General features: G+C 48.9%; 1 protein-coding gene across 2 annotated transcripts; it reads right to left on the bottom strand.

Moving 5' to 3' along the window:
• Positions 1–18,747: 18,747 nt before the first annotated feature.
• LOC138471908 (lipocalin-like) lies at positions 18,748–71,312 on the bottom strand. Of its 2 annotated transcripts, none has more exons than XM_069609776.1 (7): positions 70,895–71,312; positions 48,061–48,200; positions 34,711–34,787; positions 33,906–34,019; positions 33,697–33,798; positions 20,637–20,676; positions 18,748–18,940 (listed from the first exon to the last, which is right to left on the bottom strand). In XM_069609776.1, the coding sequence occupies exons 1-6, from the start codon at positions 70,988–70,990 to the stop codon at positions 20,654–20,656; spliced, it is 552 nt and encodes a 183-aa protein (XP_069465877.1). In that variant the 5' UTR covers positions 70,991–71,312; the 3' UTR covers positions 18,748–18,940; positions 20,637–20,653. The 2 variants fall into 2 exon arrangements, with proteins under 2 accessions (XP_069465877.1, XP_069465876.1); XM_069609775.1 differs by having other exon boundaries at positions 20,650–20,676.
• Between the last annotated feature and the right edge of the window lie 331 nt (positions 71,313–71,643).

The following is a 71,643-nucleotide window of genomic DNA, read 5'->3' as shown; positions in this document are numbered from 1 at the left end:
CTGGACTCAATCATTTCTCGAGGTTCGTTGAGACACTCCTGCTGTCATGATGCCTACCCCCGGGCATCAGGTCCAAGCCCATCAGCTCCAGGAGCAGGCATCCAGGTACTTATTAAAACCCCAACAGCCCCGGCTGGGGGCTGCTTGGTTTCAGTCCTGGTGCCTTAGGCGCCAGGCTCATCATAGGAATCAGTCCTGGCGCCATAGGCGCCAGGCTCATAGACTTTACTTACCTGATGCAGACCATGCTGCAGTGAGTCCAAGCCAACGTGAGGCCTGGATGGGACTATTTTATTATTGGGACTATTTTTTACTCGGGCGTGGTTCTGGGGCACTTCTTACCTGGAACTACTTTGGAGGCTATTTAAACCACGCCCGAACAGCAGCACGCGCTTCGTGTTATTCTGCATCCAGCAGCGTAACGCTCACCGTGCCTGCAGTCAGTATCCAGTCTACTACCACGCCCGCCTCGAATCCGGAGCTCCTATAACAAAGAGGAAAGAAAAGGAAAAGGTTAGAAACAAACTGTTTTCAAATTCCTCACCTGACTCCGGATCCATCTCGCCTCCGGACCTGGAAAGAACATCATTTCTGTATGCGTCGCATCTCCAGCTGCAGCGCCACTCCATACTCACCAGTCCTCGCAGCATCTTTCGATTCGGCGCTGCCTCCATCATTTCTTCGCCGAACTCCAGCACCTGGGGGACAAAAGAAAACAACAAGGTGAGCCGAGAAAACCAACGAATATAACTCTTATCACCATAGATTTACCTGATTTACCACCGAAGGCATTATTCTATAACTCGCCACATCTTTATGTGCCGCACCTGCAAGGAGAGAGAAAACAACACGTTGAACACGTGCAACATTTACCGGACAGCGTCGGTAATACAGACTCTTACCTGTGCGCCACCAGCTGCCACAAGAGCATCTTCTCACGAACTCAGCTGCAAGACAAGGAAGGAAGGGGGGACAAGAGTGAACATCGAACATATTGAACTCTGTGAACTTGATACTTACTGGTCCTCGCCAGGAACCTCAGAGTCAATACTCTCCGGAACTCTCCCACACCTTCAAACCAGTGAAGTAACTGGGATCAACGCGCCCCTGCAATCCATGCAGGATGGAGAGCTCATCTTTTAAGAATATAAGGTGAGATTGTTGAGAGGGCACTTCGGAGGTGATTAGTGGGGAGGACTGTGGGTGGAGCCATCACTTGAATCCACGGGTGGCTAAATCCATCTCTCCACTTGCAGGAGAATACTTCTACGGGTCAAGCAGACAAGATTAGAGGGCCAGTCCAGTCAGTCATCTCTGCACTACGCATCACATTGGTGGAGACCGCAGCAGTCCGGGTCCGAGCGACGCCCCTGTGGGAGCCAGGTGAGCGTAACACCCATTGACATCCTAAAAAGAGTAAACATGTTGAATCATCTGGGGAAAAATTAAAACCCACTCCCAGCATCACTCATATTTCCCACCTTATCCCCCTGTATCTCTAACATTTGGAGCATTTCCTTCCAAACAGGCAAGGTCTCCCATAGTCTCAAGGAATCCACCATCAAGCCACTAATAAAAAAAATAAGCTAGATGTAGTGATCCCAAAAAAACAACCCAACTTTCAACATCCCTAAACTGAGATGTCACATCTCAGAAAAAATACACTCTTGAAATACCACCAGTCAAGGTTCAGAAAAGCAACATCAAGACCACCCTTCTATTTATAAAAGAGAAGTTACTAAAAGTACAGGACACAATTTTCTCAGCTGCATTCATCCATCCCTCAACCTCAGAAGATTATAGACCCTAATGGAATCAATGGGCTAGCCCTTAAATGGCTAACACCATTTCTGGAAAGGAGAGCAGCCTAAGTAAAAAATGAAGAGTTTCAATATCATATCATCACCCTCCAAAGGAGTGTTCCACAAGGTTCACACCCTCACCATGGATCTTCAATGCGTATATTAAACCACTGGCTTCCCTAATAGACCCTTTCTCATGTAAATTCCAATATTAGATGGAAGACAAACTGATAACCTTTAACCAGAAGAATGAATGATGAATGTGGTAATATTAACATTGCTAAGTGAACACAAGCAATGCATCACTGGACGATGGACAACAATCAATTTTTCAGTGCTGGTTAAAAAGAAACGTCCATGGGGATGTCCTCCACCAACCACACTTCTGTCAGTGACGTTGCTTACCTCTGCTTGTCGTGGATGCCTTGGCGTTTCAGGGTATGGCCTATTACTCCGAGACGCCACCAGCCTGATAGGCAACTGGTAGTAAGTGACCCCGAGGAGGGACAAGAGGAAAACCTCCAAGTGGAAAAATCCTCCAAGGAGATGTAAGCAGTGGGTCTTCAGATGACACGAAGCACACAGTATGATGCCGTCTTCAGGTGCACAGAAGAGGGAACAGGAGAGAGGATTCCAAGGCTTGGAACAGAGACAAGTCTGGAGACCAAGAAACATGGGAACGTCAACTGCAGATAGAGAGTTACATGCAGTGTTGCACCACGTCTTCCAGGTAGCCGTTGAATGCTGAAGTAGACTTGGCCTCCCGTGTTTGTGACAAAAAGTGCACCGTTGTGCTGCGGTGGCCATTTTTGTTGAGGCAAAACAGGAATTCTGGCTGCTGTGGTTTCCACTGACTGGAAGCCACTTCCAGCTCTCTCCGTACTCTTCCTCTCCCATTAATGGTGGCACCCGGTGGGAGGCCCTCCTACCTTCCTTTCTCTCCTTTACGGTCATCATCAATGTTTGCCTCAATGGCACTGTCTTGGTCCAAGGCCCTCAGGCCAACCTCCTCCTCTTTGATCGACGCTTCCCATGCCTTATCAATTTCCATTCCTCTCCCACTGTCCCGTCGCCACCTTCTTCGGCTCCCTTGCCTCCTCCCTCTGCCACCACTTTGGTGCCCTCTTCATTCTCAGCTACCTTGCCCTCTCCTTCTATCTCATCTGCCCTCCTTTGGGATCCTTCTACACCTCTGCAGGGAGCACCTCTGATTTGTACCACTCCACAGAGGTCTTTCAAGGACGGCAACCTTCTCCACCTCACCACCCATAACTCTTGCTCAGCTGTCAAACACTCCTCTGACTTTTGCCATCTCCTGGAAGAACTCAACCTTGATGTCCTTGGTATCACCAAGACATGGTTCACGGCCAGCTCTGTCACAAGCGTTGACAATCTCCTTCCTGATGGCTACAAGATTCTCTTCTTGCCCAGATCTAACTGTTATGGTGGGGGTGTAGCCTTGATCTTCCTGGAGTGGACTTCTGCCTCAATCATTCCTGTGTAGGTCTAATCCTCCTTTGAATGTCTGGTCTGTAAGCTCTCTCTCTCTACTGGCCACTCTCTCACAGTGGCTACTATCTACCGGCCACCTGTTCTGATCACTTCCTTCCTCTCCGACTGGGCAGACCTCTCTGCCTCCCTACTTGCCTCAACCACTCAACTCCTCCTTCTTGGTGATTTCAACATCCACCTGGGTGCCTCTTGTCCTGCCATGGGACTCTTCTGTGACCTCTGCAACTCTCTCTCTCTCTCTCTCTCCCTCTTCTTCCCTCTGGCTTGACTCACTCTGCAGGGCACGCTCTTGATGCTCTGATTTCCTCAGAACTCCCCCCTCTCCAACTCTCTCACCACCCCTCTCTCCTGGAGTGACCACTTTCTCCTCTCCGCTCATCTCTCTCTAGCCCTCAGGCCAAGCCTACCCCCCACACTGCCACCTACCTTCTCAGTTATTCGACCCATGAAGCGTGTGTTAGCTGAGGCTTTTGTCACATCTTTCTCTCCTCCTCCTGCACCTCTGTCTGACTCACATCCTGACACAGCCCTTTCCATGCTCCACTCGACTATCTCTGACTCTCTTAATGTTCTTGCCCCTTTTATGAGGATCCACATGAAATCTCAAATCAAGTGCAACTCCTGGAACGACTCGGACCTCGTCACCCTCAAACGCAATTGTAGGGTGGCTGACAGGAAATGTTTGGCATCTAGTACACCCTCTGACAAACAGGCCTGTTGCCAGCTTCAAAGGCAACACCGTCTCTCTGTTCTCACCAAGAAGAGAGCTCACATCCAAGCCCGTGTTTCTGCGGCATCTAAGAACTCGGTTGAACTCTTTAAAATCTGCAAGGAACTGGCCAATCCTGTTGCAGTCTCTACCTCTTCTGTCCCTTCCCAGGCCCTCTGTACGGCCCTGGCTTCTCACTGCACCTCTAAAACTCAAGACATCCTGTTCATCCTCTTCACTTCCCCTGCTTCCCACCCACGCTCTCTTCTCCCTCCGGTCCCCCTGTGGCCACCCCCCCTTCCGTCTCTGCCTTTCCTATCTTCTCCCCTGATGAGGATTCTAGACAAGTCTGATCTATGAAACCTCATCTAAACAGGTTCTTCCCTGTTCTTCCAAAACCATTAAGGACCACATTGAAACCCTTGCCCCAGCCTTAGCTGACTTCTACAACCACTCTTTTCCCTCTGCTACCTTCCCCTTCCCCCTGAAACACTCTTTTGTGCACCCTCTTCTCAAGAAGCCCTCAGCCGACCCCTCCCTTCCTGGTAATTATCGCCCGATCTCTATCACTCCTTTCTGAGCAAACTCTTGGAAAAGTTGGCCATCTCACAACTTAATCTTCACACTAAATCTGTTGGTCGCCATGACCATCAGTCTGGTTTCTGAGCAACCAGAAGCACAGTAAATTCTCTCCTGAACATCCGTGAAGACCTGCTCTCTAACCTGAATTCTAATCTCCCCTCTGTCCTCATCCCACTTGATCTCTCCTCTGCCTTTGACACGGTTAACCATGCATCCCACTCAACCGGTTCCGTGATAATCTCGGTGTCACTGATCAGGCTCTAGCCTGGTTAACTTCGTTCCTCTCTGAACGACCCTCACAGGTCCAAATTGGTCATTCCTCTCCTCTATCTCTCTCGCCACCTGTGGTGTTCCCAAAGGGTCTAACTTTTCTCCCTGGTTGTTCAACCAATACCTGGCACCTCTCGCCCACTGCATTGCTACTTTCTGCACCAACTTCCAGTGCTGTGCGGATGACACCGAGCTCGCTTTCACGCTCAACACTGCTGCATCTTCTCCTTCTCTTATCCTGGATTGTCTCTCTGCAATCCAAGAGTGGTGCGCTGCCAATGATCTCTGCCTTAATGCCAGCAAGACAGAGATCATCCTTATTTGCACACCTGCACCCCTATTTCCACTCACTCTATGGCTGACCTCCCTTGGATCTCCTCCTGCCCCCAGCTGCGAGGCTAAGAACCTCTGGGTTATCTTCGACTCCACACTGTCCTCTCCTCACATCTCTGACGTCTCTAAGAAGTCAAACTACCAACTGCACCTCCTCAGAGGTATTCTCCCTCTCCTCTCCTTCCCCCAGAAGCTCACTGTTTCTAGAGCTCTAGTTCTCGCTAGGCTTGACTACTGTAACAGCCTCTTTTAAATCTACCTGCCTTTACTCTCGGTCCTGTGCAACTCCTCCAGAACAGGACTTTGAGATTTGTCCTTGGCCGCAAGCCCAGGGATCATATCTCTCCATCCCTCCATTGGCTCCCAGTGGCTGCAAGGATCAAACTGAAGACAATTTGCATTGTCCACAAGGCCTTCTGGGGCCTGGGACCAAAATATCTCCAACTTTCTTTCCTGAAGTATCTTCCTAGTCGAGCCCTTCGCTCTTCCACTTTCAATTCCTTGAGGGTCAGGCGCTTTTCCAAGCAACGAGCTGGGGGTAGATCTCTCTCTCCTTGGTGGGTGCCCCCCTCTGGAACAGCCTCCTTGCCTCTCTGAAACTTGAGAAGAACCATCTCCGGTTCAGGAAGCAGCTCAAGACTTTCCTCTTTGCTTCTGCCTTACTCTTCCCTCCTGATCTCCTGTCTGATACTGTGCTGGGTACCTGGCTACTCTCTGAACCACGGGCCCTGGTCCCTGCCCTCCCAGCTGCACACCTGCACTGCCTCCTGGCAACCCTACACTTGAGGCTGTATCGGTAACCCTACAGTTCCCCTACCTGCACTTTCACCTGCTGTTCTGCACTTAACCTTGCACTGCTACTTGCTGGATGCCCTTCCTCTTTCTTCATATTTTGATCCTATGTCCTGCACGTGTCCCCCTACCCTTCCCTCGCCACTTTTCCCCTTTCTTCTCCCCTGCACTTGCTCAATCTCAATGTCACTGGGCCTAGTAAGATCATGTTGTCTTGTCCCCCCTTTGTTCCCCTCCCTTGCCTCGTCGTGCTTTGAAACACTTGTGTATGGGCAAGCTATAAATAAAATATTTCATATCATACTGCATAAGTGAACCAGGTAAGGTAGTCCTGGTTCCCAAGACATCATGCCCCTTGCAAAACAGGGCCCCCATGGTTTGCCCGGGTGAATGTGATGAAATTGACGCACCAGGAGGGGGGCATGGGCTTGAGATGCAGGTTCCCACAACCTTTCACACAGTCCAAAACCCTTCCAATCAATCAGAAGGTGCAATGTCGATAATATGAATCACATATGGCAGCAACTTCAAACTCCTCGGAACCATCTCGGAATACGGGAGAAGCAGGTACCTTCAGACGACCAGGATATGGGTTCAGATGATGTTTCTTATAAAGAGCCATGCGAAAAATAGGATGGATCTGCTTCTATGAGCTGGGTAAACGTAGTTCAAACGCCACGGGATTGATCTGCTGTATGATCTCGAAAGGACCAAAATACTTGTGTCACAGCTTAGTGGGGAAAGATGCCTCGGTAAGAAACCTGAAGATAGCCACCCTTTGTCACCTGTCTGGTAACTCAGGGAGTGCCAATGTCGTCTATCCACATATCTTTTAAAATTTGCACGTGTAGTAGTAAGGTTCCCCAAGCATAACGATGGCTGTCTTGAAGTTTTTTTAGCAAGCCATCAACAGATGGTATCTTGGTGTCTGAATAGGCTGTGGTGGAAACGATCAGTGCATGAAATCCACAAGAACAAAAGAAGGGTGTGTATCCTGTAGCAGAATGGGAAGCATTGTTATAAGAGAATTCTGCAGCAGGAAGCAAAGTGAATCAGTCATCTTGTGCTGCATTGGTAAAACAACATAAATAGTGCTCTAAAATCTTGTTAGTCCTTTCTGTTTGCCCATTCGTCTCAGGAGGTTGACCAGAAGACAAAGCTCTTTGAATGCCCAATTGCTTACATAAAACGTTCAGATATTGGATATGTATTGACAACCCCTGTCCGAGATTATGGTGGAAGACAATCTGCGCAGGTGAAAGTAATCTGTCAAAAGGTCCTTGCCATCTCCAGGCAGTAGAGGTCTTAGAGAGTGGGGAGAAATGAGCAGGTTTGTTAAAGCAGTCAACCGTCACCATTCACAGTATGCCCGTAAGAGGGGGCAAGATCAATGATTAAATCTATAGAAGTAGTTTTCTAGGGTAAACTGGAAAGGACGGGTTGCAGAAGCATACACATTGGTTTGGACCTGGCAGTTTTAGCCTGCATGCAGGCTCCACAGGAGAGTACGTAGTTCTTTACATCACTTCCCAACCTTCCCAAGGTAGGCCACCAGAAACGTCTAAAAAATCTGCTTGGTACCAGTATGTCCTGACGACAAGGTATAATGACTTAAAGAAAATACTGTTTGTCTCATCTCTGAGGAAGGAATATAGAGGCGATTATTGCGAAATAATAGACCAATCTGTCCAATAATAATTGCTGTCCAATCTGAGCATCAATTAGAAGAATTGACCAAGGGAATCAAGGGAGCTCCCTTGATTCATTCGAACGCCGGAAGGCAGTCATTATTGTGTAAGTGCAATCGCATCCACAAATTAAGTATTCAGACTTTGCACCATATATTGGTCAATTCTTCTAATTGATGCTCAGATTGGACAGCAATTTTGCCTCAGAGGAAGAGCTACGCTCGAAACACTTGTCAGGCTGTCTACAAATACGATTAAAATACAGTACAACTGTACTTCTTGGAATTCTTTGATGTGGTGCAGTTTAACTGTTTATATTGTTCTATAAAGTCTTCTGTGGGGTGTTGGTCAAGGCACTCACAACATAACAATTTACCGCTGTCGCACACTAATCTGAAATTTACGGCAACAGCGCTGGAATTCTCGGTGGCCTTACTTGACTGATTTTCTTACCAGCAAAAAACAGGTAAGTGGAGGGAAGGGGGCAGGGAAGAGAAATCTGTGCAGGGTGTGGGTGGAGCACTTAGCTCATTCCCCGGCGGAGGAGAATGGCAACCTCCAGCAGCTCGGAGCCTGGGAATTACCATCTGGTAATTTCGCTGTTTCGAGCCTCCTTATTGGCTGAGAAGCTAACCCCGGTCCCCGCTGGGTACTAATAAATCATCAAGCACATGGGACAGACAGCGCATGGAGTAGCCTCAAATCTGCAGTCAACCACATTAGCAAGTATGGTACATACATCCTCCAAGTACCCACCCACCCTGGGACAACTCCACACCATATGAAAATAACCTGCATTTTTATCCCTGAATCTGGGGCAGCAGACACTGTCCGAGAAAAGAGTTGTGGTCGGGCCAGTGTGTAGTGGCATCTGTGCAGAACTTTCAGCTGTATTAGGCGTAAGCGGGAGTTAGCGGAAAACTTGCGGGTTTGCACCCACAATTCCCCCCAGGTCTCATCTGTAATTTCGATATCCATGTCCCTTTCTCATTTGGATCGGAGCACCGTTAGGTGAAATGGGGACTGGCTCTGAGCCATGCTGCATAGAGTGGAGGCAATGCGTCGGGTGCCACACGTGCAGTCATAACATACCCTATTTTGGGTCATCTGCAGGAAACCCTGCCTCCCTACCTCCCATATGTTGGAGACCTGAGATCGTGCCTTGTTTGACACCTGCAGTTGTGCCAATACCACAGCATGTGTTCTAGAAAGGATACCCATTGAGACAACCCTATCGAATGTATCCCCGAAGGGGTGACAACTTGAGGGAGGAACTCCTGGAAGCAATATGAGAAAGAGCAAAGAGAAGCTAGTGATGTCACAAGAGACATGTACGACGTCCTGAGATACTGGGCGAAGAAGATGTATAGATCCTGAAGAGCCTAAAGTCGAAGTAAAGAATCAAGTGAACTTTTAAATACGAAAAAGGAGATTACATGTGCACGAAGTGCTGCAGAAAATAAACTGTTCAATAATTGTACAGATGCTGAAACACAAGTAGACTAAGTCATCATAGAAGCTGGCTATACGTAGTGAATAGAATGCAGGCAAAGCCACCATTGTATAGAAACTGGACATCGGTATCATGAATTTAGTAAGACAGGACCCATGAAGCGGGAAGGGAAAACTGTCGCAGCAGGAATAAGCTGAATTGTGGAACTGGCCTGGAGTCAAGACTGAAGTAGCCAAGGTCAGCTATCTATTCTGGAAAGGTGAACGAGCGAAGAATGAGTCATCCCTAGTTAAGGTGCAAAGAAAGCACACAAAGTGACACGTTTTATTCATTTAAAACCTGCAAAATTGACCAAATCGTGGTCTCCTGTCACGCGAGCCAAGGATGAAAATAGAGTTTGGACTTGGAGTCCCAGAACACAATAGTGAGTGCTCTCACTCCCATGTATTCTAAAGACAAGGATACTTCTGCAAGGCCAAGTTCAAAGACAATCTTCATGGCAGAAGGCATGGGTGATGAGAGATGCTGGGCTAATTGGGTGGGGAGGTAGTGTCATGCCCTATCTCCTTGCACCTGTGTCTGGGCTTACGTGCTGCTAAGTGAACCGAATCTTCCTGACCTGGCACATGTGTGCCAACCAATTATATTAGTCCATATAACGAAGGACCTTATAGTTTGAAAACCAATGAGAAACTGTGCATCTAATGTTTCTGAATATGACATGTTTTAGAGGTAGGCATATGTTGTCCACCTGACAGTGGGCAGCAAATCACAATCCTAGTTCCTATAGAAAATATACTTAGATGTTCCCCTAAAGCCAATCCCGACCCTTGGTAGGTTTTTCATCATTTGCCATGTAGTATGATGTCACCTCTGACGTATTTTTAATATATAAACTATGTTTTGTGTGACGATCACAGAGAACCTGAGTGTATGTTCGTTGATGTTCGTTGTACACTCCCTGTTTTAGATAATTGTTAATAAAACAGTACTTTGCCAACTTCCTGAGTTGGTTCGGTTATTTGGACTGAGTTATTCAGTGTGATCCTATCCATTACATGCATGTTCCTAAAGGGCTCTAAACTCAGGTTCAACAGGGAAGTCTGCCCACAAAGCTTTGAAAGCTCTACGCAAACCAATATACCGCAGCCACTGTGAGAATCAGTGTTGCAGCTATAAAGTTCCCCTCCTGGTACATGTTAACCCAGCCAGCTAAAACCACCCTGTGTGCACTGTTTCTCCATGCAGCATCTACCATGGGGAGGGTTGGCACACAATTCAATGAGGGGAAGTCACAGTGGTAGGGATGGGCCACACTCAGGAGATTCCAAAGTTTCAGCCAGGGCAGTCACACTCACTGGGTCAAATGGGCATGGGACTGCTAACCAGGGAGGGAGCACTCAAGACCTAATATTCTGACCCCGCACTGACTACTTCTCAAGCTTAACATGTGGGCGGGGCCCATCATGCACAAACCAGTATACCGCAAACTGAGGCTGCGTGGCTAGCAAGTACAGCCGAAAGTCAGAGGCAGAAACCCACCCCTCCCCCTCGTCCATAGGGTAAGGTCAGAGTGTCCCACTTAAGTCGCACCACTCCTGAGTGCCATACATATGTATTAATACTGACTTCTAGCTCCTTGAAAAAGTCTGCCCCGGGCCACATTGGTATTTTCTGAAAAAGTAAAGAAATTTAGGAAGAACTATCAACTTGATCAGGGCTATTTTACCCGCAATAGACCGCGGTAGTCACGCCCGTGCCTGGGGCCGAGGCGCAAGGCCGGCTGTGTATTCAGTATAGTTGCGAGTTATTGAAAGGCATATCTCTCAATGACATAAATGACGGGTGGGTGTAGCCCAGTCAGACCTGTTTTTATCTTATTGGGTTTGCCTTTTCTTTTTAAATGGAGTAGTAAAAGTTTTAGAATGCAGAGAAGATAAAAACAGGATGGCATGGGCCACACCGAACACTGCTCCCTTAAAATGAGAAGGAATATAATGTTCCAGATCTCAAAACTTTTTTGGGGCAAATGATGATATGCGGAAATGCATTTTTCACCCACTTTGCCCATTTGTGCAAAACAAAAGAGGCATTTCTGCATATTTATATGTGCCTCCAGAACTGAAAATTGGGGTGTGCTTTGAAAATCACAGCAATCAAAGACATTCTCCAACGACTATTGGGAACCAGTGCAGGGGAATGCACAAAGCATGAGAGGATGATTTCTGTAAGTTTCATGTATTTTCATTGAATTGGAAAAGCTGCTGTCTGAACCGTTGCTCTTCCACTTCCTTTTCTAGCCTTCAGAGAAAAGAAGGATAGAAAGTTGTTTCACAATGATAGACTCTTTAAAAGTCTGTTACTGTTAAATGTGCTTCAAGCACCCGCGTGGGAGCTAGCAGCTGGTCATACATTAGTGTTGGGAGTGCGTTTCTGGAACTAGTGTATGCAAGTAAAAGGATTCGCCAGGATCTCTTCTACGCTGCTGCATAGCCCCCTGGAAATGCAAAGGTTGCCTTTGAGAATAAGGTGGCCTGCCTTGTGATCGGCAGAGAGGGGTTTTGTCCTGCTCATGCTTTATTTAAACTCCCCTAGGGTGGGTCTGCCCCTTCCAGAACCTGTCCTGCCTATGCTCCTGGTGTCCAGACATTTGGTCGACTGAAAACTGGTCGAATGACATTTGGTCGATGCAATTTGGTCGAAAACCAAATGGTCGAATTTGTTTTTATTATTATATATTTATTTTTCGGGTTTTCGTTTTTTAAAAAAGGGTTTTTTTAGATAAAAAGAAAGGGGGGTTGGGGAGGAAACCCCCCCCCCCCAAAAAGGGGTGAAAATAAAAAGAAATATTAAAATATTCGACCATTTGGTTTTCGACCAAATTGGTTCGACCATTTGTCCAGTCGACCAATTTTTTTCGACCAAATGACTGGTAACCTATGCTCCTGACCCTCTGCTGACCCCTCCTGCCCGGCTAACTATCGCGCAATTTCCATCACTCCCTTCCTGGGCAAACTCCTGGAGAAACTGGCCATCTCCCAGCTTAATCTCCACACTGAATCTGTTGGTTATCTTCATGACCATCAGTCTGGCTTCAGAGCTGCCAGAAGCACGGAAACTGCTCTCCTGAATATCCGTTTAGACCTGCTCTCCAACCTTGACTCTAACACCCCCTGCGTCCTCATCTTGCTTGATCTCTCTTCTGCCTTTGACACTGTCAACCATGCCATCCTGCTCAACCGTCCCGTGAGAACTGGGTATCACTGGTCAGGCTCTGGCTTGGCTGACTTTTTTCCTCTCTGACCGACCCTCCCAGGTCCAACTTGGGTCCTTCCTCTCCGCTATCTTTTTCTCTTCCTGTGGTGTCCCCCAAGGGTCTAAGCTCTCTCCCTGGCTGTTCAACCAATACCTGGCACTCCTTGACCACTGCATCACCGCTCTCTGCCCCAACTTTCAGTGCTATGCGGATGACACCCAGCTCATTTTCAGGCTACCATCGGCCTCCTCCTCTCCCTCCCTCATCTCTGACAGTCTGTCTGCTATCCAGGAGTGGTGTGCCAACCTTGACCTCTGCCTTAATGCCAGTAAGATTGAGATTCTCCTCATCGGCACACCCGCTCCCTCCTTCCCTGTAGCTCTCTGGCCAGCCTCTCTTGGCCCTCTTCCTGCTCCCACCTGCAAGGCTAAAAATCTTGGGGTCATCTTCGACTCCACACTCTCCTTCTCTCCTCACATCTCTGACGTCTCTAAGAAGTCACACTACCCGCTGCACCTCTTGAGAGGTATTCACCCTTTCCTCACCTTCCCCCAGAAGCTCACCGTCTCCAGAGCTCAGGTTCTCTCTAGGCTGGACTATTGCAACAGCCTCTTTCTAAATCTGCCTGCTTCTACTCTCCACCCCTTGCAACTTATCCAGAACAGGACTGCAAGACTTGTCCTTGGCCTCAAGCCCAGGGATCGTATCTCTCCAGGACTGAAATCTCTGCACTGGCTCCCAGTGTCCGCGAGGATTAAGTTCAGAACCCTATGCATTGTCCACAAGGTGTTTTGGGCCTGGGGCTTCTATACCTTAAACTCTCTCTTCCTAAATATCTTCCTTTTCAAGCTCTTCGCTCATCCGCCTCCAATTCCCTCAGGGTCTTTCGCTTCGCCAAGCAATGAGTTGGTGGTAGATCTCTTTCCTCGGCTGGTGCCTCCATCTGGAACAGCCTCCCTCAAACTTGAGGAGAATCATCTCCGGTTCAGGGAGCGCCTCAAAACCTTTCTATTGGCTTCTGCCTTTTCTCCTCCTCTCCTCTGCTGACCTACTACCTGTAACTGGAACTGCACTGGCTACCTGGACACCCTCTGATCTCGGGACCAGGTCCCTCCCACGCCAGCGTCTCACGCCTGCACTGCCCTCCTGGCAACCCCCGCACCTGGGGACTGTTTCTGTATCCCTACAGTCCCCCTCCCAACCCATGACACCTGTTGTCTGCACTTATCCATGCACTTGCCACATGCTGGCAGCCACTTACTTATTGTTATCTTTTGCCATGTACTGCACTGTCCCTGCCCCTTTCCCACGCACTTGTGCGATCTGAATCACACCTGGCCTAGTAGGATCACTGTCCGTCCTCCCTTTGTTCCCCTCCCTTGCCTCGTCACGCCTTGAAACACTTGTGTATAGGCACGTTATAAATGCCATATCATATCATATATTTACTTCTTTCCCTTGCCCTGCCCCTTGTACTGCTGTCCCCCCCATGCATCCCACTGCCCCTCAAACTTATGGCACCAGATCATCTGCGGGGCTGGTTTCCATCCGGGGCCATTGTATGGCACTGCTAATGCAGCATTCGCCAAGGCCTCCTACTACTGTGCACACCCCCTAACATAGCCACGGCAGCCCAAAGATGGCCCCTGTTGGCCCCTTGCCTACCTTCTGCCCCACTTGTCTCCTCATTGGCCCCAAACAAGTCCTCTTTCCAGCCCAGTGTCTCCCACTCTCAAGATTCCCCTTTACAAACAACAAGCCAGCAACAAATTGCGGGCAGGGATTGGGCACAGCTGCTTCATCAGGCAAGAGGTAATTTACATGTATTTCCGTTTTGGGCACATTGCTTCAGGGTTCCATGCTGAGCTGACACCCCTATATTTGCAGTGCCCTCCGCCTCCCGGGTACTGTTCCGCTTGAGAACGGCATCCGTAACTTCCATGTCTGGACTTCTCTGAGGTGGCCTCTCTTACTCAGGGGTTACTTCAGGCTGTTCCCAGCCCCCCGCTTTGTGTGCCAGCTATTCCCTGGCCTTGTGCCAATGTAACTGCAGCTCAGACCTCCCCACTTATTTCTTCCTCCCGTAAAGCCTTCAACTCTCCCCGGTCACCCTTGTTCTCCCCACATATCTTAAACTTCCTCCACTCCCTGGTCCTCTCACCACTTTGAGTTTATAGCCTTGACTCCCTGGTCCCCTCCAACCCCTTACCCTCTTCCTTGGTGTTATCTCCCTACGAGCCTTTTGCACAATTACTCGTGTACCCCAGTCATATGGCCTCTTACATCCTTTGCTATTTCCAGGTGTCTCAACCTCTTACCCATCACTTGTTCCTTAGGTGTCTCAACCTATTCCTGAATACTCGTTTCCCAAGGTGCCTTGACCTCTTGCACAATGTCTCCAATCCCATTCTTTCCCAGATATCTTAACCTTTTATGCAATTAACTTGATTCCCCCAGGTCTTGAGACCTCTTCCCTGATCACTTGTTTCTCAAGGTCTCCTGACCACTTATCGCATTCCTTGGTTTGCATAGGTATCCACACCGCTTAACCCAGTTGCAGAATTTCCCAGGTCTCAGACCGCTTACATCATTTACTACTTCCCTAGGCTTTATGCCCTTGTGACATTTATAGGGGCCTATGGTACCACCAGTGAGGCTACGTTATGTGGGAGGGACGGCTGTGGGTATAGGAGCTGCAGGCTTTCTTTGTACCGCAAGTGGTGAGTTGGGCGTCGTTGCAGGGAAGCTTCAGTGGGTGAGATTTGAACTTTCATTGCCGGGTCAGTACTTTCATGCATTGCCTTTGCTTCTGCGGGAGTCAAAGTCTGCATTCCTAGAGATTTGTGGGGTAAGGATGGAGACAGAACTGAGGGGACTTGTCTACAGTGTGAAAGAAGCAATCAGGCAATTTGGTGCACTTGAATGGGGGTGTTATTCGGACGGGCAGGCTGACTGATCCTGGTGTGGGAGAACATGTGTGCTGGTCTGGGAAACACTTTGAGGCTTGCTGCAGGGTGTGTGTTATCTTGCACAGGGATTGAGAGTCAGCTGGGTGGGGGAGAGGAAGCGAGGTTACTAGTCACCATTTCATTGCATCTGCATTGCCTCATCTCTGGCTCTAATGGTTGCCTCCACTGTGCACCTTCAGGTGATCTGCAGGTCATGGGTCAAGGGTCTAGGGAGGAGAGGCCGGACTGCACAATGGGGAAGACTTGCTCTCTTTTGGATTTCGTGCACTTCCCATCCCCGTGCCCTAAATGCAAGCAGGGAGGATCGGAGATCAGGCAATATTCCCTCAAGATTTGGTGATGAATTCTTCCTTCTTGGGGGTGGGTCCTTGAGACTAAGAGCCGGCGATATCATGTTTGCATATACTTGTCCCTCTTGTGGATATGGACTGCCTGCGCATCTCATTCCATTACCCAGTCTCCCTCACATATTTTAGGATAATTCTACACCGCTTGTTTTGTATCCCTTTATTTATGGTTAGTAAATCTGACCTTCTCCTAGCATCCAATACCACACATTCTGGCTTTCATCAGCTCCCTTTGTATTTTGAACATTTTGCACACCATCGAATAGTATTCCACAGCACGTGGTCTTCCACATGCCTCACAGTTCTTTGACGGGACTCTGCCCATCCCAATCTTCCAGCCTTGCAACCCTGCACTCATCTATTCAGTATAGTTTCCTCTCTTCTTGTAATCTCAGCACTCCACCCACACCTTTTGCTCTTGACCTTTCTTTGTGATGAGTATAAGTGCCTTCCTTTCCTGGTTCCGTCGCATCGGTTTTGCCACTCTTCATTGACACTCCCTTTCACAACCACCTAAACCTCAGCCCCACTTAAGGGGACCTCAGTAGCTACAGATTCTCTTTGTGTTACTTCAGAAGCGGCCCTGTCCACCAGTCTGCTCCCCAAGCTCCCACAAATGAGAGTGGAACTGCCTTCTAGGGCTGCTGTGAGGGGATTGTGCCTGGGGAACAGGGCGATGAAGCGCCGCCTGGAGGGATCGATGGTCCTTTGAGGAGGCGCTGAAGAGGTATTATCTTTGAAACAGATGCTCGAGGGAAACTAGGATGTAAGCTCTGGTGCAGGAGAATCCAGAGTAAGAAAAGAGTGTCATGCTCTGACAAACAGTAGCACATCACTGCTTCTGGTGCCAATCATGAATCCAGCACAGGGCAAGATAATGTTCAGGGAAGGTGGCCCATTTCTAATGAACTCGGCTGAATTGGGACAGTGGAGTTAGCGCAGGTGGGCTTTGCCACGTGGCCGAGTTCTCAAGGGAGGATCTCAAAACGCGTGCTTGTTCATTGGAGACGGGAACCACCAGTAAGACATGGTAGGTGTATACTTTCCGGGGCTGGACAGGGAGCGGTTGATGACCTGGTATTCTGGGATGGCGTCTAGTTCAGCTTTGTGCATTGCTTTAGGAGAGTGGGGAGAGTTGTGCACTCCGCTGCAGTGGCGATGCAGTGCAGGGCAAGGATGTGGTGAGCTAAACCTTGCTGCACCTGGGCACCCCTCTCTCACTGTGGCCTTGTTCCTTCAAATGGCAATTTACTCACGCTGTTGGGCTCATGGTCCTGCGGAGGCTCTCTAAACAGCTGCCAGGGGGGGTTCCTTTGGGGTCTTTTTGGTGGGAGTTTGAAGAGAATTGGCCCAAGGGACGTGGGGCCTTCGTTAAACAATGGTAGGTCTTTGGGTACGAAGAGCAGAATTTATGAGGTGGTCCATTGCATACAGGAGGGCATATCACTCTTTCCTTTCATTCCGGGGGGCGGGCTCGTATTTGCAGGGACCGTGTTTAATTCTGTGGTGGTGAAGACTGGCACGGCCCACTTGGGCATCCTCTTTGGAATTCTAGGTCACTGGGGTTGGAGGGATTTACCCCAACCCCTTTGGTGACACGAGTTCCCACAACTAAGGAGGTGCTGGTAGTGATTGGGGACAAAGCTGTAGAACCAGCTCTGGCTGCGCAAGTTGAGCAGCACGCGGTTGCAATACTTCAAAATAAGCGATACCCTACTGAACGCTCAACAGTGTGGCATTGTCAGTGGTGGCAGGCTTGTTTTTGCATTGCCAGTTCCTAAGAGTTGGGCAAATCAGAAGTGCAGATAGCTCCCCTTTCAAAATATAGTGCTAACAGTCCTAGAAAGCTTGTGGAAAATGTACAGAAGGTAGTACAACCATTGAGACTATGCAGCATTCCAGTCCCCTTTCTGCAGCCACTTCTGACTCAGGGTAGTGATGGGAGGGTTAGCTGTGGAAGACAAGGCGGACCTCCATCACTGCATCAAAGAAATTATACGCCAACCCGTCTACCTCCACAGCAGATAGGGTAGGATGGCCTAGAAGGGAATAGAGAGAAAGAGGAGATAAAAATTGTGCGGGATAGCGAAGCAGGCATGGTGGGCAGGGTAGGCCCAGAAGCACCACCACTGGAGGATGTGCTCCGCATGCATGCATGTTCTTTAGGGCCGAACATCCCATCCCACTACATCATGGCTCATGACCTTTCATGCTATTTCAGCTCTGTAGTCGTGTCAGACCATCTCATAGTTGGCTTCCTCCACGTTTGAGCACGCACCTTTGTGAACAAATGGTTGTTTAGTGGATTTTGCAAACTGTGATTGCGAGAAATGGTCCTGACACGTGAATTCCCCCACAAGCCAAGTCTAGCACTGCTGCTGTCTACACTATGCAGTTTATAGTGCCAAGTCCACAGCCCTTCATCCTCCACCTGTTCCCATCTGTAGAGATAGAGTCTTCTATTTCAGAGATGAATAAATAGCACCAACACCACGTCTTGACCATTGGCTGTGAATGTACTGGTAAAGAGGTGGTAAGATAGATGATATGTTCCTTGTTGAAGCCTGAAGTCTTTGGGGTGTAGAAATAGTGGGATGCCGGTGGCAGAGAAGCTCCTTGTGCCCTAACACAGGGAGCAGAGGGGGGGTTGTGAAGGCTGGCCTTGGGTTGCACCAACTGCATAAGGAGCACTTCCGGTCCTGGATTGCTTAACTCATTGAAGCACAGCTTCCTGGCGCTCTCTTACACCCTGAATCCCTGAGCTGAATGTCCTTCCACCAGAAAATCCCTATGGGCAAGAAGTACAATTTTGGGGTGGATCTGAAAGCCAAATTGCACATCTATGTTTGGGGTGCGAGTTTCCCCCCTCCCAAAATTGTCTCATTCAGTCCCTACTTATTAGGCAGGACCCTTTCACACCCAGAAGAGCTATCTTTCCGAGTCGTGGCACTGCTGTAGTTCACCCGCGTAGCAAAGGTCAATTATTAATCTGCACACTTCAAAGGGCAGCAAAATAAGCAAACTAGTCAATAAGTAACTTTTGTCTTTCACAATTTTATTGGATAAAAGATAAGGTAATCAAGACGTCCCTTTCCAGGATCTCCTGGCGCAATGTTGTCGCTTCTGCGTCTGGCTCTTTTATAGCCGGGGTCCGACACTTTAGTTAGGCTTCGGCCTGCTGTAGTTTCGCTGCATGTAGACATCTGACGTTGCCCCGTGTCCGAAAACTGGAAGAGAAAGCAATAGTTAATACTCAGAACGTGCGTTTCTTTTGGGATGGATCGTTCTTCATTTCACAAATACAAGGAAAATATTAGGCGCAAGTCTGTCTTGCCAGACATCCATTGCTTTATTGTGCTTTGGCCGAACTCTATCGTTTGGACCCAATACGCGGCCTTTTATCATCATGTTGTGGGAAGTCGGCTTAGTGAGCTGCGGTATCCAATGAAACGTGGGAGGGCTCGTTGAAGTAGGCCGAGCTTTGCAACGGAAAGCTTTGGGGCATTATTCCAGGAACTTTGCACCAGTGAAAGTGCAATTAATGTGTGTGTGAGTTCAGGAGGACTCTGTCTCTACTGGTATCTCAAGGAGGCCCTTTTCGGGTGAGCGGTTAGGATTTTTACACCCTCCTCTCTTTGGTAATGTCTGTTGAGTAAGCAATGCTTAGTCGCTGGCACCTGCAGAAATGCAAAGCTCAAGGGACCATTCCAGCATTGGTTCTCAGGGGGAGGGAAGGCTGGGAAGCAAAGAGCTCATACAACGCAGAGCTCTCAAGTTTCCCAGGTCATATGTGAGAAGTCACCCGTCCCTATTTTTTCTTGGGATTCTGGTAGTATCACTGCATTTAAATTGGGGAAAAAAACGACAAGTCCCAGAATTCAAATTAAAAAAACAGGACTGGATGACCTTCTTATGCATGAAAGGGGAAGCTTGACCTCTTTATACCGGCCCAATAACAAGAATGAAAGCTCCATTCCCAAATGTAACAACTAATGGTTGCTGGTGATATATCACTCAGAATACTGCTGCTGCCCACAACATTTAAGAAACATGCGTTGAAATAATTATATACAATAGATTGAATAATTTAAAAGTAAATAGAACCGATTAAAATTACGTATATGAAACACTTCACAAAAATGTAGAAAAATAAACTCTATAACTACATTACTAAAATACAAACAGAAAACAATGCTTTATGTAGATTAGATAAGGGCATACAAAGTGTCCCAAAGTCTTCAACTGCTTGGTATTCCAGTTTATTGTCTGGTATTTAAGTTAGCAGAAACAGCCAACACGTGTTTCGACTAAAAACTCTTTCAAGGCAAATGTTTTTTTCTATAGTTTATCAATAAGTAGATTGGAGCGTTCCTTTGAAGTATTCAATGGAGCTTTCCTTTGAAGTAAGTATTAAATGATATGGATAAGGCTAAAGCCAGCCCCATCCCCCTCATTGGAGTCAAAGATTTGGTGAGGTGTCCTGTATGGAGTCACTTCACGGCTGCTCCGTGTGTCTGCCTCTAGCAGCAACCGTGAAGTGGACAATTATTGTGAACTTTACTGGCCGAGCACAAGTGGTTTTTTCACCTTTGACTAGTATATGTAGTGGTATCAGGGTTAACCACATACTACTCACCACGCAGCTGGCACACAATACTCCTATCTCCCCAGAGCACTAGGACACAAGTCTATACCTGTTTCAGGTTTCTTAGATAAGGACATAGGTCATGTACCTGGGAAGGTATACACACATGATTACATATAACTTTTAAATCCACTGAAATAGTGGTCTATATACAACATCTATTATAAAGCCAGTTTCTCTTTATAATGACTGGGATTTCCAGACACGGCAAGAGCAGGTGTGGTAATGAGTGAGAGCGCTGGGAGCAAATGTTTCATAGCATGAAGACAGGAACTTACAAATCGCACTCACCTCTTTAGGCCTCGTTTATGCATCGATCTGTGGAAGAAAAGAGCAAATAGGGGTTGGATCATACATGTGTAAGTTACAGACACACCAAAGTTAACTATGCAACGATCGGGTGGGGGGTGGGGCTGGCAGGCGGAGGGGGGCACTTTTTATTGAAGGCTCGATAAGATCCTTCATCCTGAACTTTTAGGAGGATAATCTCTTTCCCAACTTTTACAGGCTTGCAATTTGCGTGCAGCGTTTAACCCAACCTGTAAGCTGGAACTAATTGCATTGGAGCACCAGCAGCCTGTAGGCCTTGTTTGGACATTACCACCCATTGCCTGCTCGTGGCCATGTTCATCCCTATGGTCATTCCCTCTGACTACCTGCTCCTCGCTGCCCAAAACACACCCTGGAATCTTTCTGAGCCATCTACATCATGCATATGAAACTGTGCTGTACAAGGGATTAATTCCCGCTGTAAATGAGCGACCTTATGTAATAAAAACGTGTTAACCAAGTGTGACAAATAACCACTTCATTTATATGCAATTTGTATATCCTTGCATCTATTACTTGCACTGAAATTCTGTAAAAAAGAAGCATTGACAAAGCCAATAGTTTTGTCTTGTGTGTAGGCATTAGATAGGCACATGACAGGCACTGACACGGTATGCCCAAGCAGTTTCCAGTGGTTGGCAACTTATGGCCACATCGTATCTTTAATGACAGTGCCTGGAAAATGCATTTCTCATGCCTACGCAGAATCTAAAACTTGAAGGTCTTTACAGAACAGAGTTTCCAGTTACTCAGCTCCATGGTTCAGGTTCCCAAAAGATCTCTGAATCAGAGTCATGAACCCACTGAGCTACCTTATGGCCAATACCCACATTTGGTCTATTTAGGCTCAAGCTTGGTCAGACCAATTGTCTTTTCTACATCCTCTGGCCCCCGAAAGCTATACCTTGGGTCAAAAGCGCTGCATATTGTGGACAACGGAAATAAGTGTATGTTTGTCTCCTCCCCCTCATACACCTTCCCTTCAACTTCAAAGAAGAAAGGCCATTGAAGGATCCTTTCCCTGGACCTTTCGCCCACCAGAGAAGGAGGCCCGTGTAATGCAGCAGTAACTTGCAAGGTTTTCACTGGTGTCTAATATTCTAATGCAGATGGGATGGTAGATTTTACCTTATCCATTTGAAATAAGTAAGCAAAGTTGCAAAATTTGCATGATCCAAATCAGTTATTCAAATCTTAGCAGGTAGACTGAAAATCAGGGGAGGAGACACCAGTCCAAGATGGCCGTGTTATATTTAGCTCTGTGTCTGCCAGGGGAGGGGCAAGCCATTGCCCAACCATTATGCTCGTTTATTCCGAGGGAGCAAGGTGGTGCCTTTGGGAATGTGCCGAGCATTGATGGCTGTGTTCATGGAGCTCCGCTCTGACTGGAGAGGGATTTTTGCACCCCTGCGTATCACAACAGTGAGGCTCGGCTCGGTTCAGGCGGGCCTCACTAAATGGAAGGGGAGGAGGCGGATGCTGCGTGGCCCCTGCTGGTGAAAGGTGCTGCCCACTGCAGAGGTTGAGGATGGGGTTGCAGTGCTCTCTTGGTCATGAGGAGAGCGGGCCCCATGCATCGACTGGCATGGAGGTCAAGAGGGCCTACACGCTCTTTGCCCTCCTCCAGGGCTGTGAGCGGGGTCGATATGCACCAGTGGTCGCGGGGATGGCCCGGGCGTTCCTTGCCTTTGTGGAGTGCTTTGACATTGGGCAACCACAACAACTGAGCCGGCAAGGTTGAAGCGTGAAGGGCGGCACTTAGCAGGCCGTACTGTCATCCTGTGTTTGTGTATGAGCTTGGCGCAGGGTCTGAAATATCAAGTGAAGTGTGAGGGCATTGATTGTTGGAGTGGCCACTTTCATATTACAGCAGGTCAGGTCTAGGCAGCAACGTAGGACGAGGTTCATGACGCCACAAACTGTGGAACTATTGCTATTCGCAGACTCCCGTGTGATGTGAGCGCTCTCTAGCCAAACTTGGATCGCAGCTGATAAGCTGTTGGTTTTGGATCACAGCGGGGGTCGTGGGCCTCACCAGAGGTCGATGATGAAATTTGCAGTGGGAGGAGGTCTAATTCTACTCCCACTGCTCATTCAACTGGGGGAGCTCCTTTAAGGATATCTCACCGTGGTTACTGTGGGGCAGGCTGGATGGCCAAACGGCAGGCCAAGCTGTCCTTTTCACATTTAGAGCTTCCATCAACGGAGAGATCTGGGGCCCGGTACCTGGCTCCAGTCACAGTAGCAAAGACAAGATGGCTGCTAAGGGTGGCGAATCTCCGAGTGGAGAGGGTGGTGATTCCCCATGCCCGGTGGTGGATGTGCATACTATACTGTCCCTTTGATTCTTTAGTAAGCTGGACAATGTGGCTGTTAAAATGGATCGCATGCAGCAGCACATAGTGAAAGAGAGTGGTGGGATATCAGAGGCTGAGCACTGCATTGGAAAGCTTGAGGATGCTAGTGCAGAGATGCGCCAGACCCTCCATTCGCTGCAGCAGAAGTGAAGGGAGTTTGAGAGAAGAACAAAGATTTAGAGGCGAGGTCTTGGGGTAATAATATTTGTGTGATGGGGATTCCTGAGTCAGTCCCACAGCAAAAGATGGAAATCTTCATGGAAGGCTTTATAAGGGAAGTACTGACAGACATCCCGCTGTCCCTCATTTTTTGGTGGATGGAGAGGGCACACCGCGTGTCACAGCTGGTTCTGAAGCCTGGCCAAAATCCACACCCGGTGATAGCCCACTTATGAACTATCGAGACAGAGATGCTACTCTTCGAAGGACTCATACCAGGGCCCTGGTATTTCCTTTTGTCCTGACTTGACCCCAACAGTGCAGAAGGCCTGCATATCCATTGTTGCTGTGAAATACCAGTTGCGTGAGTGGGGCCTTCAGTATGCTATGTTGTACCCTTCGAGAGGTTCACTGTAATAAGGCTAATTTCTTTATGGATCCAAAGGAAGTGCTTTCCTTCTTGGAGTCTATGCCCAAGTGATGAATCAGAACTTGGAGTGGTCTAGAGTGAGTGGCTGATATGAATCCGTGTTTATTATATCATTGGTGGGCTACAGGTCCTCCTTGTTGACATCGCTAGGGGGTATAAGTATTTACATGTTGTTTATTGGGGTATTCCTGCTGTGCTGAGTTCCAGAGGGTGTGTTTATAGATAAGAAGGTAATAGTAGAGTCCATTCTGGTCTGGTTTCAAGTTCCATTCGGGTGCGGCCTCTCCCCCTGACTACATGTGTGGCAGGGTGGTGATCTTGGTGTCTGTGTTGTTACCTGTTTTTGCTGGTGTTGGGGTGTTCCGAAAAGGGGTTGTGGGATGTCACTGCAAGTGGGGTTTGGTGGTGGGGGCAGAGGGGTGGAATCTATCATTTGTAAAATGTGGTTCTCATCATGGTGGAAAGTGTTTGAGAACATCAGATTGTATGGCTGTGGGAGGAGTGTTGTGAAGTGGAGTACATTTTACTACGATTATGGGATCAATGGAGAGACTACCTGACACGTGTACTCTTATCAGCTGGAATGTGAGGGGGCTGAACAACCAGGCTAAGTTGCACAACGTTATTGCATATTGTGAGCATGGGGCCAAAACAATAGTGATTCAAGAGACATATTTACTAGGTTGTGCCAATGAGGCTGTAGCAAGATCTTGGGCGGTGCAAGGTTTTACACCTCTTTTACCATCGTATTCATTGTGGCTTATCACGCTCATAGATAAATAAGTCCCTGGTGTTCCGAGTGCTGCCCCATGAACAGGACGCTGAGGGCAGATTTGTTATAGTCTCGGTGGTATTGGCTCGTAACAGGTGACATTTGTTAATATTTATGGCCCTAATGTTGATGACCCAATATTCTATAAAAATATGCAAGACAAGTGGCATTCTCTCATACCCATTTGGTGCTTGCTGGAGATTTCTACACTATATTAGACGTTGACTTGGATAGGTCCACGACTGGCTCGAGAGTACCATGTCAGGCTGCTAGGGAAACACGGAAGACCTGGGGTTACTGGAGGACATTGAATCCAGGGACTACTCGTTCTACTGTTCGGTCCACGATATGAGGTCCTGAATCGATTATATCCTAGTAGGTCCTGACTTAGTGCATGCTATTAGGAATGCTCCCTCCTCTCTATAATGTTGGATCATTCCCTGGTGTTCTGGAAATCTGGGTTGGAAGGTCTAGTAATATATATATACCCCATTGGTGTTTTAAGGTGCAAGCTTTGCTTTATGTGGTATTTTAAGGTGAAATATTGGAAATTATCAACTCGTTTTTTGCGACGAATGTGGGATCTGTGTCCTCTATGGGAACTGTATGGGATACGTTTACGGTCTACCTGCGTGGATGCTGTATCACTTAAGAAAATTGTGTTCTTAAGGAAATACATAGGCAACTAGCGGGATTAGTAGCAGAATTGAAATACTTACAACAGGAGGCTGAGCGAGCTCCGCATGGGAGTACCTTTTCTGCGATAAAAACGGCACTGTATAAATTCAGGATGGAGGCAGACTGGGAAGTGAGGTTCCTTGCTGCTCCTCAGATGGCACGCAAAGATGGGGAGGAGGGCAAGACGAAGAGACACTTGGCTAATTTGCTATGTGTTGAAGGGGACTGGTACACATTGCCGTGGTTAGATTGCAAGATGGGTCCTTGCAGTCAGAACCTGATTTAATTCTAGACGAGTTTAAAAGCTTCTATGAGAAATTATATGTGGGATGTGAGGCTCCTGACAGGGAAGCATTGGCCTTATTTTTATTAGATGTTCTGCTAGCAACCCTTGACAGTGCAGCCAAAGGCGTGCTGGCCGCATTTATTCCCACAGAAGATATCCTGGCAGCAATCAAGGACCTTCCCTCTTCCAAGGCGCTGGGCTCAGATGGTATCATGGACGTGTTTGGATACAATGTTGCAGGGCACCTATTAGACATATGGCAGGAGGCACTGCAGTCGGGTTGTCTCCCCCTCACGATCCAGGAGGGTATTATCTCGCTAATCCTGAAACCGGGCAAGGATCCCACGCATTGCGCTTCCTATAGGCCAATCTCTTTAATAAATCTTGACACCAAAATGTTCGCTAAAATACTGGCTGACAAACTACTTCCATACATGTCGTCAAATGTGCATTTGGATCTGTCTGGATTTGTTCTGGGACAAATCGACCCTGAGGTGCAAGCTCTAGGGGCACTGTTAGATATGGAAAAGGCATTTGATTCAGTGTTGTGGTGGGAGTATCTTTTTTTGTCCTGGAGAGTTAGGGGTACCACGTTATTTTCTGAAATGTGTAAAATTGCATTACACTAATGTCACAGCTCGAAGTTGTCTGTTTAGTAAATGTTCTGCCTCGTTACCTTTGGGACGTGGCACCTGACAAGGGTGCCCTGTTGTCACTGCTCCGGTTTGCGGTTACTATGGAGCCACTGGTGGTCTGCTTGCATTTACTACATCGGCAGCGGGTTCTAGTGCTTGGGGGGTATACAGGAACTAGTCTCACTTCATGCTGACAATATTGTTCTGAATATTAAGGAGCCTGAATGTACTCGACCCCCTTACTCAGGAGACAAAACTTCAGTAACGCTTGAGGGCCTGTAGTTAAATTGGAGCAGGTCTATTTTGTTTCCTTTGACAGAGGGTAAATGAAAACTGCAAGGAACATGAGCTTTCAGATGGGAACAGACATTAGTATTATATTTGGGCACAAAGGTCAGTAGAAGTTGGACTACTCTGTTAGGAGACAACCATATGGAACAATTTAAGAGAAAGATACCACTTTCCCTAATGTGTCATAAAGCTATCATGAAAATGATTATACTTCCTAAACTATTATATTTCTTTCTAAATATGCCAGTGTGGCCTGGGGCAAAACATTTTAAAGACCTCAGATCACTGTTGGTGAGGCTTGCCTGGTATCCGAAAATAACTAGAGTTAAATGGGAGACTTTGAGTAGGCCTTATGACCAAGTGTGGTTAAATACTCCTACCATGGAACTATATTATTTGGTGGCTCAGGTCTGGTTTGCATTCATCCCTATTCTCTACAGGGTGCCCTGGTGACAGGGAAGGCAGACGGCCAGAGAAAATGTTATCCTGTGTCATGCACACTCATGGCATGGGGGAGACCGAGTAGGCGACTTCTCTAAAAGTGCTGCCTCTTGGATGGAGTCTTTTCTGGTCCCCTGTGTAACCATGGTTGCCATAGAAGGTGTTCAAGCATTCCCTGTCCACCAGACCTCTCGGGTCCCAGAGGGAGCATGCCCCCCACCTGCCCTTTTCAATCTTTATACCAGGCCCTTCCTAGACCTTCTGGACAATATGGTTGTCCGTTAATCAAACTACGTGGATGACACCCAGGTCCTGATGGAACTTTCAGGCGATTACCTCAGGGATACTCGGGTGAATAAAATCTTTGCCTCAATCCAACCCTGGATGATTACAAATTCATTAGCTATTAACAAGAACAAGACTGAGCTACTGATTATAGGCTCTGAACCAAGGTTAAAGAATTGGACGCCTCCTACAAATATTTCTGCATTGCTGGATGTTCAGTTCCAGTCCCCCCGACCCCCATGTTAAAACCTTGGGAGTATTCCTCGATTCACAGCTCACCTTCAATAAACACACTGCACATCTGTGATCCTCATGTGCCTACTTGAGTTCCATTCTCAGTCAAATTCGCCCTTATACATCTGAGAGGAATAGAGCAGTGATCACTTCTGCATTGGTCAACTCCAAGTTAGACTATTGCAATGGTCTCTTGACTGGCATATCTGCCACCAATATCAACAAACTGCAAATCTCTCAGAATGGAGCCGTTCAGGCAGTGTGCGGCTTGGGCAAGTTCCATCACGCCTCTGAAGCAAGACGTGGCCTACACTGGCTTCCAGTGATAAACGGGATGCTCCATTACACTCTGCCCTTAACTCATAAATGCCTCAATGGATCTGCCCTTAAATATCTAGCAGCCCGGCTTCACAGGACACCTGTCAAGAGAGTCATGCGCTCTAATAATACACACCTTCTAGCCCTTGCACGGTATAAACTCCAGAAACATGGGGGTGCCAGCTTTGACTGCTGGGCCCCTCGATCATGGAACGAACTTTCTCTGACACTAAGATCTATCCCTTGCCTGACTCATTTCAAGAAAGCATTAAAAAATGTGCCTTTTTTGATAAAGGTGTAGACTAGCCCCTGTCACTGTGATACTTCTTTCTGACAGCCACGACCTCCCTCTGCTTCCTCCTGATGATTTTGTGTGTGTTTTGTCGGTCTTCTTTTCTGTACACTCTGAGGCCCCCAGGCGTGTGGTGCTATATAACAAATAAAGTTGCGTATGATACAGAGAAGGTACACACCGGAATTGACAATATGGGAGTTTCAGGGGCTGGAGCGAACATGTGGTATGACAATATGCACATCTTGTTCGCTGCTGGGGATTAATCATATGTTTGATCTTTTTCTGGATGGGGTATTTGTCTCTTTGGAACAAGTTGAGGTGAAGTTGGGTTGTGATTTCAGGTTAGCATTCAGATATTTCCGACTCCGAGCAGCTTTTTGTACCTGGTCCCTTGAATGTCCAAAACTGGCCACTTTCCCTCTCCTAAAATGTATTATTAATTAACCTAATTCGAAAAGGGTGGTCTCCATTGTCTACCAAAGGGTGTGTGGGGCTACTGCTGGTGCAGTTATCCCTTGAAGGGTGAATTGGGGTCGGATGTTGGGTTTGAGATAAACGACAAGCTCTGGAATGTAGCTACACGCAAAGGGTCGCTGTCAATACAAGATTCAAATTACTACAACCCCGTGGTCTGACAACATACACCAGATATGTCGCTGAAAACAGGAATGTGCGCCTCCACTCGTGTTTTGTGACTAAGCGCGGTCACACTTCCCCCATCGTTACTCGCTACTCGTAATGCCCACCTCCAGACGCCCCATTATGGGCAACTTTGTTCCAATCAGCCATGCCACTCTCTCTGCATACCATCCCACATGTAAGGCTAATAGACTTAGCCAAGCTGCTCATGATGCTGCCGCGATTACCCGTTCTCCACCAGCAATGTGGCCACTCCACGCTGAGGCTCTGTTGCTTCCTGCAGCTGCTCCGTACAACCTCTCCTCCATGATATGCTCTCCGCAAGCTCCCTCGCAACCCGCTGACACTAAAGATACTGCACCGCCCACAGCGTCACTGCCGGCCGCCAAAGCCGCAACAAACTTGAGGAAGCATCAAGAGGCAATTCATAACATTCACACTCGTGACCCTCAACCTCTGGAAACGTTCAAGCTGAAATACAAACTACCACACATCCTGCCCCACCAGGTACGTTGCTTGATGCACTAGTGTCACCCTCCCAGACACGTTTAACTAAGGTTGCTGATGGTTTAATGCCTATTGTGATTATGCTGTCCATAACGCCATTGATCACTGAATAATGATATTGTTGCCACCCATACAATTGTTGATGTTGATGTTGATGCTGCTTTGCCGCCCACTACCCCACTGTCCACTGTGATGAATGAACATGTTGTCACTAGGCCTGCCAACCAGCCAGCAATGGGTGCCTTGCCTGTTGATAGTAGCGAAGCACCGCCCAATCAATCCCTGCTCACACTCTTGATGTGCACGACATGACCACAAGTGACCATTTGGATCTCCTCTTTCTTTGTGAGACATGGTTACAGGACTCCTCTGGCCCTGCCCTTTCCCTGGCCATCCCTAGTGGTTATACTATCTTTAGGCAAGATCGAGTCGGCCTAAGGGGTGGAGGTGTTTGCGTTATTGCCAGAGATACGCTTAACATCAGGAGAATTCAAGGTGACCTAGGCCATAACTCCGAATATCTCCAGCTGAAACATAAGGTCTCGCCCACTTCCACCATTGCCTTCCATCTTGTGTATCGCCCTCCAGGCCCCTCCACCGACTTCCAAGATGCCCTTATACACGCGCTATCAGACAACTTCAAATAAACTTCCAAATTGGTGTTACTGGGTGACCTCAATCTCGGCCAGAATGACAATAATGATGCACACGCATCTGCTCTACAAAAAGCACTAACCACACTGGGATTTATCCAAGCCATTACCAAGCCTACTCACGTGAAAGGACGCACATTGGACTGGATAGCTTACCATAATTGTCCCATTCTCGCCCCGGACATATCCACCATCCCTTGGTCTGACCACTTCTGCATCAAACTAGACATCACCACCACTACTGGCTCCACTAAAACCAATATCACATTACCAGCACCTCTTTCTAGAAGCTCGCGGAAGCTAACTAAAGATAATCTTCTCCCACATCTCCTAACACCAGCCCTCCAGCCACCAGCCACCATTTCCTAATGATCCAGTCCACCTGGCTAACGCCTTTAATCAGGTCATCACTCTTGCAGTTGACACCATAGCGCCTCTTATCCATAAAAAGGCTAAGAAAACCAATCATTCCAATGCATGGTTCACTCAAGAACTAATGGATTTATGCTCAAATAAAAGGGCATCGCTTGCCATTTGGAAGAAAAACCCTAATGAAAAAACCAAAGCAGCCTTCAGGGCCATTACTAGAGACTACAAAGCAGCCATCACACAGGCCAAAGCTGCCTCCTGCAATACTAGGATCAACAACGCTAAGTCTGAGACGAAGGAAATCTTTGCAATCTTCAGGGAATTGGAGACTCCCACAACCCCTCCATCCATAAGTCATGGTGCGATACTATTCAAACTGCCATGCTAGATAAACTGGACTTTGCATTCCAAAATTCTAGCTCACCAAAAAGCCTTATTCGCTCTTCTAGACACCTGTCCTACTCCTCCCCGCACACCATCTGCTTGTAAGGAGGTACCAACATTTGAATACTCAGACATGAGCGAAACAAAGTCATTGCCCATATCAGGTCTATCAAACCTTCCAACTGTAAAGGGGATGCGTGCCCAGCACACATCATTAAGGAATGTACCCTGGCCCTCGCCCCATTCATCAGCACTTTCATTAATTCATCCTTCCATTCTGCGGAAAGGTCCCAAATTCACTGAAGGAAGCCTGGGTTCGACCGCTCCTAAAAAACAAAACAAAAAAAATATATATATCTAATCCCTTGACCCACTGGTCCCGGGGAACAACAGACCCATCTCCACTGTCACCTTCCTGCTAAATATTTTGGACAAAGCAACCTACCTGCAAGTTCAAACATTCTTGGAAGATAACCAACTCCTGGGATTGCGCCAGTCTGGCTTCCGCCCACGGCATGGCACGGAATCGGCACTACTTGATCTTAAAAATCAAAAATCGATGACCTGCGAGACGTAGGTAAGCCGGCTCTCCTTCTTCTAGACCTCTCAGCAGCATTTGATCTGGTTGATCACAAAACATTATGTCATCATCTGTCCTCCACGGCCAACTTCTCCCCGAAGGCCTGTGAGTGGATATCATCTTTCCTCAAAGAAAGAGTGATGAAGGTGTCCTCTGATACCTCTAGTGCCAACCCCAGTCCAATCAAATGTGGGGTCCCACAAGGATCGTGCATCGCCCCAACTCTTTACAACCTCTTTACCAGGCCCTTGTTCCAAATCCTCGACGCCATGGGCATTTCATATATCAATTATGCAGATGACATCCAGGTGCTCATCCCACTGACGGGTGTCTATCCTACTGACTTGACTTGAACACCCTCAACCTCAAGTACTCCACAATTCAATCTTGGATGGCTGAAAACTGGCTTTGTCTCAACAGTGAGAAAACTGAACTCCTGCTAATTGGATCCACAGCCACATTGGGTAAATTGAACAAGCAGTACTGTTCATTCACAATAGATAACCTACCCATCACTGTGTCTCAATCAATCAAGACATTGGACATGTATCTTGAACCTAGCCTGACCATGGAGAGGCAGGTTAATGCCATCAAGTCCTCAGCAGCCTATCATTCCAAACTGATCAATGCAGTTAGGCCATTGGTATCACAAGAGAACTACATCACCATTGCAAGGCCATCATTGGGTCCAGGCCTGACTATTGCAATGCCCCCTTTGTTGGAACGTCCCAAAATAATCTGGCTAAACTCCAACTACCTCAGAATAATGCCCTAAGGGCCGCAACTGGTATCTCACGTAGGGAATCACATCTCTGGGGTCAGAAGGCAGGTGCACTGGCTACCTGTCTAGGAAAGGATTGTATTTAAAACGCTGGCTCTCACACATAAATGCCTCCATAGATTATCACCCATCTACCTAGCTCAAAGGATCAAACAAACATCTTCTAGACCGTCCAGGACTGCATATGCCAATCGCATAATTGTCCCTCCTAAATGGAGAGTGCGGGCCGGTGGTTCCAGCTTCCCAACCATGGCAGCGACATACTGGAATACCCTCCCAGCCCCCCAGTCCAAATCAGACTGATCGAATCTCATGCAGCCTTCCGCAAGGCTTTAAAAATGAGGCTCTTTGTATGATTGTCTCCCCCTTCAAGCTTGCACTGTGTATTCTGCCTACTATTGTTCGCATACTATGTACTGTATCTTGTAATGTAACCTGTGAACATGTCCACTAACTCACTGTAACTAAGCAAATTGTATCAACCCTGAGCCGCTCTCCTGTAACCCTGAAGCAAGCCTGCATACATTTTCTTACAGCGCCTCGATGCCCATGGGCTGTAGTGCCCTATACAAATCCAAAATAAAAGATCCTGCATAGAGCATATATATCCCCTTCAAGACATCTGAAATGTGATGGTGCAGCTGACGGTAAATGCCCTAGATGTAAAGAGAATGATGCTGGGTTCCTGCGTATGATTTGGGTGTGTCCAAAACTTTCCACATTCTGGGAACAAGTCGTAGATGTAACGGGCCAGATCATGACTGACCAGGAAGTCCCTCGTGAAGTGTTGTGCTGTTTGCTTGGGTGGATGCCAGGCATCTCTAAGGGACCTAGAAAGCTAGTTTCTATTTGCATGCTACTGACTAAGAGATGTATATTGATGCTTTGGTTCCACCGACTCCGCCCATGATGATTAAGTGGCTGTCGGATCTGACGTGGTGCTGGAACTCAGAATTGGGGGTACTGCTCATTATTATCATCGGTGAGATCTAGGTCTAGTAATATCTAACCATCTCAGTCCCTTCTTAGGAAGAGCATCACAGCGGTTGAACATTAATGCAAATATGTTGGTGTTTGCATGTGATGGGTGAAAGGCTGCCATATTGTGTATCGAAATCTTTGTCGATGAGTATCTTGCAAATGATGATTAGCGTTAAGTGAAGAACTACAGTAATTCCAGGTCATGCCCTGAAGTTGAAAAGGGTGGAATCTGATGTTTATGATTGCATTTTGCCATGTTTGGAAACCTATGTGGTATACATGTCCCATTTGTACTGCCCATCATTGAAGCAAATCTTCATACATAAAGTTTAAAATAAATAAATAAAAATCAGGGTAAAGAAATGTGCACTTTAGCAATTCCACATACAGATGCATTCGAATTGGAATGGCAGTAATGGTTTCGTTCAGATGCATGTGTCCCAGCGTTGGACATTGCAAAAGGGGACGGAGAACATATTCTGATTTGCACATTTAAAAGTAAGCCCCAATTAGAAATGTTTGAAGGGAAAGCATTCCAGAGAGGATATCTCCATTGAGCTACACGCTCTTGTCCTTCCATTGACGAGAGGCTGGGCATCAGAACCAATCCCTGAGATTTGGGCTGGAAATTGTTGGCTGAATGAGGTCGTAGTCACTTGCAAAGCGCAATGTGGCCCTGCAAGAGTTACCAGGATAGCGCATGAAAGTGGGGTGATTGATGGTTGGGAGCACCGACTCTTACAATGCTATTTTTGGCACCAAAGTAGTGCTGCAAGATCACGCTGATTTAGTCCCGTTATCTTGGGGGTGGAGGGGTATAAATCAGTGAAGCGATGGAAGAACACAGGGCTCAATGGAGCACTAAAAGGCTGCACGGGTGAGCCCCCAGTAACCTGAAGGGCACTGTGCTCCGATTATCGGCCATGTTGTTACCTGTGTGCGGCAATATGAGGATACTGCTCTGCGGAAGGCCCTGCTCCAGGGAGAACTGTTGGAATTTCTGCACCAGTTCAGGCCTCAGGTTCTTCTCTCTCCCTGCAAGCAAAAACAAAAAAAGCAGCATCAGACCCATGTGCAAATACGGAAAGAGTGCTACCATTAGCCACACACGGAAGGACGTGCAATCATTCTTTAGGACCTACCATACAGGGTCACCATGGTCGAAACCTCAGTTCCCTTGGTCTTGCGGTTCAGCACCAAAGCGTATTCAACATAGTTGGTTTCAGTGATGATGATGTCATGCTCACTCGACCAGCCTGGGGAGTACATATGTACAAGTAAAAACATCTGACATTAACACAGGAGCATAAAAGGGCTGCCCAATCACCTTCTGGCTACACCTACATAGTGCACTTGTCTTGGAAAGGCGTAAAGCTCAAGTAATTGGAAAGAAGTACCACTGGAAAACCGCAACCATGCCACCCATTAGAAGACAGTCCACTCTACCCTGTAACAGTATAGCAAACATCTCCTGCACCTGGAGAATGGACTCCTGCTGTACCCTACAAGAGGACTCACATTGTAACTATGGAGCAAGCCCACTCTGTACTTAGATGGTGTGCTTCTTCTGAACTCTGCCAACCAATGGCCATGTGCACGTACGGTGAGATGCAGCTCTAGCTGTGCAATGATCTTGCCCTATAACCAGGCAATATGATCTTCCCGCAGTAAGCTCTAACTGTACCCATGCAGCAGGTTGCTCCTGTACCTGTGAGATGATGCCCACGGCTTGGCGCGGAGCACCTCCTGTACATGTGCAGAAAGATCCTCCTTACCTGGGTCAGAGCAGTTACCCGTCATTAGTGAATTACTATACCAAGCCGAGGGTTCTCCCGATTAATTAATGTTTAGGTAGTGGCTTGGCAGGGAACACTGTGACCCCAAAAGGGGAATCTGAAAACTCACTCTCTGTCCCCACTCTACTGCCCACTGACTGCCAGGACTTACGTGCACTGGTTGCTCGGAAACGGCCTGGCTGCTCCGTCTTGAAGAAGGTCATGCTTTTCTGCTCACAATCGTTGGATCTGAAAGAGAAGCAATTGGGGGGGGTCGGGTGGGGGGAACAAAACAAACCAGTGAAGAGTGAGAGTTTGTAGGTGGTCACGTGATGATTTAGCACTCAGCCCTCAAGGCAGAAGTAGGCCATCTTAAGTTTGGGGTAGTATCTTTGAATCCCAGCTGTTCCTCTTCCCCCCTCCAGATGCTCATTGTCCTCCAGCTCCTCTTCCCCTCACTCCTCTCCTTGAGCACCGCCTCATCTTTCTTCTCCTTCACCTCCTAATCCCATCCTCATTCTTCTCTGTTCTCCTCCATTCTCAGTGTTGCCCGCCACATATTCTTTATACCCACAGAGTCAGAAATCGAGAGACCGGACACTATACCTGTAAACTGTTCAAAACTCAAAGCCAGAGCCATTGCAGAGTCCGATGCAACGGTGCATCAACAACAGTTAAGCCAAAGGTATATCACCAGGTACATTATCTCTCTCCAGATGTTGAGTATGTGCTGTACTGAGTGTGTTCAGTGCTTAAAATAAAAAAGGGGCTTCCATTTTCCTTTTGGTTCTTGAATTTGACGGATACTCCAATGCAGGATGTAGGGACCCCTACTGAAAAAGTTATAACACAGAACCAAGATAACACATGAACACTACGCATGGGACCAAAGCAGTCATATTGCATCATGGAAGGCCTAGCTGGGACTGCTCATTGTCACTCTCTTTGTAAAAATGGAGTTTAATAGGCTGGGCCAAGGATAAAAGATTAATATTGGAAAACGTGAGAGCCATTACAGGGCACCAGCTGCTAAGGGATCATATCATGGAGCAAACACTTGCCTTCCGATCAATATTGGTCAAACTGGGCAAGTAGGGTTTGACTCCCATTGTGAAGCCGGTTGGAAATATTCCTGCTCATCACTGTCAGTGGCTGGAAGGAATTTGGGTCTCCCTCGCAAGTTAGCTGCATTGAAGCTACATATTTCTTCAATAATACATTGTTAGCTGAATGTGACCGCAACATCTTTGGCATAGTAAACTGGTCACTAATGGTTGGGCTCAACCCATCCGACTGGCAGAAGTCAACTCAAAACGATCTGCGACTGTTATGATGCTGCCACCTTCCACACTTGCTTGATGGAGACCTTTCCTGCGCCCTCCCATTTTGCAACTCTTTGTGTAGGTCTTTAGGAACCTTATAAACAGCATTCACAGACTGCTACTTCTACCGCCTGTTCTCCAGGTGAGGCTGCAGGTACCTTACGTCACATTGGTCTGTGGGATGGAATCAATAGCATTCTGTAAAGAACTATTGAAAGATCAGCTCTGGATTCACTTTTAGGACTTATATCAAGAGAGCTAAAATGGATCCATGTCAAATATCTAAGATAAAAATATAGCCATCACTAATAGAGGGCAGAATAGAGTTAGGTCAATGATTGGACTCCTACTAAATACTATCAAGCTTATACCAGCATAAAATACTCCTATCTATGCATGATGCATTTCATGCAAAGTATTTATTTTCTTTAGAATATCATCAAATTTATGATTAAGTAACAGTATAATGTCCTGCAACTTGTCTCTATTTTTCTTTTCATTTATTTTTAACCGATCACCCAAACAACAGATTCAGATTTCAGGAAATGATTTACAGGGCTTTTATTAGGGGGAAAATGGGGTGAGGGTTGGATAACGGAACCTGAAGACAAGGAGTAAAGACTGGACTCAAGTTCTCGTTTGTCTGTGTTCCTCTAAAAAGTTAAAGTTGGCTAGGGGTTGTGTTGTCGAGAAGCACAGCTCTATATCTTTATTATGTAAGGAAGAGTCTTATACACTGAAATACCTTTCCTGTCCAGTTTAAAATAAACTCTGCAGGAACACCATAAGAAACGTGCCTGCGGTTTGCGGGTGCATTTTGGTTGGTAGTGTGGAGTGAATGGGTACTAGAATGCTGGGATGCTTCTTGTCCCTGTTGCCCCTTGTGTTGGTATCCTTTAGAAAGCTCAAACTCGAGTTAATATGGTAGATGCTATTTTTCCACCAGCCTAATGTATCATTTAGGCAGGTGCGTTTTTATTGCATTGAATTTCTGTTTATGAGGTGCCAACAACAAAGCTGTTGAGCCTTATGTTGTGATCCACACATTTCCCCATCAATGTGGAAACACTCCCAGCTATTGAATTCAATGTGAGGGCATGGGAGGTGGGGAAAATCACACCTCCCATTGAGTCCCAATGGTTGGATGGAGTACATTTGTGAGAAGGTACATTCGGTCTGTGGAGATGGTTGTAGAAGTTGTTGTGTGTCCAGGACATTTGTGTAGGGATAAACGAGATGAGGGTGGGTGGGTAGGAGTGGGGAGGGGGGGTTGTGGCACATGTGTGTGTGTGGGTGTAAATGTTAGCTTGAACACTAGTGTATTAAACCTGCATAGTAACACAACTTCAGTTCATCAAAGTGGTCATAAGTCTTTTTACTATATCGATGCTTAATGTAACCCTTTGAAAACACGTATGCAGCATTCAAAGGTATTCAATAGGTATATGAGCCTTATTCAAGTACTCTGACAGATTTACAGCACGTTTTACGATGGTGACGGCATTATCTCAGAGCCCACTGTAATTTGACACAGAGTATTTAAATGCCCAAATACTTTGTAAACAGCCTTCAATAGGGAAATACGCGTGCAAGGTAAGGTTTGCAAATGCACAATATTATGTTAAGCATGGACATAGTAGAAAGACTTGTTCACTGAGATGGTCGAACGTCTTTCTACTATGTCTAAGCTGAATGCAACTTGCATATATGTTCATGTACCATGCTGTACATGGGCAAATGCTAGCATGTTGTGGCAAAGCCATCACAGGAATGTTCTTACTGGAGCAATTGCTGATTCGTGCAATATCCCACTGTTATTGTTGAGGGTCCCAAAGACTCTTAAGAAATATCTTGGAATACCTGAATAGGAATTGCCAACCTGTTATATAGTTAGGCCTCTGGGATATGAATATTTTACAATATCAAGGTAAGAATGTTTATGAAGTAATACTCTGGAGGTACTTTTCTTGATCTGAATACTAGCTTATATTTGGAGGCACATTGCAATGTGGCGTGGGGAGCATTATTTGATGCACACAAAGTGTTGCGGCTTGATGTGTTGTCATATGAGGCAACGGTGTAGAAGGGTTGGGTGCAGCGTGATGTAATAGAGTACATTCAATAAAATACAAATACAAATACATGCCATCATCTGATGGCATTGAGCACTGTGAATGGTCCTACTGAGATGGGACGTTTGTTTTTTCAAAGTAATGCAGTCTATCTACAGCAACACTTAAATTCGGCCTAAACATAAGGCGAGCCAGTGGGTAGAAGTGCTTGGATTAACTTCAGTCTCGGACACTTAGCAAAAAATATTGCATTTTTAATGCGATCATTTGCGATGGATGATGTTGTTATGACCCATTGGTATTACATCGTTTATATTTTATGAGCTGGCTGATTCTAAACTACATTGGATGCTGCCACTTACCTTCTGGTTTTAAAAGTTATCTGCAGCATACAAATCCATGAATTTAATTACCTACCTAATGATCTACCCAGAACTCGTATGCATTGTGGGATGTTTTTACCCATGCAGCCAAGCCCTACCATAAAACTGTGCAGTACTGGCATGGAAAACATCATGATGGCCAGAACTCCCCAGAGAGTGCACAGGGAAAACATGAAGAATAGGCTGCCACCCATTTTTGCCTATGTTGTGAGCACAGGAGGGCACTGCCTAAAACTACCATTGGGCTACACACACAGTAGCCTGAAACCATTGGGAATGGCAATGCTGATTGCCAAAAAGCAACTCGGAACTGTGGGGAATTCATTTTCTTAATCCCAAAAATGGTTGCATCACCGGTACTCACCACTTTCAGAAAGCTGGCGTTTTAAAACCACCAGACTTTTGTGTAAAACTGAACAAATGAAACAAAACCAGACTAAGGAAAGACTTGCTAAGAGGTGGATACAATGTAAAACTATATTCTGAAATGACTTGAAGGAAGTAATTATTTAATGTATAGGTAAAAATTGTCAGTTTGATTTGAATGTAGAAAACTGGGAACAAAAAGTGACATTTAGCTGAAACCTGGCTTAATGAAACTGAATTCTGCCTGACAACTAACCCCGACAGGAGTTGAAACTGGATCAACAGCCACTCTTCCGAGGCCTAGCTGCATCCTGCTGCCCCTTGCCAAAAGGAGTTGACACCTCTGATTAGATTAGGGGTTGAGCACCTGGGAACTGGAAGGGACCGAACAATGCAACTTCCTTGACTCAGGCAAATGTTATATTGGGGGCGTCGTAAAATAGCTTCCTCTTGGGAGGAACTGGGGGGCAGCTGTGCCTCTGTGAACAAGCTGGCTTGGGGGAAGTGGATAAACCAGTTATTCCACCATGTGATGTGGGAAGCCACACCCCTTTTTGACCAGGGCATAATTTTAAAAAAGATGGATAATTCATAGTACGGACTTGTCAGAATTATATAAGTAATACCATTATTCTTGTGATTTTTCGGTGCACATTTTAAGAGGCGTTAGGACCCTGTGGTGTATTCTGGGGGGTTGCTAGCGGAAAATAGGGTCTTACTCCAAATGTCTGCATGTTAAAAATCTGACACTTCATCAATTAATGTCCATACTCCTTGCGCACATGTGTGTAATTTTGGGTAAATGTCCGATATTGCAAAACCAGTTAAAAAGCGCAAAATGTTGTCATTTTTGAATGCAAGCCCCCAGGAAGATCAGAGGCGGACAAGCATGGACCATAAGGAATATATAATGTGTACACGTAATTTCAACAAATTGTGTATCTGGGAAAGATGTATTTGAATCAAATATAGATTTGTGGGCAAACTGACCAGGGGAGGATCCTCTGACCCATAAACAGACCTCATCATGATGACAATCCATTTCCTTCCCCCAATCATGGGAGAGGGGAGAATTGGGCCAATGACAAGTAGAGAGGGGCAGGCTTAGCTAGGCCCAGGCACACACCCATTTTCAAAACACATAAAAAGAGACTGCGGGGACAGGTAGAGACATTCAATTCCATTTGCTGCGGAGCATGCTGACCGACGACTTCACATCCAGAGATCCAGACTTCAAATCCATCAATCTCCAGAACCTGTAGCAGAAATTAACTCCATAATTTGTAGCAGAGAGGCCTGAATCCACCAGCTGAATCCTCTTCAGCAGGCCTCAAAACCAACCAAACTATTCAACAGCCGGGCGAGCTGTTTGAATTTTGCCAAGAATTTTTGCAAGAACCTGTAGCAGTATCCAGAAAGCAGTGCTGTATCCGGAACCCGAGAGAACCACAAACCAGACCGTTGTGAGCAGATCCGGTGCTTGACAGACCCAGAGAGCAGAGCTGACCCAGATAGCCGGGACTTCAGAACTACCCGCCGGAAGTCCCGTCCAACCTGACCAGACCGTGACGAGGTCTATTTCAAATTGATATTGTGAGTACCTAGCAGAACTGTGCCGAACCAATCTCCTAGTTAAAATAATCTAATCCAAACTATTTTAACCTCAGTAGGACAGCCTCCTAGAAATCGTGTCATCTGTCATTTTTAAAGCTGCACAACTGTCACCTGTCAATTCTGCAGCTGCAAGCTGTTACCTGTCATTTTGAGTTTTACTTTAAATCCGAAAATCTACCTTTATTAAATAGTCCGTATCTCTGGAACCTAGAGCCGACTTCCTACTCCCTATACTTTTTCCGTAATCGCGAGACACGCACTTGCGAAATTTACAGCGATTTGCGATTTGGTCCGATTTCTTCACCTGTAGAAATCAGCAGCTTTTTGCTTCTCTTTGCTAAAATTCGTTTGCAATCTGCTAATCATTCATAGAGTATTGTTAAAGTGAGCCTGAACTAATATCAAGTAGCCATCACCTACCCTGAACCTCTAGAGGGAATTAAAAGCAATTTTAGCACCTTTTCACTTCCTTGCAAACCACATTAAAGTAATTTGCCTGTGTTTAAAACTCATCCCTGTTTTCCCTAAGCTTGCTGGGAGAACTGGAACTGTGTATTGCATTATAAAGTGTGATTTGTTGGGATTCTTGAAGACTGTGTGCTCTCCTTCCATTTCTTGTATTGCATAGGGGGGGGGAGTGGATTGTCAAAAGAAAAAGTGATCATATTACCTTTTGCTAAAATCATAACAAGTTATTTCTGTACTGCATTTTATTCCACCTTGCGTTTCCTTGAACCAGATAAAGCATTCTTTCCCACCTTATTCTTCTGTTCCTATTCATAAGTTACTCTTGCTGACTACTGCTCATATTCACAAGTGTAATATCCATTATCAATTTATTTATAGAAGTGTGATATATATATATATATATTGTTTAAATTTTCAAATAAACCTTTTAATTTGCAAAACAAACCTACTTCTTGGCTCAGTGGGATCAGGGGGATTCTAAGAGGGGGGTGTTATACAAGGGTTGTCATCCAGAGTACTGAACTGGATATAAAAATACATCAATAAGGGTTTTCCTCAGCATCCCAGACTAGGCGTTGACTTAGCTGTAGTGTTGATTGAATATCGCTTACAGCATGGAGAAGCATCCTGCGCTTTTAAGGCAAACACTAAACAACACGGTAAGTGTGTCCTTCAAATATAAGCTTTGACCTCCAAAATATGTTGCGTACCTCCAGGGACTAGGGCTATCATCCTCATGTTGGCAAAGGACAGGTCTGATATCCATTCTACCTGCCTCTGGATCATTTCTGTCAGTGAAGAGCCGCCCCAACTTTCCTCCAGAGCCAATAGCAGAAAGTGAAAATCCTGGAGGAATTTGTACCACGGGACAAGCTCATGCAGAGCATGACATAGGTGCCACACTGTTTCCCCAAAGCAGTTGTGTCTCAAAGGAGGCTAGGGCTGCAAGAAAGGCAACCAGTCACATGAACGATCTAACGTGTGGCTGACTCTATCCCAGCCCTGTCGGACTTTCACAGACGCATGCCTATCGCTAAATCGCCAAATCTCCCTATTAGCTGGTGCCCTGCTTTTGAGCGTGCAAGTTCGGCTTGGTTATTTTGGGGGTTGAGCGGAAGAGTGAGTTTCATCACAACTGACAGAACAATCCATGCTATCACGATTCTGTTGTCATTATAATTTACTTTTTGATGCAATATTGGCTTTGAGTCTTTGGTAGAACAGAAAAATACCTTGGCCTACTAATTCAAATACTTTATAAATAGATCATAAAAGTCCAACACTGATTTTAAAGCATAACAAATCATTCAATACATTACAATAAACAATTAAAACATAGTAAAACACTGTAAAATGCGACGCTGTTTTTCCAAAGACCAGAGGCCGCACGTTTAAAATTAAAAATGTCAAAAACCCAGATGGTAAGGTGACGTGTTTACATCAGGCCCTCACTTCCGACAACCTTGGAGTAAGTAATTCCCGAAACAATTGGTTGTCAGCTCGCAATCCCCAGACAAAGGTCAAGCCCTGCCTCAACTCTTCAGCAGCATTAGAAATCTTTTCCTGATGTGAGAATACTTTGACCAAAACAAAATAAAATGCACTACGCTTTCAATCTCGTGTGGGCAAAAAAGGCAAGCTACTGGTGCACTCTTGTTCCAATGGTGCCTGGCTACAGCTAAGGGAAAAGTGCCAATGCGCAGTTTCATGTACAGTGAGAGCCTACTGGTTCCTCGGCTCCTCGTGCTATGTACCTTTTGGTTTTTGGCCTGTTAAGCAGGTATGCTGGATCCCCCAGAAGCAGAGGAAAGCCTATATACGCCATGAGTATGTGGTCTAGGGACTGAGCATTTACTAACACCTGAGGGTGGACAGCCATCACAAACATCGGTTTTAGTGAACCGGGTCTTATGTCTCCAATGTTACCAGGGCTGGAGAGGTGCTGTTAGGTCAAGCAAGGCAGCAGATGGTCTCCTAATGGGACAACCATCAACAGGCTTTTCAGCAGAAAGACAGGCAGGACCTATAGAGGCTGTGCATGCAGTTCAGTTTTGCCAAAATGAGAGCGGCAACCTCAAATCTGGGCCCATTTTAAAATGCCTACGTGCACATTTGAATAATGTGTTTTTACCTCACTTCTTTTGCTGCATGTGTGCTAGTTGGCGTTTATCCAGTAGCATATCCTCTGCTTCTAGCACATGTTTATTTAGCATTGAGCCTTGATGCAGAGGTCCATAGAGGGAGCTGGGTTATTGGTGCAAAGCCATCACAGGTGTATCCTTACAGGGGAAAATCCTGTGGCCTACTGGTGGCCTCGCCACTTTCATTTCTGATGGGCTCACTTTTGTATGTACAATACATTGCCTGTGTGTCTCCTGTTCATTCTCTTTAAAAACAGAAAACCCAAGATCTGAAGGCTCGACGGTTTAGAATTAATCTTAACCTCTGGCATTGCTCTGGGCAACCCTCCAGACCATCGTTCTTTACCCGCCAAGCCATTTCAAAGGGAAAATACCATATACAAATCAGGCATGGTCCCAAAGGGACAATCCAGCCCAAACTGCTAAGTCACATTCTGTCTGCACGAGACCACAATCATCCCCAGACATATTTCGGCCTCGTTGGCCATCATCAGTGATGAGCAGCTTTTGCTAGTCACCCCGAGCGGGACGGTATGCTCAGACGTGGGTCCATGCCTGCTGGGCCTAGAGACCCAACCTACTACTAAAAATCATAGCTGTCACCTTGTCGTACTTGATGTCAGGCACTCACCTGTTCCTAGAGACTCGCAACTCCAAGGCCTCCCGACTACGATAAAGTAGCAATCCTGCCCCTGACATTCATCAACGTCATGATTTGTTTTCATCAGCGTCATGATTTGTTTTAATCAGCGTCATGATTTGCTTTCACCAGCGTCATGATTTGCTATGTCACGCAAGGGGGTCAGCCCGAGGGCCTTTCAGGTGCTGATCTTTGCGGTATACCGATATAGTGCTCTGCAAGGTATACGTGTGTTCAAGGTTTCTTCTAATCCCAATCCACTTCTGGACGTGGGATCAGCACACCCCTTCAAACCCAAGACTCCATTTCCCTCCTCTCTGCATGCAGCACCATAGCCACCCCCGCAGACATAGGACAGGGCAGGACGAAGACTGTATGTGGCAGGTACAGCTGAGCCGTGTGATTGTTAGACTTTTAAAAGCCTTAGTTTGCTCCAGTCCAGTTTTGGCCATTGGTGCAGTGTTCCTACAGGTGACTGGTCATCAGTGACAGACTGGCCAATAGGGAACCCTGGAGATTTCCGGGGTTCCTTTGTATCACGGGGCTCTTTTGATCAGTACCCAGGTTTTCTGCTCCTCTTAACCTCTCTTCTATGTACCCCACTCACTCCCTTTCTTCTATCTTTCCTAATCCCCTACACTTTGAAGTAAAAAAGGGATCATAAACCTTGAGTATTTTATTCCTCGCTCTTAACAATGCTACATGCCAGTTTATTGATTTGTTAAACTACTTTTTAATCTCTACGTCAAGACAAACGTGCTACACAATTCACCAATTGACATACTTTTTTTTTTAAACGTTGCTCGTCACTCTCGTTTTCTTTCCTTTGATCCACACAGTGACGAGGGCGGAGGGGAGTTCGGGGTAGTGGGTTCGGCACTTGATGGCCCTTGTTCCTGCTTATCTTTACTGTGTGCAGTTTATTTTGTCCCCCTGCAGCAGAATTATTTCTTGTGTTTTCAGATCTGCCCTGGAGAGCAGTGTTCCAATTCTGCTTCTTGACCATCGTGGTCATGCAGAGGGTTCTAACGAGGTTGCACTGGTTAAAGGAAGCGGAATAGTGTTTGATGGTTGGATGCCAGTCGACCCAAAGTAGATCATGAATCAGGATTTCAGAAATAACGAGGGTAAACGGCAAGGTGCCTGAGTATTAGAGAATACTAACGTGAGGGCAGTTTGAGAGGTAAATAAGCATTGCTAACAGTTGGCAGTATGGTGGGCACAAGAGGGCCCTTGAAGTCTGTTGATTTGTATTGCCCAGGAGTATGCTTAATCTCTCCCACAAAACAAGCTCCAGAACTAATTGTGAGACTGGCATGCCTAGTAGCCGAGAATGGCAGAGATTCTGAGGTTAGCATGTCTAGAAGCCGAGAATGGCAGAGATTCTGAGACTGGCATGCCTAGTAGCCGAGAATAGCAGAGATTCTGAGATTGGCATGTCTAGAAGCCGAGAATGGCAGAGATTCTGAGACTGGCATGCCTAGTAGGCGAGAAAGGCAGAGCTTCTGAGACTGGCATGTCTAGAAGCCGAGAAAGGCAGAGATTCTGAGACTGGCATGCCTAGTAGCCGAGAATGGCAGAGATTCTGAGGTTAGCATGTCTAGAAGCCGAGAATGGCAGAGATTCTGAGATTGGCGTGCCTAGTAGCAGAGAATAGCAGAGATTCTGAGGTTAGCATGTCTAGAAGCCGAGAATGGCAGAGATTCTGAGACTGGCATGCCTAGTAGCCGAGAATGGCAGAGATTCTGAGGTTAGCATGTCTAGAAGCCGAGAATGGCAGAGATTCTGAGATTGGCGTGCCTAGTAGCTGAGAATAGCAGAGATTCTGAGGTTAGCATGTCTACAAGCCGAGAAAGGCAGAGCTTCTGAGACTGGCATGCCTAGTAGCTGAGAATGGCAGAGATTCTGAGATTGGCGTGCCTAGTAGCCGAGAATGGCAGAGCTTCTGAGACTGGCATGTCTAGTAGCCGAGAATGGCAGAGATTCTGAGATTGGCGTGCCTAGTAGCCGAGAATGGCAGAGCTTCTGAGACTGGCATGTCTAGTAGCCGAGAATGGCGGAGATTCTGAGACTGGCATGCCTAGTAGCTGAGAATGGCAGAGATTCTGAGATTGGCGTGCCTAGTAGCCGAGAATGGCAGAGCTTCTGAGACTGGCATGTCTAGTAGCCGAGAATGGCGGAGATTCTGAGACTGGCGTGCCTAGTAGCCGAGAATGGCAGAGCTTCTGAGACTGGCATGTCTAGTAGCCGAGAATGGCAGAGATTCTGAGATTGGCGTGCCTAGTAGCCGAGAATGGCAGAGCTTCTGAGACTGGCATGTCTAGTAGCCGAGAATGGCGGAGATTCTGAGACTGTCATGCCTAGTAGGCGAGAAAGGCAGAGCTTCTGAGACTGGCATGTCTAGAAGCCGAGAAAGGCAGAGCTTCTGAGACTGGCATGTCTAGTAGCCGAGAATGGCGGAGATTCTGAGACTGTCATGCCTAGTAGCCGAGAATGGCAGAGATTCTGAGGTTAGCATGTCTAGAAGCCGAGAATGGCAGAGATTCTGAGACTGGCATGCCTAGTAGCCGAGAATGGCAGAGATTCTGAGGTTAGCATGTCTAGAAGCCGAGAATGGCAGAGATTCTGAGATTGGCGTGCCTAGTAGCTGAGAATGGCAGAGATTCTGAGATTGGTGTGCCTAGTAGCCGAGAATGGCAGAGCTTCTGAGACTGGCATGTCTAGTAGCCGAGAATGGCGGAGATTCTGAGACTGTCATGCCTAGTAGCCGAGAATGGCGGAGATTCTGAGACTGTCATGCCTAGTAGCCGAGAATGGCAGAGATTCTGAGGTTAGCATGTCCAGAAGCCGAGAATGGCAGAGATTCTGAGATTGGCGTGCCTAGTAGCTGAGAATAGCAGAGATTCTGAGGTTAGCATGTCTAGAAGCCGAGAATGGCAGAGATTCTGAGATTGGCATGCCTAGTAGCCGAGAATGGCAGAGATTCTGAGGTTAGCATGTCTAGAAGCCGAGAATGGCAGAGATTCTGAGATTGGCGTGCCTAGTAGCTGAGAATAGCAGAGATTCTGAGGTTAGCATGTCTAGAAGCCGAGAATGGCAGAGATTCTGAGACTGGCATGCCTAGTAGCCGAGAATGGCAGAGATTCTGAGGTTAGCATGTCTAGAAGCCGAGAATGGCAGAGATTCTGAGACTGTCATGCCTAGTAGCCGAGAATGGCAGAGATTCTGAGACTGTCATGCCTAGTAGGCGAGAATGGCAGAGTGAAGAATAGACTGTGAAAGGTGAATGTGGATAAAGAGAAACGCGAAAGGTAGAGAGGGATGGCCCAGATAAAGTCCCGGACCCTTGTGTCCGAAATGTTCTAAAGATGTGAGTATGTAAGTGGTGCATAAGTTGTCAGGCTTTGAAGCCTTTTGCAATGACTGGGTATTATTGTTAGAGGGGGTGTCTTGAAACAATGCACAATGGAGCATGAGAGCAAAGGTCTTTCTGCTCAATCCCCCGGACCTGAACAGCCATAGACTGGGAAACCTGTTGGAACTACAGGCCTTGAACTGTGGTTCCACAGAGAGCAATTCCCCGGACACAGGCTGCCTGGAAATTCAAGAGGTCTACTAAATGGGCATTATGTGGATGGCAACAATGGTGTGAGAGGGTGGATTCATCTTGGGCTGCGGTTGGCAGCTAATCTGCTTAATCCAGCCTGATGTACTCTTCTCAAGCCGGATAACTTGTACTGCTAAAAGAGTCCAGCGTGGGGCTGTTAGGCCAACACAGGGTCGCAGAGTCTTAGCAGTTTACATTTGCAGGACTACTTGGGGCATTATGATCCTGTTCACGAAATGAGTGCTGCTTACATGTAGGTTGTGTTTTGTGGAGTGCTACGGGCCACCCTTTGACTGCTTCAAGGCACTTGTTGGCCTTGTACAAATCAAGTAAACATTAATGTGAAACGACATAAAACCATGACATCCACCACTTCCATTGCCATTTCCTCGGCAGACTATGATCCGGATACCCTGAGAACCGGCACAAAATCCCAACATCCAGACAAATCTCTGTGCTTTGAAACTACTAGGGTGGTTATTTTGCCATGGTATGAAAGATGTCTTACATTCCATGTACTCACTTCTTTTCCCTTTGTTGTCACACCCTTCTGCCTTCCTGCATGAATGCCAGGATCCCTAGACAAAGCTGCAACTCAAATTAATGCATTTTTTCGGGCCAGTGTGGTAACTGCCTTTAGGAACCAAGTATGGCATCAGTTAGCATTTTCTTTACTGGTCCTATTAGAGGAGTTCACACAGCCTGTATCTGTAACAGCCATTGCCGGAGAAGATCCTGCTAGCGCAGTGGGACCACGAAGCAATTCAGAGTGCTTCCTTCACATGTTCTTGCAGGGTGCGGGGGACGACTCTGTGTTCTGGGGCATATCTTACTTGCTAATGTTGCCTGCCTGATGGCTCCCCTGGGCAATCATAATCATCCCTGCTAAAAGGCAGTGGCTTGACTTACTTGGGATAGGTGGAGGTGACCACCAGGCTCCCATCCGCAGCGGGGGCGATGACTGTGGAGCACATGGTCAAGACATGTTTCTTGCTCTGGAACCATTTGGAATTGGATGCTAAGCCAATACTGTACCATTTTCCTAAAATCTATGGGGAAATAAATAAAAAAAAACAGATGTTACTTGATGATCTAGCACAAAAGTAAAACAATCATTTATACAAGGATCGTGAAGCAGTAAGCAAGATGGAATGCTAAGATGTTCTTTTAATTGCTTTATACTGGAATTGTGTAAACCTTGAGCTTACTGAGGTCATTAAGCTTACTGGGAAGGATACATTGAGAGCTTACTGTGAATGCCAAATTTACTGGAAGCAAAACAGGCACCGTGTTGGCAATTTAAAAATGGGGAGCTTTGTAAGAATGTTGATCAGAGAATTACTGGGAAGATACCCGTCCCCTCCATATATATGTATTTAATTTATTTTACCCACAACTAAATGTAGGTGAAGCAAATGTACCACTTTCAAATGTTTGCAAGCACAATATACCATCCTGACATGACACATGATTCCATGGCATACCTCGATGTGACATAATGTATCATGCCACGATCTGTCATATCCAAACTGGGATTATACAGGTACCCCTCAGTTTTGGGCTTCAGTTTCGAATTTCTAAAGCTCTGCACTGTGTGTAGGAATACAGGAACATACTTTCACATCTGGCATACTATCTCAGAGTCACAGGTCTAAAAGTGGACCTCCAGCATACTATCTCAGAGTCACAGTTCTAAAAGTGGACCTCCAGCACACTATCTCAGAGTCACAGTTCTAAAAGTGGACCTCCAGCACACTATCTCAGAGTCACAGTTCTAAAAGTGGACCTCCAGCACACTATCTCAGAGTCACAGTTCTAAAAGTGGACCTCCGGCACACTATCTCAGAGTCACAGGAGGCCAGATCCACACTTCTAAATCCGGCACACTTTCTTCAGTGTGCTTTGTGTAACCTGTGTCCAGATTACCGTTTGTGGCACTATAACAGAGCACATGGATGACGGTATTAAAGAATAATCCCAGAAACGAATCTGAATCTTGAAGGGCACGACAACCACGTTTTACTTTCATTTTCTCGTGGACCTTATCTCACTGCACGTTTCACCAGAACAATTCTAAAGATGTCATTGTGTTTGTAAAATGTGCCTATGGGTAAACTGTGGTGTGTGACTTAACTAGCCATTGTGTGATTGAGCCTTGCCTGTCTTATAGTCACCTCTTCCAGGACAGAAGTCATCTGCCCCCCTCCCCCTGCTACCACTTCCTAGTTATCTTCTCCCCCAGCCCACCTCTCCCCAAGCACCAAGGGTCTCAACTTGTGGGTCCTCTTTGAGAGTGAACTACAACATTTCATTACCTCTAGTGCAGCACCTGCCAGGTTACATCCAAGGAATATGTGCAAGGCCTGTCCACATCGCCTCTATTACTCTATACCAGGGTTGTCCAACTCCAGGCCTCGAGGGCCAGAATCCTGGCGGGTTTTCAGGATATCCCTAATTAATATTCAGGAGCAAAAAAATACATACATTTAGAATCACTGTATGCACATTTATCTCCTTAATATAAATGTGGGATATCCCGAAAGTCCCACATGTTTCTGACCCTCAAGGCCTGGACTAAATCTCGGCTCTCTGCTGTTGTACTCGACTTGGGCCTTTTGCTCTACTCTTTAAACTCCACAAGAAAAATCACCACACAAGGCATGGGGAGGTGGATGTTCTTAGTTGTAGCCACATATTTCAAACAACTGGTGAAACTACTGTAGCATCCCACAGATTCCCGGAAGCTTCGCGCTTGGAAAGGCAGGCTTCATCCATTTTGTACCCAAGCAATTTAGGTAGCTATGACCTGCACAAAGTCACCCCAGAAGTTTGCAGAGTAAAGCTCACCCATTTGTAAAACAAATAATTCAGTTAATTGTGTGGGCAATTGCCCTACCACCCTTAGAGGATTAGGGTGGGGTCAGTAATATTACCCAGTTGAAGCAAATACTTCAGATGTTAATGCCAACTACTGCACCTTCCAGTGTGTTCCCGGAAGAAAAGGATAGGATAGTCAGAAGTTGCAGGCACAGACCTAGCTTCTTATTCATGCTGTGATGCACTGGAGGTTTTCCAGCTGCAGCTCGGGCTCCATCCTGAAAGGTCAGAGGTTACGACCCCAATCCAGCAGAAAAAGAAAACAGCCTTTCAGCATCAATGAAACATATCCCATACCATTCACCATTATAAACCCTAGGACTACAAGGCCCAGAATGCAAGTTTAAAATCAGGAATGCACTAGCATCTCCCTAATGGAATGGGAATGTAGGCATGTACGTTTCAGTGGCACCTACAATGCCAGCTGTCCCTTCACCAACCACTTAAGAAGCCAAAGCTTACAAGGAAGAGAATTAGCACCAGTAGAGCTCATGGATCGTGGAGGGCAAAGGATGCTGCTTGTGGCCCTCTGGCCACCTACTCCTCTCACTTGCCTGCTTGTCTCCATACAGCACCTTCCCCCATTAGATCCCTCACTCCGCCACCCTGTCTTTCAAGAGTCCACCCTGGAGCGCGAGAAAGGACTTGCTCCCGAGCCACTCTCAAGAGTCCAATGACGCCATATTAGCTTTCAGCTATCTTTCCTATGATGGATGAGCACATGACCGCATGCACCCATTCATTAAAGGAAACTCATTTTTTTGTTAACACCGAGCTAGTTGTGCCTCGCGTTAATACACGCTTGAGTGATGCAAGCTTGGCCGGTACAGCCCCAGGTCCTCCCTGAGGCCCTCGCCTCGTTTGGGTCTACATCAGCTCTGGCTAGCGGACTTTTACCACCAAGGCCCACCCCAAAGCCCACCCCAAAGCATGTGTTACTGCAGATTGTCCAATGTGCAATGGGAATGCTCGTTGAACATTTGAAGCTTAGTCCATGTCATTTCCATTTTACTTGTTTGACACGTATGTATCTCATGATGCATAACAGTAGGCTGCATGTCACTGCCCAAAAAGACAAACCAGGGGCTGTAACACTTTATTCTGTGCTGTGTGTCTTTAAAGTAGCAGGAGAGTTGTTCAGGTGGTCCCCTGTCAGGTGTTCATTGTTTAGCTAGACTTGTCTGTAAGGTTCACATCACTTTGCATCCTGGTAGGTGTAGGACTGCATTGCTAAAGGAAAAACAGCTCAAGTACCTTTATGGAGTCAAAAAGACAGGTTAGGAGCCAGGGCTTCCAGAACACTAGTTGCAGGATCTGCATATTGTATAAAGTGTGAATAATCAAGGAGCGACGTCACATGAGAAAAGCAATCAGTAGTCTTCCAAGATTACTAGGCTTTATGGAATTCAGCATCACCCCCACCCCCACCCAAAGCCCCCCTCAGCTTTTACTTTCCATACATATTGCTACTGTATGGGGCAAAAGTGAAAACAAGTACAGGCCAGTTAAAGTGAATTCATCCCAATAGACCAGGCACAACAACAGCATGTATAACAAGCACTGACAATGCCAACAGTTTGGGCTTTTGTGTAGGCATGGGAAAGGCACTTGCCAGGCACAGCCCTACTGGTATTAACTGGCCATTGACGGTAGCAGGTGCAAAATGTTGCGAATATCTTGCCATCTAATAGCAGTCCCTGCCTAATGCCTAATACTTATCCACGAGCCAAAACGTGTGTGGTTGCCAAAGCTTGTTTTTAACACGACTTCAGTGAAAAACACACAGAGTGCTTATAAATCGCGTGGCTTAAGACAACCTGCTTAAGACATTTTTATTATACCAGTAGCGGGTTTAGAACTTCAATTAAGTCATTAACTCCCAGAAGACTGCTTTGAAAAAACAAAGGCAGGCACTTCGAGTGCAAAGTTTGATGTTAATGCTTGATTAAAGCAAGCTCAAAAAGAGTTCCCATGAGGAGGTGTTTTGGGCGGAACCTTGGTGGGAATGGTCATATGGATTAGTATGGCCATAGGCAGTCAGTGGGTAAGCACATAACCAAACAGGACCTACACGCTTCGTGTCCCTCCTCATATGCAAGTTCCCCCTATCTGTACTCTCGTGCAATAGTTTGAGCTTAGAGATGTCACAAGCGACACTTAATAGCTCACACTAAAAAGGGCCTGGCATTGCCGTACTGTCACTTCTTGTCCCACAGTGTCGCATCCTGTGATGCTGCGCATTCCATGTGTTCATCAGTTCCACCACTTATTTTAGAACAAGGGAAGAAAAGTTGAGGAGAGGTTAGGGTGAGAATAAATATGATAGGATATTTATAACGCGCCTGTACACAAATGTTTCTAGGTGCGACAAGATAAGGAGGGGTAGACAAAGGAGGAACATAACAACGATCTTACTACGCCTTGTGTCATTCAGATTGCACAAGTGCAGGGAAGAGGGAAGGGGAGAAGTGCAACAGGGGCAGTGGAGAAGTGTAGGTAATCAAAGGTTAAGCCAGCAGGTGGGTGCCTCAGTGCAAATAAATCAGAAAGTGCAGCCAACGGGTGGCTCATAAGTGCAGAGAAAAGGGCCTGCAGATACAGACCAGAAGTGCTGGGAGAGCCAAGAGGCAGTGCGAGATGTAACTGGACAGACAGGGACCTGGGCCCAAGTTCACAGGGTGCACAGGTGACCAGTATGTGTAACAGATGGGTCATCAGCAGGGGAGGGGAAGAGAGAAAGCAGAAACGAAGAGGAAGGTCTTGAGTTGCTTCCGGAACCGGAAATGATTTCGCCCAAGTTTGAGAGAGGCAGGGAGGCTGTTCCAGAGGGAGGCCCCAGCCGAAGAAAGAGATCTGCCCCCAACTCTCTGCTTGGAAAAGCAACTGACCTCCAGAGAGTTGGAAAGTTGGGAAAGTTACATATGATTTGAGAACCGGAGTGGAAGTGAGGTGAAAGCTGATCAAAAAAGAGCTCTCAGGTTTCTGATTGCCATTCGTGAGAAAGTCACCCACCTGTAAGTCCGTTGGATTCTGGGATCTCTCTCTGCCCCTTAAAATTTAGGAAAACTAAAAGTTAAAGTCCCAGAATTCAAAGGAAAAATGACAGGGCTGGATGAGCTTCTCACACATGGCAAGGAAACTTTGAGACCTTGGAAATGTCGTAGATGCTCGTAATAGAATGGAAGCTGGGGGAGGGAGTGCTGGGTTTTAAGAGAGATTTGAGAGGAAGCGGTGGCAGTGAGAAGATGAGATTTTAGAAGTAGTGATGGCAGTGACAAGACCTGTTCAGAGAGATTTAAGAGGAAGGGATGCCAGTGAGATGAAAGGACGTGGAGCTGACTAGTCACAAAGGAGAAGCCTACGTTGCTCTTGTCTGTGTACACTGGTTATGTGGATGAGTGTGCGTGCGTATGTGGGACAGTGAATGGTAGGAGGGAGAATGCTTCAATGCTGTTTCCTCTGCTATACTTGTTATGTGGGTGTGTTTGTTTGGGGGGGCGGTGCGAGGGCAAGGTCTGCATTGCTGTTGTCTGTGTATACGTGCTATGTGACTAGGGGTGTGGATAAGTGTGTGTGCGTGTGGGGTGGTGAATGCTGTTGCCTCTGCTATACTTGTTATGTGGCTGGGTGTGTGTATGTGGGGGGTGGACGGTTGGAGAGGGAGTGTTGCAATGCTGTTGGCTGCAGCATATTATGTGGCTGGATGGATTGGTGACTGTGGGGGTCGGGGGGGTGTTGCAATAACTCTGCCTGTGCTATACTTGTTCTGTGGCTGGGTGTTTCTGGGGGCTGGTAGCTGGGAGAGGGGCAATGCTGCAGGGCTGTTGCATGTGCTATGCTGCTTATGTGGCTGGGTGGGGGAGGGGTGCTGGGAGAGGGAATGCTGCAGGGCTGTTGCCTGTGCTATGCTGCTTATGTGGCTGGGTGGGGGCGGGGTGCTGGGAGAGAGAATGCTGCAGGGCTGTTGCCTGTGCTATGCTTCTTATGTGGCTGGGTGGGGGCGGGGTGCTGGGAGAGGGAATGCTGCAGGGCTGTTGCCTGTGTTATGCTGCTTAAGTGGCTGGGTGGTTGGGGTGCTGGGAGAGGGAATGCTGCAGGGCTGTTGCCTGTGGTATGCTGCTTATGTGGCTGGGTGGGTGGGGGGGGTGCTGGGAGAGAGAATGCTACAGGGCTGTTGCCTGTGCTATGCTGCTTATGTGGCTGGGTGGGGGCGGGGTGCTGGGAGAGGGAATGCTGCAGGGCTGTTGCCTGTGCTATGCTGCTTATGTGGCTGGGTGGGGGCGGGGTGCTGGGAGAGGGAATGCTGCAGGGCTGTTGCCTGTGCTATGCTGCTTATGTGGCTGGGTGGGGGTGGGGTGCTGGTAGAGGGAATGCTGCAGGGCTGTTGCCTGTGCTATGCTGCTTATGTGGCTGGGTGGGGGAGGGGTGCTGGGAGAGGGAATGCTGCAGGGCTGTTGCCTGTGCTATGCTGCTTATGTGGCTGGGTGGGGGCGGGGTGCTGGCAGAGGGAATGCTGCAGGGCTGTTGCCTGTGCTATGCTGCTTATGTGGCTGGGTGGAGGGTGCTGGGAGAGAGAATGCTGCAGGGCTGTTGCCTGTGCTATGCGGCTTATGTGGCTGGGTGGAGGCGGGGTGCTGGGAGAGGGAATGCTGCAGGGCTGTTGCCTGTGCAATGCTGCTTATGTGGCTGGGTGGGGGCGGGGTGCTGGGAGAGGGAATGCTGCAGGGCTGTTGCCTGTGCTATGCTGCTTATGTGGCTGGGTGGGGGCGGGGTGCTGGGAGAGGGAATGCTGCAGGGCTGTTGCCCGTGCTATGCTGCTTATGTGACTGGGTGGGGGCGGGGTGCTGGGAGAGGGAATGCTGCAGGGCTGTTGCCCGTGCTATGCTGCTTATGTGGCTGGGTGGGGGGGGGGGGTGCTGGGAGAGGGAATTCTGCAGGGCTGTTGCCCGTGCTATGCTGCTTATGTGGCTGGGTGGGGCGGGGTGCTGGGAGAGGGAATGCTGCAGGGCTGTTGCCTGTGGTATACTTGTCATGTGGCTTGGTGTATGGGTGAGTGTGTGGGTGGGGGCTGGAGGGGGAATGTTACAGTGCTGGTACCTGTGCTATACTTGTTCTGTGGCTGGGTGCTTCCGAGGGCTGGTAGCTGGGAGGGGGGAAATGCTGCAGGGCTGTTGCCTGTGTTATGCTGCTTATGTGGCTGGGTGGGTGGGGTGCTGGGAGAGGGAATGCTGCAGGGCTGTTGCCTGTGGTATGCTGCTTATGTGGCTGGGTGGGTGGGGTGCTGGGAGAGGGAATGCTGCAGGGCTGTTGCCTGTGCTATGCTGCTTATGTGGCTGGGTGGGGGGGTGCTGGGAGAGGGAGTGCTGCAGGGCTGTTGCCTGTGCTATGCTGCTTATGTGGCTGGGTGCGGGCGGGGTGCTGGGAGAGGGAATGCTGCCGGGCTGTTGCCTGTGCTATGCTGCTTATGTGGCTGGATGGGGGCGGGGTGCTGGGAGAGGGAATGCTGCAGGGCCGTTGCCTGTGCTATGCTGCTTATGTGGCTGGGTGGGAGCGGGGTGCTGGGAGAGGGAATGCTGCAGGGCCGTTGCCTGTGCAATGCTGCTTATGTGGCTGGGTGGGGGCGGGGTGCTGGGAGAGGGAATGCTGCAGGGCTGTTGCCTGTGCTATGCTGCTTATGTGGCTGGGTGGGGGCGGGGTGCTGGGAGAGGGAATGCTGCAGGGCTTTTGCCTGTGCTATGCTGCTTATGTGGCTGGGTGGGGGGGTGCTCGGAGAGGGAATTCTGCAGGGCTGTTGCCTGTGCTATGCTGCTTATGTGGCTGGGTGGGGGCGGGGTGCTGGGAGAGGGAATGCTGCAGGGCTGTTGCCTGTGCAATGCTGCTTATGTGGCTGGGTGGGGGCGGGGTGCTGGGAGAGGGAATGCTGCAGGGCTGTTGCCTGTGCTATGCTGCTTATGTGGCTGGGTGGGGGCGGGGTGCTGGGAGAGGGAATGCTGCAGGGCTGTTGCCCGTGCTATGCTGCTTATGTGACTGGGTGGGGGCGGGGTGCTGGGAGAGGGAATGCTGCAGGGCTGTTGCCCGTGCTATGCTGCTTATGTGGCTGGGTGGGGGGGGGTGCTGGGAGAGGGAATTCTGCAGGGCTGTTGCCCGTGCTATGCTGCTTATGTGGCTGGGTGGGGCGGGGTGCTGGGAGAGGGAATGCTGCAGGGCTGTTGCCTGTGGTATACTTGTCATGTGGCTTGGTGTATGGGTGAGTGTGTGGGTGGGGGCTGGAGGGGGAATGTTACAGTGCTGGTACCTGTGCTATACTTGTTCTGTGGCTGGGTGCTTCCGAGGGCTGGTAGCTGGGAGGGGGGCAATGCTGCAGGGCTGTTGCCTGTGTTATGCTGCTTATGTGGCTGGGTGGGTGGGGTGCTGGGAGAGGGAATGCTGCAGGGCTGTTGCCTGTGGTATGCTGCTTATGTGGCTGGGTGGGGGAGGGGTGCTGGGAGAGGGAATGCTGCAGGGCTGTTGCCTGTGCTATGCTGCTTATGTGGCTGGGTGGGGGCGGGGTGCTGGGAGAGAGAATGCTGCAGGGCTGTTGCCTGTGCTATGCTTCTTATGTGGCTGGGTGGGGGCGGGGTGCTGGGAGAGGGAATGCTGCAGGGCTGTTGCCTGTGTTATGCTGCTTAAGTGGCTGGGTGGTTGGGGTGCTGGGAGAGGGAATGCTGCAGGGCTGTTGCCTGTGGTATGCTGCTTATGTGGCTGGGTGGGTGGGGGGGGTGCTGGGAGAGAGAATGCTGCAGGGCTGTTGCCTGTGCTATGCTGCTTATGTGGCTGGGTGGGGGCGGGGTGCTGGGAGAGGAAATGCTGCAGGGCTGTTGCCTGTGCTATGCTGCTTATGTGGCTGGGTGGGGGCGGGGTGCTGGGAGAGGGAATGCTGCAGGGCTGTTGCCTGTGCTATGCTGCTTATGTGGCTGGGTGGGGGTGGGGTGCTGGTAGAGGGAATGCTGCAGGGCTGTTGCCTGTGCTATGCTGCTTATGTGGCTGGGTGGGGGAGGGGTGCTGGGAGAGGGAATGCTGCAGGGCTGTTGCCTGTGCTATGCTGCTTATGTGGCTGGGTGGGGGCGGGGTGCTGGCAGAGGGAATGCTGCAGGGCTGTTGCCTGTGCTATGCTGCTTATGTGGCTGGGTGGAGGGTGCTGGGAGAGAGAATGCTGCAGGGCTGTTGCCTGTGCTATGCGGCTTATGTGGCTGGGTGGAGGCGGGGTGCTGGGAGAGGGAATGCTGCAGGGCTGTTGCCTGTGCAATGCTGCTTATGTGGCTGGGTGGGGGCGGGGTGCTGGGAGAGGGAATGCTGCAGGGCTGTTGCCTGTGCTATGCTGCTTATGTGGCTGGGTGGGGGCGGGGTGCTGGGAGAGGGAATGCTGCAGGGCTGTTGCCCGTGCTATGCTGCTTATGTGACTGGGTGGGGGCGGGGTGCTGGGAGAGGGAATGCTGCAGGGCTGTTGCCCGTGCTATGCTGCTTATGTGGCTGGGTGGGGGGGGGGGGTGCTGGGAGAGGGAATTCTGCAGGGCTGTTGCCCGTGCTATGCTGCTTATGTGGCTGGGTGGGGCGGGGTGCTGGGAGAGGGAATGCTGCAGGGCTGTTGCCTGTGGTATACTTGTCATGTGGCTTGGTGTATGGGTGAGTGTGTGGGTGGGGGCTGGAGGGGGAATGTTACAGTGCTGGTACCTGTGCTATACTTGTTCTGTGGCTGGGTGCTTCCGAGGGCTGGTAGCTGGGAGGGGGGCAATGCTGCAGGGCTGTTGCCTGTGTTATGCTGCTTATGTGGCTGGGGTGCTGGGAGAGGGAATGCTGCAGGGCTGTTGCCTGTGGTATGCTGCTTATGTGGCTGGGTGGGTGGGGTGCTGGGAGAGGGAATGCTGCAGGGCTGTTGCCTGTGCTATGCTGCTTATGTGGCTGGGTGGGGGGGTGCTGGGAGAGGGAATGCTGCAGGGCTGTTGCCTGTGCTATGCTGCTTATGTGGCTGGGTGCGGGCGGGGTGCTGGGAGAGGGAATGCTGCCGGGCTGTTGCCTGTGCTATGCTGCTTATGTGGCTGGATGGGGGCGGGGTGCTGGGAGAGGGAATGCTGCAGGGCCGTTGCCTGTGCTATGCTGCTTATGTGGCTGGGTGGGAGCGGGGTGCTGGGAGAGGGAATGCTGCAGGGCCGTTGCCTGTGCAATGCTGCTTATGTGGCTGGGTGGGGGCGGGGTGCTGGGAGAGGGAATGCTGCAGGGCTGTTGCCTGTGCTATGCTGCTTATGTGGCTGGGTGGGGGCGGGGTGCTGGGAGAGGGAATGCTGCAGGGCTTTTGCCTGTGCTATGCTGCTTATGTGGCTGGGTGGGGGGGTGCTCGGAGAGGGAATTCTGCAGGGCTGTTGCCTGTGCTATGCTGCTTATGTGGCTGGGTGGGGGCGGGGTGCTGGGAGAGGGAATGCTGCAGGGCTGTTGCCTGTGCAATGCTGCTTATGTGGCTGGGTGGGGGCGGGGTGCTGGGAGAGGGAATGCTGCAGGGCTGTTGCCTGTGCTATGCTGCTTATGTGGCTGGGTGGGGGCGGGGTGCTGGGAGAGGGAATGCTGCAGGGCTGTTGCCCGTGCTATGCTGCTTATGTGACTGGGTGGGGGCGGGGTGCTGGGAGAGGGAATGCTGCAGGGCTGTTGCCCGTGCTATGCTGCTTATGTGGCTGGGTGGGGGGGGGTGCTGGGAGAGGGAATTCTGCAGGGCTGTTGCCCGTGCTATGCTGCTTATGTGGCTGGGTGGGGCGGGGTGCTGGGAGAGGGAATGCTGCAGGGCTGTTGCCTGTGGTATACTTGTCATGTGGCTTGGTGTATGGGTGAGTGTGTGGGTGGGGGCTGGAGGGGGAATGTTACAGTGCTGGTACCTGTGCTATACTTGTTCTGTGGCTGGGTGCTTCCGAGGGCTGGTAGCTGGGAGGGGGGAAATGCTGCAGGGCTGTTGCCTGTGTTATGCTGCTTATGTGGCTGGGTGGGTGGGGTGCTGGGAGAGGGAATGCTGCAGGGCTGTTGCCTGTGGTATGCTGCTTATGTGGCTGGGTGGGTGGGGTGCTGGGAGAGGGAATGCTGCAGGGCTGTTGCCTGTGCTATGCTGCTTATGTGGCTGGGTGGGGGGGTGCTGGGAGAGGGAATGCTGCAGGGCTGTTGCCTGTGCTATGCTGCTTATGTGGCTGGGTGCGGGCGGGGTGCTGGGAGAGGGAATGCTGCCGGGCTGTTGCCTGTGCTATGCTGCTTATGTGGCTGGATGGGGGCGGGGTGCTGGGAGAGGGAATGCTGCAGGGCCGTTGCCTGTGCTATGCTGCTTATGTGGCTGGGTGGGAGCGGGGTGCTGGGAGAGGGAATGCTGCAGGGCCGTTGCCTGTGCAATGCTGCTTATGTGGCTGGGTGGGGGCGGGGTGCTGGGAGAGGGAATGCTGCAGGGCTGTTGCCTGTGCTATGCTGCTTATGTGGCTGGGTGGGGGCGGGGTGCTGGGAGAGGGAATGCTGCAGGGCTTTTGCCTGTGCTATGCTGCTTATGTGGCTGGGTGGGGGGGTGCTCGGAGAGGGAATTCTGCAGGGCTGTTGCCTGTGCTATGCTGCTTATGTGGCTGGGTGGGGGCGGGGTGCTGGGAGAGGGAATGCTGCAAGGCTGTTGCCTGTGGTATACTTGTCATGTGGCTTGGTGTATGGGTGAGTGTGTGGGGGCGGTGGGGGCTGGAGGGGGAATGTTACAGTGCTGGTGCCTGTGCTATACTTGTTCTGTGGCTGGGTGCTTCCGGGGGCTGGTAGCTGGGAGGGGGGCAATGCTGCAGGGCTGTTGCCTGTGTTATGCTGCTTATGTGGCTGGGTGGGTGGGGTGCTGGGAGAGGGAATGCTGCAGGGCTGTTGCCTGTGCTATGCTGCTTATGTGGCTGGGTGGTGGGGTGGTGCTGGGAGAGGGAATTCTGCAGGGCTGTTGCCTGTGGTATGCTGCTTATGTGGCTGGGTGGGTGGGGTGCTGGGAGAGGGAATGCTGCAGGGCTGTTGCCTGTGGTATGCTGCTTATGTGGCTGGGTGGGTGGGGTGCTGGGAGAGGGAATGCTGCAGGGCTGTTGCCTGTGCTATGCTGCTTATGTGGCTGGGTGGGTGGGGTGCTGGGAGAGGGAATGCTGCAGGGCTGTTGCCTGTGCTATGCTGCTTATGTGGCTGGGTGGGTGGGGTGCTGGGAGAGGGAATGCTGCAGGGCTGTTGCCTGTGGTATGCTGCTTATGTGGCTGGGTGGGTGGGGTGCTGGGAGAGGGAATGCTGCAGGGCTGTTGCCTGTGCTATGCTGCTTATGTGGCTGGGTGGGGGGGAGGGTGCTGGGAGAGGGAATGCTGCAGGGCTGTTGCCTGTGGTATGCTGCGTATGTGGCTGGGTGGGTGGGGTGCTGGGAGAGGAAATGCTGCAGGGCTGTTGCCTGTGGTATGCTGCTTATGTGGCTGGGTGCGTGGGGTGCTGGGAGAGGGAATGCTGCAGGGCTGTTGCCTGTGCTATGCTGCTTATGTGGCTGGGTGGGGGCGGGGTGCTGGGAAAGGGAATGCTGCAGGGCTGTTGCCTGTGGTATACTTGTCATGTGGCTTGGTGTATGGGTGAGTGTGTGTGTGGGGGCTGGAGGGGGAATGTTACAGTGCTGGTACCTGTGCTATACTTGTTTTGTGGCTGGGTGCTTCCGGGGGCTGGTAGCTGGGAGGGGGGCAATGCCAATGCTGCAGGGCTGTTGCCTGTGTTATGCTGCTTGTGTGGCTGGGTGTGTGGGGTGCGTGGGGTGCTGCGAGAGGGAATGCTGCAGGGCTGTTGCCTGTGCTATGCTGCTTATGTGGCTGGGTGTGTGGGTGAGTGTGTGTGTGGGGGATGCTGGGAGAGGGAATGTTGCAATGTGGTTCTCTGTGCTACACTTTTATGATTGGGTGTGTAGGTGGGTGCGTCTGCTGGGAGGTTGAGTGTTGCAATGCTGTTGCTTGTCCTATACTTGTTATGCGGCTGGTTGTAGGGGTGTGGTTGCTGGGTGGGAGAATGCTGCAATGTCATACTTGTTGTGGGGCTTGGTGTGTGGATGGTTGGGTGTGCGTGGGAGTGTTGCAACGATGTTGCCTGTGCAATACGTCTTATGTGGCTGGGTGCATATGTGTGGGGGTGGTTGATAGGAGGGGTGCTGCAATGCTGTTTGTGCTATGCAGCTTAGTGTGTGTGGTGGGTGATAGTGGGATGGGGAATGTTGCAGTGATGTAGCCAGTGCTGTACTTGTTATGTTGATGGGTGCATGTGTGGGCAATGGCTTCTGGGGGTGAGTGGGGGGGTCAGGGGGTGCAGTGCCGTTCCTATGCGGCTAGGGGTGCACGGGGGGTGTGGCTACTGTGATGGGGAATGCTTCAATGCTGTTGCCTGTTCTATACGTATTATGTGTGGCGGGGGCGAGTGAGGTGTGTGTGCTAGGGGGGGGGTGTTGCACTGCTTTTGCCTATGCCATGAGGGCGGGTGTGTGCACGCGGGACTCTCCCACCTCGGATTCATATCCTGTGCTTGTTCTGATGGTGTGAGGGGACTCACCTTGCTGCTGCCCCGGATACCTGCTGTTAGACTGCAAAGCTTGTTGCCCTGCTGCTAGCCCTGCTGGACAGGTTTCAAGTGCATGGGTAGAGCTGTGTGCGAATCTGAAAGTGCTATAGCAGAGGTTGCTGCGGATTCGGAAGGAGGTGTTGCATTCTTACAGCTGGACGTGCCTGGCGGGCTGTGGGTCAGCCTGGAAGTACATTGGCAAGCATGTGGGCCTAATAACTGGAATAATGGAGGCCACGTGACAGGCTAGATGGACAATGTAGCTTCAGAGTTTGAAGTTAAGATAAAACCCTTCGATTCCCATTGACCCTTCTCTGCCCCCGCTTGACTATGGTTGAGAGAGAGTGGGCCCCATACAGGGCTGCCTGTGGGAATCTCTGTTTATTGATTATTTGACACCCTCACTGAAGATGCGGGGGGGCACTGTTGGTCGGGTTCTTTGATGCAGAAGCAAGTTGCCCCTAGAGACAGTGGGCGATCTACATCTCTTATGCCCCATGCCCCGTGCTGTACAAAGTATGGCACGATGGAGGGCCTGGGGGGTTAGGCGCAGGGTGGGGGAGACAAACGGCGCGAAAAGCAAGGGGGGGCAGCCAGGTGGCTCCCCCACCCCCAGCGTTGCCCGGGGAACCACAACACCAACAGGGAAAGGTGTGAGGGGAAAACACCGGGGGGGGCAGGAGGAATTCCGGCCCCCCAAAGGTACAACAGAGGAGCAGGGGAGTATAAGTACCCCCGCAGAAGGCAAGAGAACCACAAACCAGGTAAGGAGCTCACCTCATTCGGGTAAGCTCCTAGGGCCTGGAAAAGGGGGAGAAGGAAACGTTTTTTTCTTTTCCCAGGGTCGTCCATTTCCCTCACCTCGGTCGGGTAAGCGGAAGGAAGTTGTGTGGAGGAATTGAAGAAGGAAGGAGAAGCGGTCCGCTCACCTCTGTCGGGTAAGCGGAAACAAATTTCGTGCCAAGGAACTGAGCGAGCACCACTGTCAGTTGACGGAAGTAACTTCGCCGGGAACAGAAGAAGAAAGGAGTAGCGGTCAGCTCAACTCGTGCGGGTAACCGAAGGAAGAGGGCGTCTACCCAGCTGGCTGCCGAGTGGAGATTCGCCACCGAAGGAGGAACCATTAGGAGACCCGGGACGTCACCCGCTGACGAAGGAAGCAGCGGGAGGGCCGCGTCATCGTGCCGCAGTGAGGAGCCGAGCTCCGTGGGGAGAGGCAGTCGGAAGACCGGGTAAACAGCGGAAACGAAAGCAGGAAACACGCTTCGAGCGGCCACAACCAACGGAGCAGGAAGGAGGGGCCGCCCCGCCCACGGGCACAAAACGAAACCATCCGCAACTGGTGCACGGGCCGTTGCCTCGTAACCACGAGCAGGTAACGAGCGAATCTCGGAAGCAGGGGCACGCCTACAGCAGACCAGGCATGGAGTTAAATAGGCAGCTACACAATAATTTTTGTGGCACCACGGCGAGCTTAAACACAAAGGCACCTAGAGGAGCAATAAGAAGTAGCCGAAATAGCTCAGTTGGGAGAGCGTTAGACTGAAGATCAAAAAGGTCCCTGGTTCGATCCCGGTAGGGGGATGTTTTAAGCCAGTCGATGTGGCACTGTCAATGAGGGTGGTGCCGGGTACCTGAAAGGTTGGGGTTTCGAACCAATCCTTCAACCTCAAAATTCTGACAGCGTTGTTAGCGAAGAAATTACAATTTTGCATAAAAAACCATAAACTAAAGGAAGGGAATCAAACACGATACAAGGGTCTTATTGCGGCAGGAAGGAAGACTGTCAAAGAATGGCAGAGGAAAGAGCACAAGAATTCAGCGAATGGGCCAGAAGGGCTGAAAAAGAGTATGGGGCCCAATGGGTTCTGGATGTCATGCAAAAGGAGGAGAGGGCAAAGGTAATGTCGCCTTTGCTGCTAGAGGAGTCCAGCGGCAGCAAAGGAGAGGACGCATTACCACAAGGACAGAAGAGGGGGAGAGACGAGCCAAGAAGGACCCGGGAGCAGACGGAGGTGCCCAAGAAGAGGCAAAGAAAAGAAGACAAAAAAGGTACTGTGAAAAGTGATGATAAAATTGGGAGAAAGATTGTAAAAATGTTGAAATCTTTCATCACAGTTCAGGGTAAGTCGCCCAGAACCAGTGGTGGGAGGGGGAGGAAGCCTAAAAAGCAAAGGGAGGAAAAAGGGTGTGTTACATCAGACACAGAAAGCAGTGAGGATGAAGAGAGGGACCACTTGCAGGCGTGGGTGAAATGGAAGGGAGTAGTGAGCAAGGAAAAGCGGTAGGGCGCGTGATTGGAGGGAGCAGGTAAAGGTCAAGGGGCGGGGGGGCCAGGTCCAATAGACAGCGGGGTCCCCACACCACAGAGGATACCAGCTGTTCCAGGTCCACAAGGGGTCCCGCCGGGGTCCATCCCCCAGGGGACGATTCCCAACCCACCTGGGACGCCCGCAGGGCTCACACCTTTAGCAATGACTGGGGAAACCCCACAGGGGGCAGTTCCAGCAGGAACAGCAGGCAAGGAGGGTGAGCCAGCCATGACGAAGTATGGCAGGCCCACGATTGGAAAGGACGCACAAGGCCAATCCATGAAGGCACAGGCATGGTACATTAATGAAAAAGTGACGGAAAGAATATGGAGAAAGGAGTTTATAGACATTTTTTCACTATTAGAATGCCAAAAGAGGGGAAGGAATGTATCAATAGAGGACATAAAAGAAGTTGAGAAAGGCTTATTAAGGAGAACAGTAGCAAGGAATTTTGATAACTGGATGGCAGCGTTTCAAATAATGTCCACTATTATACTGCAGAAATACCCAGAGGACGGGGTATCTTTGGTCACACACCAGCAGAGAGTGTTGAAGGTGTACAAAGCATTTTGGGGGGGGGGGGAGCATGGAAAAAATATGACCACGAATTTAGAAAAGAAATGGATTGCTTCCCAGATATAGGATGGGATAAGGAAAACTTTAACCTGTACATATTCAATGTATTAAAAGAAAAATGGGATAACATGGAGCAGAGTTCGAGAGGACAACAGAGAAGCTTACGATTACTTGTACTTGTACTTGTAATCGCCTCTATAATAGGATTATAGAGGCGATTACAAGTACAGTAACAGAAGATACGAAAACAGCTATGATAGACCAAGGGATCAGAGGTTTCGGAACAGGCAGTACAGCTCACAGGGAAGTTGGCAGAACAGCATAGCACCAACAGCCCGGGGGGGTGGCAGGGGTAATACTGGGCCAACAAGGACAGAGGCAGCACAATGTCGAAATTTCGAGAATGGGGTACCATGCAGCTCGGGGAAGAAGTGCAAATTCAGCCACATGTGCGAGAATTGTAGGGGAGATCATAGTAGCGCCAAGTGCACCAGGGCAACGGCGAACAACCACAGGGGGAATGAAAAACGGAAATAGGAAGGGAGATGAGAAGGGGGCTATGCCAGTTCAGATTGAGAGCATGGAGAAGTGGCTGCAGGTTTTCCCGGACCAGGAAGCTGCCAAAGCGATCAGGAGAGGTTTTCGAGAGGGTTTCAATATTCCATTCAAGGGGCAACGGTCTCAGAACATCCCAAAAAATCTAAAATCCGCCATGGAGAACAAGGAGATGGTGGGCAGGAAAATCAGGAAAGAGGTAGAGCTGGGTAGGATAGGGGGCCCCTACAAATCCCCGCCATTTAAGGAATACATATGTTCACCATTGGGCCTGGTACCAAAAAAGGAAAAAGGCGAATTCAGACTGATTCACCACTTATCATATCCCCCAGGGGCAACGGTGAATGACGGCATCCCACAGGAGGCAGCGTCAGTGACTTACTCGGATTTTCAGGAAGCAGCAGAGGTAGTCAGAAGGCAGGAAAAGGGGCATGGATGGCAAAAGCTGATATAAAAATCAGCCTTTCGTTAGTTACCAGTCAACAAAGAGTCACAGAAATGGCTATGTATGCAATGGGAGGGCGAATATTTCATGGACTAATTCCTCCCCATGGGATATGCCATCTCCTGCGCTTATTTTGAAAAGGTGAGCTCATTCCTGCAATGGGCACTCACAAAAGAAATGGCGCAGGCCAAAGTGGTCCACTACCTGGACGATTTTTTATTCGTAGGGCCGCAGGGGTCAGAACTGTGTAGGGCCGCCTTGAACAAATTCGTAGAGTTAACGAGGGAATTGGGTTTCCCGCTGGCAGAGGAAAAAACTATGGGCCCAACACAAACAATTCAGATTTTTGGGAATAGAAATTTACTCAAGGGGAGGGGTGTGTAGGATCCCGGAGAAGAAAGTGGTGGACCTACTAGAAACTATCAAGAGCTTGAGGGAGAAACAAGGCTACCGTAAAGGAATTACAGACTCTAGCAGGAAAACTAAACTTTGCTGGCAGGGTCATACCACAAGGTAAAATCTTCCAAAGGAGTATTAAGCTGAGAACAAGAGGGGCCAAAGAGGGGCACCACAGAGTCAGGTTAGGTGGTGGAATCAAAAAAGACATGGAGGTGTGGGGTGAATTCCTGAAATCATTCAATGGGTCAGTGATCTGGCGCTCACCCTTAAACGAGGAGGATAAGAGGGTGTTGTTTACAGATGCAGTCGGGGGATTTGGTTTTGGGGCAATTCTAGGTAGAGAGTGTGCGCAGAAAAGTGGCCAGAAACATGGCAGGAGGCAGCATGGACTAGTAACATCACACTGCTGGAGCTTTTTCCAATCTGGGTGGCACTGTGCGCATTGGAGACAGAGCTAAATAACAAGGAATTAAAGGTTTGGTCAGACAACATGGCAGTAGTACACGTGTTAAATAAAGGAAGTGCATTATGCCCGCTGGTATTGGAATTAATGAGGGCAATCACATTGGAATGTCTAAAAAACAATGTGTGCATAAGGGCGAGGCACATCGCCGGAGAATCAAATGTGGTCGCTGACGCATTGTCTCGTTTTCAGTGGGACAAGTTCAGAGATCTGAGGCCGGATGCAAAAAGGATAAAAACACCCACACCAAAAAAGGCATGGGTTCCATTGAGAGCGCTGGAGGAAAAACAGTTAACTACAAGGTTAACTCAGAAGAGGAGGAAAGGCCACAGGAACAAGGACGGGTGATAGAAAAATTGGCCAGGAATGCCCTAATATACAAAACGGGTAAGCAGTACAAAAAGCATGTGAATAATGTGTTAGCAGAAACAGGAGTACAAGATGTGGGGGAAATTACAAATGCCAAAATGTGTGATTTCTTGGAAAAAGCATTTGCCCAAGGTAAAAGGAAAAGCTGGGCAGCGGCACATTTATCTGCGGTCGCATATACCGCAAAGGTGGCCGGGGTGACGGACCCAACGAATAGCCCACGGATAAAATATGCAATGAAGGGTTGGGCAAAATTGGAAGGAAAGAAACCAGACAGCAGAAGACCCTTGAATTTTGGGAAGGTGGTAATACTGTTACAGTTATTGCATAACACATGTAGCAGCAGTTATGAGACAATGTTGTTCAGGGCAGCTTTTGCGCTAGCTTACTATGGGGCTTTTAGCATTGGGGAGCTAGTAGCACGCAACATGGTAGCAGGGGACGGTCTGGCTAGATGCGACGCCAGCATAGGGTCCAAAGGTATGTCCATACTACCCAGGAAATCTAAAACGGACCAGGCGGGGAAGGGGAGAGCAATAGAGCTTAATTGCGTCAAAGAGAAGGACCATTGTCCCAGATGCATCACCCAGGAATTCCTAGAGATATGGCCGGAAGTCGGGGGACAGTTATTGATACACAGGGACGGCAGGGCGCTGAGCAGGTATCAGTTCCAAGCAGTGCTAAAGAAAACAATAGCAAAGGCAGGGTGGGATGCAGCGGAGTTTAGCACCCACTCTTTCAGAATAGGGGCAGCTATGTCAGCATGGGCCGGGGGCCTGGGAGCAAAAGGGGTGAAGAAGATTGGGAGGTGGAGGTCACAATGCTTCAAAAAATACGTAAGAGAGGAATTGATATGAACCTCTCTCCCATTCCCCCATGCAGATACGAGCCCTACAAGTCGGCATGGATAGTTGGGCATTCCTTCGTGACCCGGGCAGGCAGGTGGATCGAGGAGGTCAAAGAGGGGCTGCATTTTAAGAAGACAATAATGTCCTGGTGCGGCCTCCCAGGAATGCACTGGGAAGACATTCAGGACAGGTTGTCGGACCTCATCCGGTTCAGGGACCCACCCGAGTACCTGGTAATACACCTGGGGGGCAATGACCTGGTCAGCACGAATAGGGGGGAATTAATGCGCAACATTTGTGAGTCCCTGAGGGCCCTATCACACTGCTGGTGGAAAACCGAAATGTTCATGTCTGAGATAATAATGCGCAGAGTCTGGTATGGGGCGCACAGGAGGCAGGCCATCGAAACTGCAAGGAAAAAGCTAAATAAAGCGGTGGAAAGATACTGTAGGAGCACGGGGCTCCAGTTTATAAAACACGGCCTGTCGTAAAACAACCCAGAGATGTTTCACCAAGATGGCGTACATCTGTCCAGCAAAGGGATGGGAGTGTTTTCAGATAACATTTTTAGGGCCTTGGCAGAGCGGGGATGCAGATAGTGGCACTTTTGGGGGGGACATGAGCGGCCGAGGCAACACCCACTCAGGTATGGCGGCAGGTGTCTGGGATCAGATGCCCTAGGGTAACGAAGAATAGCCGAGGAGAAGGCTGGGCATCTCCAATCCCTGGACACGAAGTGCCCAAAAGCAAGTTGGTGATATTTCCTGTTTGTGATATTGTGTGGTGTTATTTTCTGTAGAAAATAAAGCCTACGGCCTATAATTTTTCCACAAACAAAACTGTCTGTCATGTTATTTCCATAGCCAGGGTATTAGGAACAAGAGCAAAGGGGAGCCCACACTACTCAGCCTAATGGGATAGGCTCTTTTGCAGTAGCCAGTGGCATCCTGGACCATTCAAAGCCTATACCTGGACCCTGGGCTCTTCTAATCAGAGGGGGTTGAAGAAGAAACTTGCGGTGGGCTTTATGCCAAGATGGTGTTAAGTGAGTGGCATCGATGCCCCCAGGGGCAGTCTGTTTTATATGGCAAGATTGAGCCAATCGAGCTTAGAAGAGCAGCTCTGCTTGATAAGTGACCAACTCAGCCCCAGTACTACATCCTGTAGAGGTACCGACCTGTCGCTTGATCTCCCAGTGGCCTCAAGGCTGAGTAAGCCTCTTAATGCGCCCGACTATACGTTTGTTTCTCTGCAGGGAATATTAGGGGCCACACATGTATTCACCCGTCGAGTACTTCAGAATTATAGGGAATGAAACTCAAGCTAGGGGTTGAAAAGGGAGCGGCCATCTACTTAGTAGCAGGAGCCTTTAAAAAAACAAACAAGCATTGGCAATGCCAACAGTTTGGGCTTTTGTGTAGGCATGGGAAAGGCACTGACATGGTGGGATTAACTGGCCAATGGTGGCAGCAGGTGCAAAAATGGCGCGAGCACCTGAGCATCTATCAGCACTGCCTGGCAAATGCCTAATATTTATATACTCAAGGCAAAACGGATGGCATTTGCCAATGCTTGTTTTAAACAGGACTTCAGTGAAGGATCAGCATAGTGCGTATAATTCGAGCGGCTGAAGGCAGGCCTGGTTAAGACATTTTTATAAAACCAGTAGCGTTTACTAATCCAATTAAGTCATTAACTCTCAGAAGACAGCTTTGAAAAAAGACTGGCAAACGCATGGATTGCAAAGTTTGATGGGAAGGCTTGATTAAAGGGAGCTCAAAGAGTTCCCATGAGGAGGTGGTTTGGGTGGGGCGGGAATGGCCATAGGGATTAGAATGGCCACAGGCTGTCAATGGGTGGGCAAATAACCAAATAGGTCAGGACCTACACGCGTTGCGCCCCTCCTCATATGACATTTCTCCTTAGCTGTACTCAAATGCAATGCTTTGGCTTATAGGTGGCGCAAGCGACACCTAATAGGCCAAACTAATAATAATAATAATATTAAAAGTAATTATAGTCAGGGAAACCTCACATGGGTAAACGATTTCTCTGCTGAAATTTTCAAAGGACATACAGTAAAGGCATTTTTCTACTAGAACTGATCGCTGTATTACACTAATGTAGCACGATAATACTGGCGTGTCGCTAGGCGCTATGGCGCGAACTGCCGCCGTGAAAAGGTGGGATTTTAACTGAGACCGAAACAGTGACAACGAATTAGATGGTGTGGAGGGAGAGAGGCGATGTGTTCCAGAGCTTGGAACAGTGAATTACTCCATGATATGCATAGATAAACAAGAGAGTTCACGGGCCAACAGCTTGGAGGGGACTTCACAATGGGCTCTGGCGTGCATACGCCTTTAAGAGGCCAGTCCAGTCGTCCTCTGAAGGGTCTCGCTCTTGGATTGCAATGGTTCATTGGCTAGAGAGAACAAAGAGGCGGTGCACTTTACACCAGTCCACCCATAGCCACACGCTGGGGGTATCTTCATAGCATTTAGTGCTGGGGCTTGTTTCTGTTAATTCTCCAAGCCCCCCCCCCCACCGCCCTAGCTGCCCCCCAAGGGCCTGCCTCTACAAGGATGTCTGTTTACTGACGCCAGGCCTTGGTGCCGCACAGGAGTCAAAAGTTGAGTCGCCAGCGCCGCCTTGCACAAAATAGGTAAATAGACATACATTCTGATTGCTGACTGGCAAGGGTGGGCAAGATGTGGCGGTCGGAGGAACGTGCCCGTGACCCAGCTATAAGAGAGTAAATTAAGACCACTGGAACTGATACAGGTGGTCTAAGTCACTGAGACTAGGAGAAGTGCTGAGGAACACACCCACGGGCACTGCGGAACCCGGGCCACATTCCAACACGTGGTAAACTCCACGGCCACGTGCCCTACTTCTCTGAAGTGAGACTGCTTGGTCCCCTCTTGCCTGGTTGAGTCCCCTTGGAGGGTGGGTGGAGAGAGGTGTTTTTGGAGGGCAATTCAATCGTGGTCAACGGAGACGTGCACTTTTGGGGAGTAATGTTAGCTTTAGCGGTGACGGTCTCCTAAAGGGCTGGATATGATATGATAGGTTATTTATAACGTACTTAATACCCAGAGGTTTCTAAGCGCGGACCCCGGGATCGAACCTTTGGTGCTCCATGTCATATTGCTTCCAAGGCGAGCATTTTGCCCCTGAGCTATCCTCCCGAGACTGGGGCAGTAGTTGGATGAGTGAACATGAGTGCAGAGAGAGAGTGATAATTATGCAGCCCACTTGGAACTAACAATGTCATGCAATTTCCTGAACTATCGACCTAAAGCCTTACCTTGTCGTCCTGGAAGTCGGGCTGCACGGACACTTCGGCGTGGGCGTGCAGGGCGCAGAGGGCGAGGAGCCCCAGAGTGAGCGCGAGGGTCGGCATGGTGCCCCGCCTGCGGGTGTGAGCTTCGAGGAGGCGGAGATCGTCGGCGGCGTGTCCGTGGAGTGTGCTGCGGCTGCTTGCGGGCTTCTAGGAGAGCTGGAGCCTGTGCAGGGCAGGGAGGCACTGCCAGGCCCTATTTATGTGCCAGCAGACCAGCACAAGCTGTGCGTGACGCCAGCTGCAGCCCAGCGCTGCTCCCCCACCCACAGGCCCCCAGAAGCTGCTGGACGCTGCCAGCGTTTGGAATTCACAAAGGCCGGCTGCACGGGCTCTGTGGGGGCCGAGTGGAAGTTCCCAGCATGGCATATTGACTTTCTACTGGCTGGCTGCATCTGGAATGTTTTACAGTTGTATAAACTTCAAAAGAAAGAAACGGGCTCTGCATGTCACGCCCACTACCCCCCAAAATAATTTGCTTTCACAAGGGCACGCACCCCACTGACTCCCTTTGTGACAGCTCCGTCCACGGGCTGCCAACGCCCTGTGCGCGAGACCCCTCCAACCCCCCAATGCAGAACAGTAGGGGGCTTAGTTCTGTTGTTATGCTGATACTAAGCAGCCCCTGCTATTCTCGTAAATGGTGTTTACGGGCAGCGTGATTCTTTAAAAGGTGATGGCCGGCCGAGTCCAAAACAGGAACTCTCTGATCACAA

This window comes from Ambystoma mexicanum, chromosome 8 (assembly GCF_040938575.1).
Source record: "Ambystoma mexicanum isolate Mex_15411 chromosome 8, UKY_AmexF1_1, whole genome shotgun sequence".
In the NCBI taxonomy this organism is placed as follows: domain Eukaryota; kingdom Metazoa; phylum Chordata; class Amphibia; order Caudata; family Ambystomatidae; genus Ambystoma; species Ambystoma mexicanum.
The sequence above is the reverse complement of the archived record's forward strand: the minus strand, read 5'-3'. Positions and strand labels throughout refer to the sequence as shown.

Coding starts and splice junctions, on each gene's coding strand:
- LOC138471908 (XM_069609776.1), bottom strand. CDS start 70,990: ATGCCGACCCTCGCGCTCACTCTGGGGCTCCTCGCCCTCTGCGCCCTG. Junction 34,020..34,710: donor TTTCCGAGCAACCAGTGCAC/GTAAGTCCTGGC, acceptor TGTACTCCCCAG/GCTGGTCGAGTGAGCATGAC. Junction 20,677..33,696: donor CCTCATATTGCCGCACACAG/GTAACAACATGG, acceptor TTTCTTCCACAG/ATCGATGCATAAACGAGGCC.